Source organism: Paroedura picta, chromosome 9 (genome assembly GCF_049243985.1).
Source record: "Paroedura picta isolate Pp20150507F chromosome 9, Ppicta_v3.0, whole genome shotgun sequence".
NCBI lineage: Eukaryota > Metazoa > Chordata > Lepidosauria > Squamata > Gekkonidae > Paroedura > Paroedura picta.
Genome location: NC_135377.1, coordinates 6,893,317 through 6,965,405, shown reverse-complemented (window position 1 = coordinate 6,965,405; position 72,089 = coordinate 6,893,317). Strand labels below are relative to the sequence as shown.

The 72,089-nt window shown below is 47.2% G+C and overlaps 1 long non-coding RNA gene across 2 annotated transcripts; it reads right to left on the bottom strand.

Annotated features, from left to right (window-relative positions):
* Positions 1–35,363: 35,363 nt before the first annotated feature.
* On the bottom strand, positions 35,364–52,747 carry LOC143844180 (uncharacterized). 2 transcript variants are annotated; one of them, XR_013233832.1, is made up of 3 exons: positions 52,342–52,747; positions 45,009–45,185; positions 35,364–36,003 (listed from the first exon to the last, which is right to left on the bottom strand). It is a non-coding gene; the product is annotated as an uncharacterized LOC143844180 (long non-coding RNA). The 2 variants fall into 2 exon arrangements; XR_013233833.1 differs by having other exon boundaries at positions 45,067–45,185.
* Between the last annotated feature and the right edge of the window lie 19,342 nt (positions 52,748–72,089).

The window sequence follows — 72,089 nt, the reverse complement described above, 5'->3', positions numbered from 1 at the left end:
TGACAGCCATGATCTACCCAAAGGAACTCCTAATTTGTCTGAATCTGATGGTGTCTCTGGTGACCTCCTTATGTTTGTCTGAAATCCTGATGTCCTTGGTGGGGAATTAACTTGTAAGAGAGAAAAGAAAAAGTCCCCTGTAGCTGGGGTGGGGGATGGGGACGAATCAATAGAGAGTTGTTGGGAAAGAGCTTTATTATTGATAAATGTAGGTACAACGGATTGTAGTAAGAATTCCAGACTGATGCCTCAATTCTAAGCTGATGGACCTGGTCAGTATTTGCATGGGAGGCCATCAAGAAAATCCAGAGCTTTTAGATGTGGGACACATCTTCTGGTGTGTCTCTTGAAACGCATATGAATACGGACATGACGTCCGTAGTCCCAACCCAGGGAGTGCGTCAGAAGAGGCCAAGGGAGCTGAGGAGGCAAAGACTGTGACCCCTTCAGAGAAACAGCCAGCAACTGCAATGCTGGCAGGGACAAGGAGGAGGCTGCACTGTCTGAGGCCACCCTGACCCCTGGAAGCCCTGCCAGCATCTGCTATGCCAGCAGGGGGCAATAAAGCGGCCATGCTACCTATGAAGCTGCCCTGCCCCCTGGGAGCCCAGCCAGCTCCTGTGATGCTAGGAGGGGCTGAGGATATGGCAGAGGAGGCCTCAGGGTAAAAGGGTAAATGGGAAGGGGGAGGGAAAGGTGTCTGTGTGCACCTGTGCGTGCATCCATTTGTGCGTGCATCCACATGCGTACATTTGCATGTGTGCACATGCATGCGTGTGTGTTTGCTAGGGAGGGACGGAAGGGTGTGTGTCTGTTTGTTTGTGTTTGCTTGGGAGGGAGGGAGGGGATTGGGAAACCAACAGGTAAGGTGGAAACGGGAGGGATGAAGGGAAGGGGGTCTCAGGGTGTCTGTGTATGTGTGTGTGTGTGTTTGTGAGGGAGTGAGGTGGGAGGAACCAAGGAGGTGTTCTGGAAAACCACAGATAAGGTGGGAATGGGGAAGAGAACAGAGTCTCTCTGTGTGTGTATGTGTGGCTGAAGGGGTGAGAGGGGGCCTTGGTAGCCCCTTTGCAGGTATGCATCTGACATACCCTTTGCGAGTCAGGCTGTCAGGAGAATTTTTTAATACAGAAATTTTATTCAGAAAAGAGAGAAATATGACATATAGAACCAACTGAATGTATGCTTCTTGAATTTAAGGTATATAATCAATTAGGAAAGAATGTAGGAGATCTCTCCCACTAACTAGGCAGCTACCTGGTACATTTAAGAAAACGCTCTATGATAAACATAATGAGGTAACTTCTGCAGTAGACAGATATCCTTGGTTGGCTACCAAAATTAGGAATGCTTGGAAGGAATTTAGAGGAAATATACCAAAGGCTTGTGCTATTTGCTAAATTTATCCATTCTTAAATTTTAATATTGTTGCTATTTAGGATTCTTAGAATTTTCCTGTTTTATTTTTTGTACATTTCAATTCACTTTATCTGAATATATTCTGTATCCTGGGCAAGTACTGTAATAAATCTAATCTATTACATATTACGTATTACAGAACCAATATTTTACATCACCCCGGTACCATTCACCACATACTGCCTTTCTTCCAGAGTTTACATCATCTCAGTTTACATCTATGGTCTAAAAATCTATTATTTCTTTTCATCTCTATTTTTATCGGACAATATAATCACATGGAAATTGCAAGATGTCATATACTGCAGTGGTCAGACAACACCTGGAGTCCTGGTACAGTTCTGGAAGTTCTCATTTCAAAAAGGTTGTGGGCAAAATCGAGAGGATACAGAGGAGAGCAACAAGGAAGATCCAGGGCCTGGGGACCAAGCCCTAGGAGGAAAGGCTGAGGGACTTGGGAATGTTCAGCCTGGAGAAGTGGAGGTGGAGAGGGGACAGGATGGCTCTCTCAAAGAATTTGAAAGGTTGCTTCTTAGAGGAGGGCTGGGAGCAGTTCCTGTTGGCAACAGAGGGCAGGACCTGCAGTAATGGGTTTGAACTATGTATAGAATATTGGCTAGATATAGAGGGTGGGGGGAAATCCAGTCAGCATGTAAGGAGGATCAGGGAATCAAACCTGGATCTCGAGATTCGAGGCTGTCGCTCTCAACCACTACACCGTTGCCCAGTGTTTCAAATGAACATTAGGATAAAAAAAAATAAATGCATGCTAATAGAGCCATTTACTGCCCATCTCTGCGCTTACCTTTCATTTCTGTCACTAATCCTACAAAGACAGGCATTGTTGGCTGATAAAAACTTCAAGGAGCCAAAGATATGTGCCGGGTGCCCCTGAAGGCATGTCCATTTTGAACCTGGCTGGCTTTCATCCCTCTGGAGAGCCAACCTGCGGTACTGCAGGACTCGAAAACGGGAGAGTTAATCACATTAAAGCTCCTGTTCTATCACAAATATAATCTGCAAGCAGCTCTTGAACGCAGTCGCTGTTTATGATGACTCCTGTGGTCCTTCAGGTAGAGATATATTTGTTTAAAGTATCCAGCTGTCAAAAGCAAAGAAGTCCCTTCATTTATAGTTCATTTTCAGACTAATAAGGCCAGTTCCCCTGAAGAGAAATACCTCTTTGGATTTTGGAATCTGTTATGTCTGTGGACATTCGGAGACTGGGAGCTTGGGAGCCTAGCCTGAGATTTGAGATGCTTGGTAAGCCGGTTCTGAGTTCACAGGCAATCAGTGAACAGATTTAAGGCCCAATCACGGGCCTCCGTTAATGGCCAATCATGCGTCTGGGTGGAATCCATGAATGTGCATATAAGTTCCACCATTCTGAATGTTGTTGTTCATTATTTCTGGTTCCTGTAAAGTTGCTTGGTTGTTGGGGAGTGTCCGTACCTTCCTGAGCTCATAGATATTGTAAGCTGCTCCAAGGCATTCTGTGATAGTGGTGGGTGAGAAATCTAATAAATAAATAATATACTCCATAGTATTATACAACACTGAGGTCTCTCCCCACTGCAAATTCTGCCCTCTCCTGGCTCCACCCCCAAAGTTTCCAGGTAGTTTCCATCCAGAGCTGGCAACCCTAGCCCAAAGTTACCCTGCTGGTTGCATGTGCAGGAGGAGTGAGGAATCAAACTCAGTTCTCCAGATTAGAGGTCCTCACTCTGTCACCGCTACATCAAGATGGCTCTTTTAAAAAATCAAACAGGAAGCCATGAGCTGTTGGTTAGATCTATGAGATCCCATGATAACTTCAGGCATACATGAATTCCTAGAGATTTGTGGCCAGAGCCTAGGTACAAAGGCATTTGAGTAGGGGAAGGAGCACTGCAGGGATATGATGTCCTTCTTGGACTTCTGGTTCTCCTAGATCTTTTGGCATGCCACAAAATACATCCTCCAAAACTATTGTCTCCTGCAGGGAATCTTAACTTCATAGTCTGGAGATCAATAATAATTTGAGGATAACTCCAGATCCCTAACTGCCATGTGTGGAGAAGTCTCACCGCTCCCACCCTCATCTGAGCCTCGGCTGGATAAGAGCTTAGCCCAGCCAGATGTTCAATAGGCAGAGAGCTCTGACCAGCAGGAGGGAATGGATCTGCAGACAAACCAGGGCTAAGTGATTTCAGAAGCTCCTCATTTCTCTGCCCAGCCTCCAGCTGCAGTTCCCTGCCTTGTCAGCCCATCTGGCTCACCTGAGCCAATTAAGACATTCTGGCTACTTGCTCAAAGAGAGGTCCAGCCTAACATCAGGTTAGCAACTTTGCTACCTGTGGCCTGCTCCTTCTTCTGCCTGAATGAACCCTTGACCCACTGGATCATCTGACCTTGCATTCTGCCTGTCCCCTTGGCATTTTGCTTTCTGATTCTCCCTACCTTCCTGTCAGCTCATCTGTGCTTCCTTCCAGCAGAGAGCTGCAACCTGAGACCAGCACGCTCTGGCATGCAAAGCATGTCTCTTCCCATCAAATAACACGCTCACTGTTGCACACCAGGAACGTGGCCTCACATTCATTTGGTGATTTCACACCAGCATTTAATTGCTTGCTCTCCATCCTAGTCTAAGACCCTCCCTGATGTTTGCTACAAGGCCCCCCCCTCCATGACTTAAAGCAAAAATTATTCCTTTGCCATCATTGCTGACTAATGGCAACAATCTCCTCCGTCCTCCGGTGCGGCATCTGTTTTCCTGCATGTGGACAGCTGTCACCTCTCTTCGTAGAATTTTGCAAAGCCTGAGAGAGACATCCATTCTGATTCCTCTCCTCTTTGCATAGTAGGGGAGGCAAACCTGGTGAGGGTGGGACTGCTCAGGGAAGGAGGCTGTTTTGTCAACAGAGCCTCACAAGCCCAAATTCTTCTACAGTCCAGCACTGGGTACCCATGTAAGACTCATACGCACACAGAGACATACCCTTCCTCATCAGTGAGCCATCATTCTAAATCACCTACTACCTAGCCGAAAGATGGCATTTATGTAGAGCAGGGGTAGTCAAACTGCGGCCCTCCAGATGTCCATGGACTACAATTCCCAGGAGCCCGTGCCAGCATTCGCTGGCAGGGGCTCCTGGGAATGGTAGTCCATGGACATCTGGAGGGCCACAGTTTGACTACCCCTGCTGTAGAGGGTAAGCAAGGCCTGCCCACAGGATTAAAATCTGTCTTGGAACACACACACACACACACACACACACACACACACACACACACACATACACATACGAGAGGGGAGAGAGAGAGAGAGAGAGAGAGAGAGAGAGAGAATTAAAATAAACAAACAAGTGCTCTTGGCATTGTCCAGCAAACACAACAATAGAGCCAATTACAGATGGATCAGATCTTCTCTTCCCTGCTTTTTTTTAACCCCCCGAAATCTCATCTGATTTCACAGCTTCTTCACGTAAATCAAATCCAAGTTTTTATTTTTTTTAATGCTGCTTCCGTGAGCCACATTTTCCCGGGGAAATGTACCTGGTTTCCAACACTAAATGTATGCCTGTACATCAACATGGATATCTATGCCAGGCTTCCTCAACGAGGTTTCCCTTAAACCCTGGGGTTTCCTGGCAGCCCTGGAAGGATTTTCCAGAATGGGCAGGAGTTAATTCAATTTTAGATATATTTTAAATTTGTTAAACATTTATCAAGTGATATAGAACCATATATGATTAGGTCGACCCCCCCCCCATGGCCAATGATGGGCCTGGAGGGGGTGGGATTAGGAGGGGCCCCAGGTGGGTTTCTATACAGATATATTTCCTTAAGCTTGTTTGGAGGTTCTAGCAGGGGAGCATGGATATTGTACGCCCTTGACTGAAGAACGGTACTCTCCTTCCATCTGGAATGGTTGTCCACTTCCACCAAGCATACCACTATATGAGGGAGCAGGGGCTCATGGGAATTGTAGTGCATGGACATCTGGAAATCTGGCATCTGGCACTGCTTGGCCAATTCTGCTATGAAGTGTGTTGTACATGTGGATCCACCAAAGACCAGAACTCAAGGCTTGAGGCAGGTTCATAGTACTGTGCCACTGATTGGCTCACATCTGGCCGGTCTCCCCGTGAGAGCCAGTAGATTCAAAGGCAACCACCCTTGGCGGACAGCGTACGGCCAGATCCATTAGGGATCGGATCACATTAAACGGACATCCAATCACCTGCAACCGTGGCAAGTTCTTTTGTTCTGGATTGTGTATATTGGGCGGTTTCCGTTCAGTGTACTCTGAGCTGAGATAACTAATAAAGAGCAGAAAGATGTCTCCGTGTGTCCTTCACCCACGGATTTAACAGATTTAACAGTCTACCCTCCTTATCTTCCCCATAACAACCTACAGATGCGAAAGCTGGGCCCTGAAGAAAGAAGACAGGAGGAGAATAGATGCTTTCGAATTATCGTGTTGGAGATGAATACTGCGAATCCCACGGACAGCCAAAGTTACCAGCAAGATAGTTTTAGAGAGGAGCAAACCAACTATGTCATTAGAAGGGAAGATATTTCGGCTGAAGCTCACTTACTTTGCACACATCATGCGATCCAATTCGCTAGAAAAATAATTCAGTGGCAAAAGGAAACGTGGTCCCCAAGGATCTATTGGCTTGATACAATCAAAGCCGATACAGGGATGACCATGAACCAACTAAAAGAAGCAGTTAGAGACAGGGGCGCATGGCCAAGACTTTCCTATAGAATCACCGAAGGTCGGACACGACTGAACAGATAACATCATCATCAACATCACCCTCCTTATAGGGCTGTCAGTCCTCAGGCGGTGGCTGGCGACCTCCTGGGGTTACAACAGGCTCCAAAGTGACAAAAATAAGTTTTCCTGGAGAAAAGAGCCCCTTCGGAGGCCCGACTCTGGCATTCTACCGCATTGACCGCCAGAGCGGGTCTCGACAGGCCTCACTGTAATACGCTTAGTAACGCTTTTTGCAAATAAGTGCTGGAATCCTGTGCCAATTTCTAACCTTTTCCCTGGGAATTGCCATGCATGTGGACACACGTCACTGCCACTCTCGCCTGAGCCAGCCACGGGAGGGGAGGTGGAAATGTGACAAAGCGTTCTCCTTTCCTTGCTAAGGGGACGGAAGGAAACAGCTGCTCACTCTGTATAGCTACTCACTCTCGGTAGCTCCCCCTTCCTGTGTCACTTCTTCGGGGAGGGAAAGAGTCTCTTTGGCATCTGCTCTTTGTCAGGGCAAAAGTAAGAAGGGGGGTGGGATGTGTCGCTTGACAGTCCAGAGAGGCTGCGCTGAGTTAACAGAGAGACACATTTCAAGCCAAGGTGAAAAAAGGGAACGTCTTGCGGGGGGGGGGGGGGGGGGAGATGTCAAACAGCACACCTCAACTCGTCTCTCATTCTCCCACTTTTAATAGCATAGAGGTGACCTTGAAAAAGCTTGGATGTTTTATGGCTAAAGTGCTCAGTTTCCAAAGCAGGTCAGAAATGACATGGAGCTGTAACTGCAAAGGGCTACAGAGGAACTAGGGTGGGGATGGACAACAGGGCCATAGAAGGTTGACTTCACCTTCAGAGATTTCCCATCCAGTTTCCAATAGAGACAGCAGTCCTAGGGTCTCTCTCTTTGGCCACGTCTGCCCACTGGAGTGGCCATGGCAGGAAGCTACAGCATTTTCTTGGTATATAGAGGAACCCATGAGGCTGCCTTTAGAGCAAGGGTAGTCAACCTGTGGTCCTCCAGTTGTTCATGGACTATAATTCCCATGAGCCCCTGCCAGCGTTTGCTGTCGCTTTGGAGGACCTCAGGTTGACTACTCCTGCTTTAGAGCATAAGAAGAGCCCTGCTGGATCAGGCCAATAGTCCATCTAGTCCAGAATCCTATCTTGCACAGTGGCCAACCAGGTCTCTCTTGCCCTCACCTCAGTCACAGGGGTGTGGGGAGAGGCAAGGGAAGGTGATTGTAAGCTGCTTTGCGACTCCTTTGGTTAGAGAAAAGTTCTTGTTCTTGTTCTTGTTCTTCTTCTTCTTCTTCTTTTTCTTCTTCTTCTTCTTCTTCAGTTCCTTCGGATGACCAACAACAGGCAGAGAGGCCAAGGCCTTCATAAGAATGCTGGATCAAATCAGTGGCCAACCAGTTCCTCTGGAGGGCCAACGACAGGGCAAAGAACCCGAGGCCTTTATAAGAATATCAGAAGAGCCCTGCTGGATCAGACCAGTGGTCTACCTAGTTCTGAATCCTGCGTCACACAGCGGCCAGCCAGTTCCTCTGGAGGGCCAACCACAGAGCAGAGAGGCTGGGGCATTCATAGGAACAGAAGAAGAGCCATTGTGTTACATTAAGTGTTGGGCTGCATGGGTCATTGGCCTGCTCCAATATGGCTCCTCCTGTGTCCTTGTGTTGAATCTGATTCAGTATAAAGCAGCTTTGTATGTTTGGTTCCTTGGCCATAAGCGTTCTAACGCTGGCATAGTTAATACATAACGTGTCTGCCTTAGAAGGATCTGAACAGGTGGTTTCTCTCCAGTCATATCATTTGGGGATTTTTAAATTGGAGCTCCTTAAAGCAAACAAACCAAAAAGGTTTATCTCCACCGAATGCAATCAGTTCATCCAAGCATGCACAGTCTGTAGCTCTTCCTGGGTGTTTGGAGATCCCTCCCTCTCCTCCTTCCCCGAGGTAGCTTGTGATGTCATTCCCAAGTATTTTGTCAATAGCTTGCACTTAATGAGTCTGAGATTGCTTTCTCCCTTTTTTCTAAAGAGACATTCCCTCCCAGCTTTTCGAGTGTTTCAAAAACACACCATGGCTTCTTGAGGAGCAAAACCAAGCTCGCTACTCATCCGGACTGCAGGGGGTCTGCAAGCCCTCTTTCTGATTGGGGGATTGTCCTTGTGCTAAGAGTGAGTCTAGCCAGGCCGCATGGCCTTTGGTCAACTTGCATTCCTGGAAGAAACATGCCCTACCGAAAACTCCCAGTGAAATATTCACCGCTCACCTTGGCTACTTATGGGAGCTTCTCCATCCTCACCGCCTGGCCTCCCCCAGCTGGCATGCAGATTGTATGCAAATAATGTTAATGATGCATTCATAAAAATGCACACTTCTTGCTCATTTCATCTGGCTGGTCTCCGCGGTGGCCCCCTCGGCAATCGGAGCGTAATTGGATCTGGTCCCATGCTACGTCAAGCGACGGCTGTAAAACCAGCGAATGAAGTCAGCGTCTTTGCCTTGTGCTGTGCTGATCAGCGATACCAAAAGTGGTGAGCGAGGCACGTAACCCGGCGAGGAGAACCCTCGGTGTCTTGCAAAGAGCGGCGTTGCTCTAGCCGGCCATCTGTCACTGCCCTGCGAGTTCGATCTGCTCTGCTCTTTGGTATTCAGGTAGTTGGGTAATACAGCAGAGTTATGCCCAGCCCTGGAAGTGTGAATAATTCTAAGAAGTATATTGCAAACAAGGTAAATTTACGTTTATTCAAGCAGATCCCATGCAGGCTGCAGTCCAAAGGAGGCTAAACTAAAGAGTTATTTCCCTCCCCAGAGGCCAGCTTGTCTGGCATCATTTGTGTGGGAGGATGAGGGTGTTCTTTCTGTAGGAGAGACCTGCAGAAACATGATTCTCCTTGGAAGGCCATGTGAAGTGAGTGAGAGGACAAAGACAGAGAAAGGGGAGGGGAAGAGGGCAGCTCCCAGGTTAAGACAAAGAGAGGCATCCCATTCAAGGACATAACATTTGAAGAGTGATGTAGTGCCTCCAAGTGTCAAGGCATCCTGTGTTGCTTGCTTCAACCGCTGGGAGAGTCGATTTTGGCAATTTTCTGAATAGCAGGCATGGTGTGAAATATTGCAGCCTACAAAAGTGTGTCTAGTCAAGGCTATGGTCTTCCCAGTTGCAATGTATGGCTGTGAAAGTTGGACCATAAGGAAGGCCGAGCGTCAAAGAATTGAGGCTTTTGAACTCTGGTGCTGGAGAAGACTCTTGCGAGTCCCTTGGACTGCAAGGCGAACAAACCGGTCAGTCCTAGAGGAGATCAGCCCTGACTGCTCCTTAGAAGGCCAGATCCTGAAGATGGAACTCAAATACTTTGGCCACCTCATGAGAAGGAAGGACTCCCTGGAGAAGAGCCTAATGCTGGGAGCGATTGAGGGCAAATGAAGAAGGGGACGACAGAGAATGAGGTGGCTGGATGGAGTCACTGAAGCAGTCGGTGCAAACTTAAATGGACTCCGGGGAATGGTAGAGGACAGGAAGGCCTGGAGGATCATTGTCCAGGGGGTCGCGATGGGTCGGATACAACTTTGCACCTAACAACAACAAAACCACGGCGAATTGGCTGGCCCGAGAGTGGTGGTTACAAATAGACAAACAAACAGACAAGCAAAATAAATAAGCAACTGAAAAACACATTTGGAAAAATGTATGTTTAGCCTTTTGGTAGACGGCACGGCGGCCCACCCACGTTCTGTACCACCAGGTGGTTTCCCGGCGTTACTAAATATTGTGTTTTCTTCATCAAATACTGCGACATTCCTTGTGTCACAAGGAGAAGCTGGCGTTAATTGGAAAGAGGCCGTGGCTGCCACTGACTTGGAGAAAGCCCCCCCCCACACACACACACAGAATAACGTTCAGAAAGGAAAACAGGAGTCAATGTGCTTGCCTCGAATGGAATGCAATTAAAGAGGCACAAAACTTTGTCCGGTCCCCAGTCTTTGGGAAAGAATGTTGCTGCTCTTCTGGAAACAATTCTGGTATTTTGAGCCAGTAGACTCCATGTTCCATTATGATGCTGGCCCCTGACTCATTCGGTCATATAAATCTTAGACAGGTGAAATCTGGCTGGGGTTCTTCTGGAACATAAGATCTACATGAGCCAGAAGAGTGATGCAGCATCCTGGCAGGTTTTTAAGTATTGATTTTATATGTCACAGATATTATAATTGTTGTTCCTGCATTGGCTACAGGCTGGGCTAGATGACCCCAATGGATCCTTTCAACTCTGAGAGACAATAAAATAAAATCGATAAGTTTATGTTAATGGCTGCTGCAACAGGAGTCTGTGGAGATGATCAAGCCCTGGGCCACATGGGAAGAGCCTATGATTTGGCTCCTCCCTGCACCAGGCGGCCTCATAGAACCATAGAGTTGGAAGGGGCCAAACAGGCCACCTAGTCCAACCCCTGGTCAATGCAGTTAATCGATCAGTTCCCCTGGAGAAGGTGGGCTACATTAGCGATCCCCAACCTGTGGACCACATGCGGTCCATCAACTAACTGGAGGTGGGCCGCGAATGACGCCTTCTCCCCCCCCCCGGCCCTTTACTTCATCCCCCCCCCCCGGCCCTTTACAACACACTTGGGGTGTCCTTGTTGCAGAGAAACAAGCTCAGGGTTCCCATTGATTTGTCCTTGTCATGAGTTAAAATTTCCATGAAAATAAAATGTTCCTTATGTTCCTTGTTGTGGCATGTCTGTATCTTATTTTGAAGGGATGTTTAAACATTACCAGAGCGATCAGAGAGTGTTAGGGCAGTGGCTGAGAGTAGAGGAGTCAACTACCCCCCCCCCCCACCAGGCCTCAGTAAAATTGTCAAGCGTTGAGTGGTCCCCGGTGATAAAAAGGTTGGGGACCACTGGGCTACATGACATTATGTCCTTTTGAGCTTCCTCCCCCTCCCCAAACCTCCCCAGCCTCCGACCCCTGGATCTCCAGGTATTTCCGAACTCACAGTTGGCAGCTGTACAACTGGCAACTCCAAGAAACTTGACAAATCTTTCCCCCTTCAAGTTTGTTCAGACTGAAGAAAGGTTGAAGATTTTGGGTCTTTCCATTTTAGAAGAGACAACCAAGGAGAAGGGTATGACAGAGGCTTTATGAAGCAATGCAAGGTGGTAGGGAGAGTTGACAGAGCAAATTCAACAGCAAGTGAGGGCAAGTGAGGGCAAGGGAAGTCAAAGACAGTGAGGGTCCAGACAGAAAATGGTGCTCAGAATAAGCAGCAGCTAGGGATTTTCCGTGAGAGCAGCCTGCATTGCCCATTTGTTTAGGAGACCTGCTTTTGACACTAGCCAAATTAGAGAATATTCAAAGCAGGCTTATGTTTCCCTTGCTGGCTGATGAGATGCGGCGTGTAGCTCTGCATGGCTTCAACTCGAGAGACCTTGCAGCCAACCAGCATCGTCACAACATGGCTGCCTATTGTCTAATCCAGCCCTGCGTGGCCGCTCGATCAGAGGAGTCCTAATTGGTATTTTTGCCCTCCGTCCACAAGCTCCCGGGTATACTTGTTTTCCCGTTGTCTTAATGCACGGCATTATTCCATCTCTGTATCTTATCTTTCCATACTCCGTCTCGCCGGCTGAATTATTAATGCTGTTTTATGCTAAATGTCTTTGCTTTGCACATAATTTGACCTTACTTACTGTGCCGTTAACGGGGCTGGCCCCCTCAAGACGCATTACCGACGCGGTTCCCGAGAAAAGTACTTCTTTGAGTGACTTGGCTTAGCAGGCCACTGAAGTCCTTGAATGCCGTGGTGTGCAGGCTTTGCGATTAGCCGTGGATCAGCCAGGCATAGCCGATCTGGAAGAGGCAGAAGGCTCTGGAGGAGAAGAAGGGGTGGATGAAGGAGGGCTTAGCTCAAAGTCCGCTACGGACAGCCCTCCACAAGAGGCCACTGCTACCCTCACAAGTGAAGAGTCACAATTGGACAGTGGCATCTCAGTTGTTCTGGCTGGGTGCAGTTCTGGAGGCCTCACAGAATCACAGAATCATAGAGTTGGAAGGGGCCATATAGGCAATCTCGTCCAACCCCCTCCTCAATCTAGTCCAACCCCCTCCTCAGTCCAACCCCCTGCTCAACGCAGGATCAGCCCAAAGCATCCTAAAGCATCCAAGAAAAGTGTGTATCCAACCTTTGCTTGAAGACTGCCAGTGAGGGGGAGCTCACCACCTCCTTAGGCAGCCTATTCCACTGCTGAACTACTCTGATTGTGAAAAAGTTTTTCCTGATATCTAGCCTATATTGTTGTACTTGTAGTTTAAACCCATTACTGCGTGTCCTCTCCTCTGCAGCCAACAGGAACAGCATCCTGCCCTCCTCCAAGTGACAACCTTTCAAATACTTAAAGAGGGCTATCATGTCCCCTCTCAACCTCCTTTTCTCCAGGCTGAACATTCCCAAGTCCCTCAACCTATCTTCATAGGGCTTGGTCCCTTGGCCCCAGATCATCCTCGTCGCTCTCCTCTGTACCCTTTCAATTTTATCGACGTCCTTCTTGAAGTGAGGCCTCCAGAACTGCACACAGTACTCCAGGTGTGGTCTGACCAGTGCCGTATACAATGGGACTATGACATCTTGTGATTTTGATGTGATGCCCCTGTTGATACAGCCCAAAATGACATTCACCTCACTTCAAAAAGGACGTGGACAAAATGGAGAGGGTGCAGAGGAGAGTGACGAGGATGATCCGGGTCCTGGGGACCAAGCCCTGTGAGGAAAGGCTGGGAGCTGGGAATCATAGAATCATAGAGTTGGAAGGGGGCATGCTGGCCATCTAGTCCAACCCCCTGCTCAACGCAGGATCAGACCAAAGCATCCTAAAGCATGTTCTACCTGGAGAAGATGAAGCTGAGAGGGGACAGGATGGCTCTCTTGAACTGTCTGAAAGGTTGCCACTTGGAGGAAGGCAGGGAGCAGTTCCTATTGGCAGCAGAGGAGAGGACCTAGAGTAATGGGTTTAAACTATGTTTAGAATAGTACCAGCTAGATATTGGGGGGAATTTTTTGACAGTCTGGGTAGTTCAGCAGTGGAATGGGCTGCCTAAGAAGGTGGAGAGCTCCTCCTCACTGGTGGTCCCCAAACAGCAGCTGAACAGATAGTTATCCTGGATGCTTTAGGCTGATCTGGCACTGACCAAGGGGTTGGACTAGATGGTCTCTATGGTTCGATTCTATTCTAGAACCAGTCAGTGTCCCACCACTGACTTTGGCCACTTAGTCTCCAGAACCCTCGGAACAGAGGTGGAGGAGACTCTGACATGAGATGCTGCAGATAAAGTGGATTAGCAGCCCAGAGACACCTGGGTTTAGATAGCAATGATGAAAGCACAGGAGCACCTGCATGATGCATCCCAGTTGAGAGACAAGCTACCACAAATGATGGTGAAGAGGAAAGACAGATGGGGTGGCAGTGAGTCAAATTACTGCTGACCTCGACCCCACAACTTCAGCCTGCCTTTCGTGACTCTTTGGACCAAGGGCAATCAGAAACCTTGCTGGTCAAAAGCCCTACCCACTTTCTAAAAGCTTTTGGCAAGAGCCAGTAAAGGTTTGGGTGGATTACATGGCACCAGCAGGCACTGTGTTGCAGACCTGGTTATTCTGGACTCTACCACTTCAGACTGCAAAGGTGGACTGCGCTCTTGAATTCAGTCTCAGGCACCATGGTAGAAGAAGAAGAAGAAGAAGAAGAAGAAGAAGAAGAAGAAGAAGAGGCTGAGAGAGCCCTGAGATTACTGAAGAAGAAGAGTTGGTTCTTATATGCCGCTTTTCTCTACCCGAAGGAGTCTCAAAGCGGCTGACAATCACCTTCCCTTTCCTCTCCCCACAACAGACACCCTGTGAGGGAGGTGAGGCTGAGAGAGCCCTGAGATTACTGAAGAAGAAGAAGAAGAAGAAGAAGAAGAAGAAGAAGAAGAAGAAGAAGAAGAAGAAGAAGAAGAAGAAGAAGAAGAAGAAGAAGAAGAAGAAGAAGAAGAAGAGTTGGTTTGTATATGCCGCTTTTCTCTACCCGAAGGAGTCTCAAAGCGGCTTACAATCACCTTCCCTTTCCTCTCCTCACAACAGACACCCTGTGGGGTGAGTGAGGCTGAGAGAGCCCTGATATTACTGCCCCGTCAAAACAGATTTCTCAGTGCTGTGGCGAGCCCAAGATCACCCAACTGGTTCCATGTGGGGGAGTGGGGAATTGAACCTGGCTCACCAGACTAGAAGTCTGAACTCCTAACCACTACACCAAGCTGGCCCCAGGTTAGGTGTTCTCACTTGGCTTCCACTAACTTGAAAATCTGTGCATTGTTTTGCAAGTTTCCGCTTCTACAGAACAAAACAGGATCTCTGTCCCCATTGTCTGCTTTCGACAACATTAGCAAAACATCTTTCTGGCTGCTCCACTTTCTCGGGCAATCGGAATTTGTTTAAATGGCATTATCTCGCCCTGGCACTCATTTTACACTGCTTTCACGTGTGGACAGCATGCCGTGCTCTTATCAGAACAAATTCATTGCAGAGAATATAACAGACTTTATCCTGATAGCCACCTTTGGCGCACTTCTGAGCATCTTACATCTTGGCAAATTAAATTCTCCCTTCCGACCCCAGTTGGAGCCATCTCCAAAGGCTCCGTCCAGGAGGAAAGCTAAGCGAAATGATTGCCATCACCAACTAAGAGGCGAAACGCCAAACAAAGATGCTCAACTCAATTAATTTTAAATATCAGCTATCTATCAGCCAAATACGGGGTCAGATGTTTTGTTCCTCTCCAACCTTTTCTCCGAAATGTCAGGTAAGTATATTCGAGCAAAAGAAGTCTTTTTCTCTTAACGTGCGGAAAGGTTCCGAACGAAGTTTCTGCAATTTTACAGTGCTGCTACTTCTGGAAATTAGGAACATGTTACAAGACATGCTTACTCCCTGGACTTTAATACCCGTTTTCCCCTCTTCGTGGAACCTTCCAAGGACAGCTGTATGTGAAAAGGCAGCAGACAAAGGCAAGATGGCAAAAAGATGAGGAGGGTTTAGGAAGCACGATAAAATTTAGAGCTTTGCTATTCAGCTGGTGTAACGCTGTAGCTCAGTGGTAGAACACTGTTATGGTTATGCATTTTTAGAGGGTAGCTCTAGGAATTGACTGGAACTCCATGGTTTTATTATAGCGCTCCTAGAGTTTCCTAAAGCTGTCTAGGTCCATTCCAGGATTTTTTTTTGCTGGAAGGGATCTGATGCTCTAGCTGGTATTATTCCCCCCATTTCCCCCCCCCCCCGCTTGCAAGGCACTGCCTGGTGACCCTAATCATATGTCCTATGGCTCCCTGATAGGGTTGCCAACTCTGGGTTGGGACAACTCTGGGGGTATTTCCGCACATCAGTGAAAATAGCATTATGCCAGCTGAATGGCAAAGCGTTCAATTTTATTGCGCTTCCCCACCCCTCCTCATCTTTTGGCATCTTGTCTTTGTCTGCTGCCTTTTTGCGTATCTCACCCTCCGCATCTGCTGTTGGAAATGGCGGAAGAGAGCAACATGGTTTATAAGTGAATCCCTTCTGCCTGTCAATCAATCCAGGCAACCAATCCCCTTCCTCCCTATTTTGATGCAGTTTAAAGGTCCCACTAATGTTTTAAAAACTTCATACTTCTCCATTGCAATGCCTATGCATGGAATCATAGAAGTATATTTTTAATACCACCCCTTATGGGATCACCCCTTTGGGATACATTTAAAAAATAATATTGTTCCTGATTTGGGGGACGGGAGTCAAGAGTCAAGAGACATGCTTCGCTTTACAATTTTGAAAAAAAATATTCTTTTATTTCTGGCATCACCTACACCCATGTGTGCCTATTCGTTGCTCCAGGCATGTCACCATTTAAAAAAAAAATTCCCATCCCTGGGAACAAGGGAAAGGGAGGTGGGTGTGAGGGCGGGGTGAAGCAGGAGACTTTAGTGCATTTGAGCCTCCATACTTTCTCTCTGTTGGTTGCCTGCTGCTTGCTCTTTAGTAGCTAGTGCTAAATAGATTGGGGAATCCATTTATGCAATTCCACAGCTTGCACTTTAAAATGGAAGATGTATCTGGCCAGTTACTGGCCAGACGCTGGATGTGGGTGATGTCATGCGGAGTGGCTGGAATATAGAGCCTACATTAGGTAAGCATTTCACTATATTTCTCACATGCAGAAAAGCCCAGGGTTGGGAAGTACCTGGAGGTTTTGGGGCCTGATGCCTTGGGACACTATAATTTGGAGAGAGGCGGGACCTTGGCAGGTAATAATGCCGTAGAGTCCACTACCCAGAGAGGCCATTTTTCCCCAGGCTAACTGGTCTTTGTCATCTGCAAATCTGTGTTATGCCAGGAGATCTCGAGACCCCAGTGGGAGGCTGGCCACTAATTAAAGTAGCACTTAAACCATTATCTGGTATTGTTAAAAGAAATCCATGGGTTCAGAGACCAGGGCAGTGGGAGTGAATTTCAACTCTTTATTAACCCAAACAAAACACAATGAACTGAGTTCCTCAACCTCACATGATATAGATCCTGAACAATAGCATCTATCCGGCCAATAACCTCACTGGTCCTCAGCAGAGACCTTTATTTTGATGTTAACTTTGGCATTTCATTGGTTGCAGAACAACAGTGAGTTGTGAGTGTCCTGCATTGTGCAGGGGGTTGGACTAGATGACCCTTCCAACTCTATGAATCTGTGATTCTAACTGTAATCCTTGTCTCCATTGGCGTTCCTATCTGGGATCTCAAGCTCCCAATTGGGTGCTCTACAATCCTCCAGACATGAGACCAGAGCCAAATAATCCCATTTCTAATTCCCTCTGTTTCTAATGGGTCATGTGAGACTCTTGGTCAAATCAATGGTTCATTAAACTCGACCTTCTGCACTGTGTTAAAGGGAAGATTCAAAGCAGTCCCTTTAATCTGGAAAAAAAAATAAGGGAGAAGAAACCCATTTACTTGATTTAACTGAGAAGCAGCAAGCCTGTCAGTCTGTGGAGGGAGACAAGAGCCGTGATGATTTAGTAATTCCCCTTTGAAATATCCTCGGAGGGGAAGCATAAATCTTTTCCCCCCCACACAGCATTGTCTAAAATGGAGATTGATGGACCTCAGGGAAAGAAAAGTAGACCTGTCATGTCTAAAAAGCATTCTGATGACTGAAGAGAGGGTGAGGATGGTGGGGAAGACGTAGACGGAAATTAATAAATAATATTCTTCGCTCCAAAGAGAAAGAAAGAAATGGTTCGGGGGTTTTGGTGTTCTTTTTGTGGCTTCTTTCTTTTAAAAAAAAAAAGCCAAAGTTGCACCTGATTAAGAAGAGGTTCTATCACACCCATGTCTGTCGACAGCTGACGTTGTTGTTTTAAGGGAAATTTCCTGCGTGGAGTCAGACGGTGAGTTTATCGAGCTCGGTTTTGTCTGTTCCGATTAGCAGCAGTTCTGTAGCAACTCCACGAGCTGCTGTCAGAGGAGACGACGCCAAGTTAGATGGACCAATGGCTGCTCACATTCAGCATTTCCATGGTCAACTGCCTCCAGCCTCTGGCGCAAAAGAATTTCTCTCAATCTTTGCAATTTTCTTTTCTTCAGAATGAACAGTCTCCCCACACTAATCCTTCATCAGGTGCCTGCAACTGTGTTGAGCCAGTGGCCATCATTGGAATTCTGACACAGTGCGGTGGGTGCAGCCACCAAAATGGCTGCCACGGGGGTCAAAGTCAGCCACAAAATGGCTGCTGCAGCTTACCTTCGGTCACCGAGTGAAGAAGTCTTGTGCTGTGGTGACAGCTTCTGGCAAAGCCACGTCGTTCAATGTGGGCAAAAGTCTCACTTGCTCTGCCCACTTTCTAAAAATACTTGGTCGGAACTAGAAGACATGTTATTTATTTATTATTTATTAATAAGACCTGTATACTGCTGCTCCCAGCAAGCTGGCTAGCGGCAGTTCACATTAAACACCTTTATCCGCGAGTCCTATTAATATTGGTGAAACTGGCCAGGGAGTGGAGCGGGTCTGGGGTGTCAGAGTTCGAATCCATTCGTCGGCCACACCCTGATTGGGCCAGCCCCTAGAGCTCCCACCCTCTGTCGCGGCGAGGTTGCCACTCTGCTCGCAGACGCGCTTGGCTTCCAGAGCCAGCGCATCTGCCACTGTCCACAGCTACACCCAGCCAGTGGCATCACGCCGCCCCCAATGGCCCGCCTGCACCAGCTTCACCACACATGCTCAGCTGCCCGCAGAACACCAGGTGCTGACCACACCAGCATGCCCATGAGGTGCCACCGCCCCCCAGAAGAAAACACCACCAATATAAGGTGGCAAACTTCACAGAAAGTGACATTACATTGTTAAGCAGTCCCAAATCTTAGTGGCTAGCTTCCAGGGAGGAAGAAAGTTTTCAGCCTTAATTGCGAGGGAAGTACATTTTCCAATTAATTTTTTAAAAAATAAACGTCTCGATAAAGATGGTCAATTTATTATCCTGAAAGCTGAATATAACTGGGAGACATTAACCCCGTGTAATGTCTCTGCGACTAATTATAACATTGACAAAATCCCCGTTAACTTTATTTCACACGCTATCTGCATTTAACATCCTTTCTATAATTGGGAAGAGATACAAATGCCCTCAGACCTTTTCATTAGAGAGAGAGATAGGGCAAGGTGCTTCATTGCTCTGTGGGCTGTGCAGACAATAGAGCAGCACTGGGCTAACAAAACATTGCCCAACGGGTGAAGAAAAACTATAGAAGCCAGAACTGAACATTCTCATACAAATAATTGTTGGCAGGCAAATTAACACAGCAAGGGTGCCCGACCTGATTAAAGAGTAGGTTTATTTAGGAACTCATATACTTGATAGTAAAGAGCAGAGACAGAGGTTCCCAATTGCATCTCTAGATAAGAGAGAGGGAGAGACTTACAGAGTAAATTGCCCTAAGAGTAGGAATCTGGAGACAGACAAGAAATGACAACAGGAAATAGAAGGTGATGCCTTCACTATCCTACCTGTCTTCTTGCTGCACCTTTCAGGGTCTTCTCTTCTTTGTACACCAGACATTGCCTTTTGCAACATCAATACTGTTACAACTTTTTAAAAAAAGTTATTTCCACCCCAATCCCTCCCAGTATTTTGCATTCACTTAGAACAGACTTTCTCAACCAGGGTTTCATGAAACCCTGGGTTTTCATGACAGGATTTCCTACATCGGCGGGAGTTAATTAACTGGATAGTTTTAAAATTTGTTGAAAATTTATCGAGTGATATGACCAGTTAGAACAGTTTGTTAGATCTCCCTTTTCTTTCTTCCTGGACAAAATTGATTCTCTTCCCAAGGAAACAATTCTATTTTTTGAAGCAGCTTGGTGCTTCGCATCTTTTGCCTATTTAAATGCTGCCAACACAGTTAGATAGTTAGCTATATTCTCTTCTCACCTCTTTCTATACATAGTTGTTTCTCTTCACAACGCCCCCCCCCCCATTTTTCATTCTTTAAGCAGCCTAGTGCTCTCTCCTTTTGCATATTGAAACTCTGCCAACACAAATGAGCTACAAGAAGGGTCAAGGGGAATCAAGGAGGGAATGCCGGGCGGGCGAGGTTTCCTTTACCTGAGACTTCGAGTCTGCACTGTGCATGAGAGAACAGGAGAGAGCGCATGAGTGCAGCAATGGTACACTCATGCTTGTGGCAGAAAAACAGATTTATCATGAGGCTGGAAGGCAGCCATTTGAAAAGCCACTATTTCAGTGCTGTGAAATTTTGGACTAATGCACAGCCAAATTAAAATGCATTTCTTCCAGTGGGGAGGAGAAGAAAATGTTGATTCCAGGAAACTTCGGTTGTCCCAGTATTAATTCTGAACAACGTGACCATCCCTGGTACTTTCTAGTCTAAAAGAGATTAATATTGGGATTAGGCAACAGAATATAATCAAACAAATTAATTTATTTCCCTTCCATCATTTTTTTTTATCAGATCTACATTATGAGTGGAAATTAATTTCCTATAATGTTGGCAGGACCCAGTGGGGAAAAATATCATATAGACATTTATATGAGTTATATTGGCGGCTTCAATTCCTGCTCCCGCCCCCTCCCCTCCTAAATCCAGCGATGTCAATTTTTATTTCCAAATGGAGTAGCTATCGCATTTCTGGTGCTTGTGTCAATTAGAATTTGCAATAAGCCATTAAAAATAGCTGGAAGGATGATCTGTCAAGATTGCTATGAAAAATAAAATAACAATTGGTTGGTGTTTCGTCCACACATAAAGGTTGGTGTTTTGACCACACATAAGGGTGAAGGTATCCCCTGTGCAAGCACCGAGTCATGTCTGACCCTTGGGGTGACGCCCTCCAGCATTTTCATGGCAGACTCAATACGGGGTGGTTTGCCAGTGCCTTCCCCAGTCATTACCGTTTACCCCCCAGCAAGCTGGGTACTCATTTTACCGACCTCGGAAGGATGGAAGGCTGAGTCAACCTTGAGCCGGCTGCTGGGATTGAACTCCCAGCCTCATGGGCAGAGCTTTCAGACTGCATGTCTGCTGACTTACCACTCTTTGAACGGATGCCCTGGCCAATCAGGGCTTTTCTACGGCATTGGAGGCCCAGCAGCAAGTTATTTTGGGGAAAGCAGTCAGCTGCACACTTACTGATGGCGATTTTTCAAATATTGAGGGTTATATCCACTCCAGGTTATCGCGGGGGGGGGGGAGGTATGATCAATCATGCTTGTTGCAGAGGGGAAATTTAAATCGCCCAAAATCAAAATGGAAATCGCATTCAGTGTAGCTGGAAGGGATTGAATCGATCTGGGATTGAAATAAAAGCTCTGTGCAGATTCAGCTCAGGTCTAATTTTATAAACCTCTTCACATTTCCTCCTTCATTGTTATTCTTTGCACACACCACAGCACACCTTCAGCCTCTGTTTTTCAGTGGGCATAGAGGGGCATCACTGTTTCTGATAAAACAAATAGAGTACATTTGCTGTACATGAGAAACAATGCATGTTATCATTTCAGCTTTCTTGGAAATCTCTGCCGTTTTCAAGGGACTGCGTTACTCAGGGCCGGAAGATGGATGCTTGGAGAAGGATATTTAAAAAAACGTATCACTGAAGTCTGAAAGACGGCCACTGAAGAAACTTTTGTGACTTACGGTGGTTTACAAGATGGCATCTCTTATAATTTAGATCAACCACCCAATGACGGATGCCGGCTCGGGTCTGTAGAGATGGGCGTAATGTCAGACCCAAAATAAATTGTCAGAACGAATCCGAGAAGACGGTCTCACCGTTATCAACTGGAAACAAACTGACACCGATGCGAGTCTTTATAAAGAAACAACTTTAAATTGCCAGGAGAACGGCAAGCTGATGACAGATCACATCCACGGAGAAAAGGTTATAACAACATGGTGTTCGTCTCCTTCTGCATGCCTTTGGGAAGGTAGAGCTCACGGAATAATCCATTCTCCTTATTTGTCAGGTGCTATATTGAAAGAACGTTTGTAAACAGCAGTGCCACAGTCTAATACAGGGGTAGTCAACCTGTGGTCCTCCAGATGTTCATGGAATACAATTCCCATGAGCCCCTGCCAGCGTTTGCTGGCAGGGGCTCATGGGAATTGTAGTCCATGGACATCTGGAGGTCCACAGGTTGACTACCCCTGGTCTAATACACAGTTCAAGAGCTGAAATGTGTTGGCATCCAGAACCAGATGGCCCTAGCAAACTTGATCTCGTCTGATCTTGGAAGCTAAGTGGGGTCAGCCTTGATTAGTGTTTGGAGGGGAGATCATCAAGGGATCCTACGGTCACTATGCAGAGGGAGACAATCGCAAACCACTTCTATTTGTGTCTTTGCCATGAAACCCCCCGCAGGGTTGCTCTAAGTTGGCTGTGACGTGACAGCAATTTACGCTCTCCAGAATTTGGCCAAGAGGGCTGCTGGCTGAGTTTAAATATGCACAGGAGCTGAGGATCATAGGAAGACTCTTGGCTGGGAACTTACCAACGCTCTGTGATTGGGCTCACGATCCCACAGCAGTTCAGTGGTGGCAAGTGGTTGGAACTTTTTTCGGGAGGTGGGGACATGAAAGAAGAAGAAGAAGAAGAAGAAGAAGAAGAAGAAGAAGAAGAAGAAGAAGAAGAAGAAGAAGAAGAAGAAGAAGAAGAAGAAGAAGAAGAAGAAGAAGAAGAAGAGTTGGTTCTTATATGCTGCTTTTCTCTATCCGAAGGAGTCTCAAAGTGGCTTCCAATCACCTTCCCTTTCCTCTCCCCACCACAGACACCCTGTGAGGGAGGTTAGGCTGAGAGAGCCATGATATTCCTGCTCGGTCAGAGTAGTTTTATCAGTGCTCTGGTGAGCCCAAGGTCACCCAGCTGGCTGCATGTGGGGGAGTGCAGAATTGAACCCAGCTCGCCAGATTAGAAGTCCACCCTCCTAACCACTACACCAAACTGGCTCTCTGTCTAGAAAAATTGGTGTCATTCCCATGCTATGACATCACTTCCAGCCTGCACCCCAAAGTGTTGTAAGTCTCAGCTTCATAAATTTGGAAGGGGCCAGGCAGGTAATCTAGTCCAACCCCCTGCTTAATGTCGGTTCCATTTTATTTTCTTCCAGTTGTATAAAACTCTATCAGAGTTGAGCTTGAAGGGGAGAAGGGCGGGAGAACCTCTATACTTCACAAATCAATTACTGAACACCTTCTTTCAGTTTTCCGCCCAGATCTATAATTAGCAAGAAAACACAGAATGAAAGGGTTTACCGTAAAAGCCCTATTTTAAAAAAAATAATGAAAATGTAGCTTTTTGATCCTCCATTAACAAGCACCAGACAGATCCTTTGGGAAATGCCCTTCGTAGCACCAGCAAGAATCCCTTGTTGTCGCTTCCGACCAGAGCTGCCAGCAAGGCTCGCTCTCGGCCCTCCCCGTGAATATCCCAGGAGCTCAAAAATACTAAAAGGATCAGACTGACGTTTTGCACAGACCTGAATCTCTCCAAGCCGCAGAAAGCTTTAAATCCCAGACCACATGTAAGGGGATAGTTCTAATTACCGGTCTAGACGCAATCAGTACTACGCAGTGTATTAAATAGCAGCTATCAATACAAAGGAAGGCCTTTCCCCAATACGAGAGCAAGGGTAATTGAAAGATCCGGTTGAGATCACTGGTTGGCCACGCTTCCAATTTTTAGGGGCTTTGGGAAGTCCTCCCCACCGCCCTGCCTTCTGACGACTGCTCGTGCCTTGAGACACTAGCAGAGACTTGAGACATGGAAGAAGAAGAAGAAGAAGAAGAAGAAGAGTTGGTTCTTATATGCCGCTTTTCTCTACCCGAAGGAGGCTCAAAGCAGCTTAGATTCGCCTACCCTTCCTCTCCCCACAACAGACACCCTGTGTGGTAGGTGAGGCTGAGAGAGCCCTGATATTACTGAAGAAGAAGAAGAGTTGGTTCTTATATGCCACTTTTCTCTACCCAAAGGAGTCTCAAAGCAGCTTACAATCTCCTTCCCTTTCCTCTCTTTTCCTCAGCTTTATCATTGCTATGATGAGCCCAAGGTCACCCAGCTGGCTGCATGTGGGGGAGTGCAGAATCGAACCAGGTTCACCAGATTAGAAGTCCGCACTCCTAACCACTACACCAAACTGGCCAGCTGTTGAAAATGCATCCTTTGAATGGGAAACAGCGCAAAGGAACAGAAAATGGTGTGGAGATCCAAAATCACGGGTCTGATTTGGAGAAGGGAGAAATCAAATGGGAGCAAGGAAGTTCCAGTTATGGCAGCAAGGGAGAGAAATTCAAAAGCATCCCCAGCGGAGGTGAAACAATCCCTTAATTGACAGGTGTCTCCAAGCAATTTGATGACAATCTGCCCCAATTTCCAATGGTCCACGATGCCTGAGAAACAGGGCTAGGCTAGTAGGAGATGACTGCATTCCTTGGGGCTCCTATTGCATAAAATGGGACCAGGGAAAGTTTCAGTGGGGGATTCAGCTTAGGAAGGCTCTGAAAGAACTGCTCTGTGAGAACAGCTCTGACATAGCTCTTACCCAGCTGGCTGCATGTAAGGAATCAAATCAGCTCACCAGATTAGAAGCTGCCACTCTTAACCACTAACCAGCTTTCCTGGTGCCCTCAACATGCCGACCTCACTTCCGCGTCATATAGACATATCCATGAAATGCCGGGTGTTCGTCCCTGCTCCCTGAAGTGCCCACTCATCCTGTGCCAGCTGGTCAGAGGAACCTGGCAATCCTGACTCCGGGACGATGGTGTCACCCTGCAGCCGGACCCTGAGGCGGTGTGGGAGGGCAGCTCTGACTCAAAATGAAATCTCCGTTCCTGTTCTTTGCCTTAACCCTCCCAGGTTTGTCGTTAAATATGGCAGGCTTAGCATTTTTGCCTTCAGATGAAAGAGCATGGCTTAATCCCCGGAGACCAGAGAGCCCTTCCTCCCCCCCCCCCAATCCCCTCCTTCCCCCGCCCCCTTTTCCCAGGGACCAGGTTGCTGAACACGGCCAGGTCAGCAGTTTTCAGTTTATTGACAGAACCCTGTTTATCTTTCGAAGCATTAAAATGGCATTCCGAGATTGCCCAGGGGTGGAAAGTAGACCGAGCTAGAAAGAAGAAGTATATATATATATTTTAAAAAATAAAAAGGCTTAGGAGAAGAATCTGCATGGGAGCACCAAACAAATTATTTATTTTGGGGAAGGGGATAGTCATGGGGGGGGCATGCTCTGTGTGATTGCAGCGGACTTTAAGATTGGAGCTTTATTAAACACAACAGAGCCGTAGCCAGCAAACACACACACACACACACATTCAGAGGAATGGCAAGAAGCACGCTTGACAACTGAGATATAGCTAATGGCTGGGAGTAGCTTTTATGACCCAGGTCAGATCACCACATGGCAGGGTCATGTCCTGCCTGAAAAAGGGAGGTGAAGCTACATAAACACATCTGTGCTCCATGTTTATGTCACATCTCATGTGAAAGAATCATAGAACCATAGAGTTGGAAGGGGCCACACAGGCCATCTAGTCCAACCCCCTGCTCAATGCAAGATCAGCCCTAAGCATCCTGAAGCATCCAAGAAAAGTGTGTATCCAACCTTTGCTTGAAGACTGCCAGTGAGGGGGAGCTCACCACCTCCTTAGGCAGCCTATTCCACTGCTGAACTACTCTGACTGTGAATTTTTTCCTGATATCTAGCCTATATCGTTGTACTTGTAGTTTAAACCCATTACTGCGCGTCCTCTCCTCTGCAGCCAACAGAAACAGCATCCTGCCCTCCTCCAAGTGACAACCTTTCAAATACTTAAAGAGGGCTATCATGTCCCCTCTCAACCTCCTTTTCTCCACGCTGAACATTCCCAAGTCCCTCAACCTATCTTCATAGGGCTTGGTCCCTTGGCCCCAGATCATCCTAGTCGCACAAGAGACAATCACTGACTCATCCCTTCCTGCCAGCCCATTCACACTCTGCCTAAGTTCATAAAATCAACATTTCGGTCAGATGGCTCTCCAGCTTCTGCTTAAAAACTTCCAAAGAAGGAGAACCCACCACCTCCCGGGGAAGCCTGTTCCACTGAGGAATTGCTCTAACTGCCAGGAACTTCTTCCAGATGTTTAGCCCAAAATACTTTTGAAGTAATTTCAACCCATTGGTTCTGGTCTGACCCTCTGGGGCAAGAGAAAACAACTCTGCTCCATCTTCTATAGGTCAGCCATTCAAGTATTTGAAGATGGTGATCATATCGCCTCTTAGTCGCCTTCTTTCCAGGCTAAACAGACCAAGCTCCCTCACAATCCAAGAAGTTCAGCAGTGGAATAGACTTAATCAGTGGAATAGACCTAAGGAGTAGGTCTCACTAGTAGTCCACAAGCAGTAGCTGGATGGATACTTCTTGTGGATGCTTTAGGTTGGACTAGACGGCCTGGATGGCCCCTTCCAACTTGATGATTCTATTCTCCTAAAACTTCTGAGAACTGATCTGCTGGTGGCAGCCAAAAGAGGCGAGAGGAGGAAGTGGGCTCTGATAGAACTGCTCTGTGAGAACAGTTCTGAAAGGTCCCCCAGTTGGCTGCATGTGGAAGAGCAGGGAATCAAACGCAGTTCTCTAGATTACAGGCCTCTGGCCTTAACCACTACCCATTGGCTGACATTCTATGACATCACCACAGTCTCTAGAGCAGTTTCACAATGAATGGATACACATCCTGTGTCGCTTTAAAGAGATTCTGTCTTATGGACATCTGTCAATCAAATTGTGAAGGAGCCAGGCTCACTAGACGGCTGAGGATCTCCCGCTGATGGCTCTTGCTTTACATTGTGTCTCTCCTCCTGCAAGGAACTGGCATTGCTAGTAAGAGCTTCATTGATCCCAAACTGCTGAGGAATGGCACCACGTTGTGCTGTGTGTATACAATGCCCAGGGAAAATTGCCTTTATTCACTGTTTTCTAAAGGCAAACAATGAATAGTAATAAGGCTTATCCCGCATGGAAGGCCCTGCAATCCAATTAACCAGTGAATAAGCAAAACCTGTGAATGTAAAAAAATAAATAAATACTCCAGGATTTCAGAGAGTGGTTTGTCCTCTCTCTAGGGTGTGATTTGGGGGCTACTTGGCTGAAAATACTCTCTTGAAAAATAATATCGTTTCCTGGCTGATTAGATTTGCACTTAGGTAGCAGCCGTTTATCTAGCAGGACGTCTCCTGTTGGGCAATAAGCAGGTCCGGGGCCACATCTAGACCCTCGGGGAGGTTCCATCGAGGGATGCCAGACCCCACAAGGAGGTTTGGGGTCTTCTGGTTTGGAGCCTCTCCCCCCAATTCAAGGATATCAAGAAATGGGGGAATAACCATCCCAAACAGGCAAGAAGCCAGAAATAAAAGCGACTGGCCAGTGATAACCGGAAATAACGTGGATATGTCAGTGATGTTGGGGAGACGCTCTGGTTTTTAGAGAAAACTCTATGGTAAGAAGTTAATTCTACCATAGAGTTTTGCCCAGAAATCAGAGTGTTACCTCCAATGTATCATGGAATGAGCCAGTTTGGTGTAGTGGTTAGGAGTGCGGACTTCTAATCTGGTTTGCCAAGTTCGATTCTGCACTCCCCCACAGGCAGCCAGCTGGGTGACCTTGGGCTCGCCATGGCACTGATAAAACTGTTCTGACTGAGCAGGAATATCAGGGCTCTCTCAGCCTCACAGGGTGTCTGTTGTGGGGAGAGGAAAGGGAAGGCGACTGTAAGCCCCTTTGAGCCTCCTTCGGTTAGGGAAAAGCGGCATATAAGAACCAACTCTTCTTCTTCTTCTTCTTCTTCTTCTTCTTCTTCTTCTTCTTCTTCTTCTTCTTCTTCTTCTTCTTCTTCTTCTTCTTCTTCTTCTTCTTCTTCTTCTTCTTCTTCTTCTATCAATGTTCCTAAGTTACTCCCAGGCACATGGCATTTATTTTGGGCTTCTTCCCTCCCTGGCTGGTCTGATGGACCTGGCGCCCGTAGTTCCCTCTGCCCTCCCTCAGTGGCCTACACGTCATTAGCTTCTTGGTGACTTGTGGAAGTTGGGATGCCAGCCTCCAGTTGGGACCTAGGGATCTCCTGGAATTTCAGCTCATCTCCTGACAAGAGAGAGCAGTTCCCCTAAACAAAATGGCTTTCATGAGCATGGTATTGGAAGAAGTGTGCATGCATGCTAAAGCATCAAGGTGGAATAAAACTTTGTTGGCCTTTAAGGTGCTTATGGAATTAATGAGTCAACTGCGGGTGCTACAGGAGCTCTTTGCTTGGAGATGCGTCATGCACGCTTCTCCCCAGCTTCTTTCCTCCCCTCCCAGTAGGTAAGCAGACTTTCAAATGTTCAAAGACCCATGCTCCTTTCTTCCTTTCCGAGGGAAAGTTTTCACTGTCCCCACCCCACCCCCAAACTTAGGAAGGAGACTGGAGTTAGTTCCCATTAAGCATGCAGAGGTCTCAGCACCCCACCCCCTCCAGGCACTTCCACGCCAAACCTCTTGAATGCCACCTCCCTTTTAATCTCCCGATACGGTCTACTTTTAGAAACCTTTTTGCAAACCTTCCTTCTGCCCGGAGAACTGTATTCAGTTTCTTTTCTCTTCCTTTCTGGGGAATGTTTAAATTTGGCCACACTGTGCAACAAAAAAAACCCCTTGAAGTCTGCTTTTTAGGTTTCATTCTCTTTCGGAACCAAATGCAAGCCGGTATTCCTGAACGCCTTTGTTTTTCAAGAGGTTGAGCCTCAGCAAGGTGGACCGTCTGATCTTCACGATAATTGAGGGAAGGAAAGGTCTCCGCTGCTTGGCTGGGGGAAAGTGCTCGGCCGTGACACCCCTGAGTCCCTCGGCTGTGCCATGATTTCCTGGGTGACCCGGGGTAGACTAATTTGACAGGCACCCGCTGCGGACAAAGCTGCTGCGGGCATCAAAGAGAGAGGGGGAGGAACTGAGTCTAGGAAGCAGTGCTGCGGAGAAAGGACCTGAGAGCTGGAGAACCAGGAGGGGGAGGATAAGCAATTAAAGCAGGGGTAGTCAAACTGCGGCCCTCCAGATGTCCATGGACTACAATTCCCATGAGCCCCCTGCCAGCAAATGCTGGCAGGGGGCTCATGGGAATTGTAGTAAATAGTAGTAAAATGTAGCAATGTAGTAAAATGTAGCAAAAGCAAATGTAGTAAAATGTAGCAAATGCTGGCAGGGGGCTCATGGGAATTGTAGTCCATGGACATCTGGAGGGCCGCAGTTTGACTACCCCTGACTTAAAGGGTAGCAGACAATTCTCATTCAAGGAGGAGGAGAACCTTGGACTCAAACTATGGAGTGCCTTTGTATCCTACCCTTCTGTCACAGAGAGAGATGGCAGTATGGCCTGATCTCATCAGATCTCAGAAGCTAAGCAGGGTTAGAATTTGGATGGGAAACCACCAAGGAAGTCTCTGCAGAGTAGAGGGAAGACTCTATGACAGGGGTGGCCAAACTGTGGCTCTCCAGATGTCCCTGGACTACAGTTCCCATAAGCCTCTCCCAACAGCATGCTGGGTGGATTCTATGGTAGGGATGGCCAAACTGGTTCTCCAGATGTCTATGGACTACAGTTCCCATAAGCCTCTCCCAACAGCATGCTGGATGGATTCTATGGTAGGGATGGCCAAACTGGTTCTCCAGATGTCTATGGACTACAGTTCCCATAAGCCTCTCCCAACAGCATGCTGGGTGGATTCTATGGTAGGGATGGCCAAACTGGTTCTCCAGATGTCTATGGACTACAGTTCCCATAAGCCTCTCCCAACAGCATGCTGGGTGGACTCTCTGGCAGGGATGGCCAAACTGGTTCTCCAGATGTCTATGGACTACAGTTCCTATGAGCCCCTGCCAGCGGTAAGCTGTTTGGATTCTTTATTTATTTAATTTTTAAATAATTGAATTTATAGTCTGCTGCTGGCGGCAGAACACAACAAACGATCCAAACAATAAGGAGACATACTTTTGAGCAGCATCCACTATAATATATATCCTGGCTTCCATGAAACAAAACAGAGACTTTCTCTAAGGGTAAAAATTTGCCGGAATCTTGAGGCTTGGTTTCAAACCTTCCTGGCACGTAGCAAGATATTCTTTCACTCCCTACTCCCAGGTTGATTTGGAGACCTATCTGGATCCCAGACATTTTTAGACACTAACCCAGCCTCGGCAGTCCCTTGACTTTGCCTGGGAGGCCACTGTAGTAAAGTCACCCTCAAAGGCATCCTATCCATCAGCTAGACGGTGACAACAGGACGGCAATCAAGGTCACACTGGTGGAAGGCAGCTGGCACACAGCCATGAGGTTCGTCGTGCTTTACGTGGGCTGGACGGCCGGCTGCTTTCTTTGCATGTTTTCCGCTCTCTGCCCAGGTTTGATGGTGCAAACACAGAAAGGTATTTGGTGCCCAGGTGCCGGCTCTGTCAGGAGGATGCTTCTGAAATGATAAGTAGGGAGAGAGCCCCTGTAAATAAAAGTTGTCCAACACTTTCGAGACGGGTCTAAATGTACATCTCAGTCTCTGCAAACACTCCCGGTGGGATCGACTGCATATACTGCACACACACCTTGCACTGGTACAAAACTGAAGGACCTTGGGCTAGAGGACAGGATCGAAACACTGCAATCTAAGCATCGGCCAGCTGCACGCTTATTCATCGAAAACGAAAAGCTTTGCTTCCTCTGGGTATGGCAGATTCTTTCCGTTGCGGGATGCAGAAACCTGTGGGATGAGGTGCCTGCACTCAGCCGAAGGTCCACCACCCTGAAAAGGTGTGACGAAGGCTCTGCAAGCCCCAGCAGCTGTGGGGGCTCCGTGTCTCCCCCCACCACCCTGAAAAGGTTCATCGAGGCCTCCGGAGGCGGGGAGGGCTGCATTTGAGTTCTTGGCCACCTCCCACTCCAGGAATCTTCACTATGGCCAAGAAAGCCACACCAGCCCTTCTCCAGGCCAACAGGAGCCCTTCTCAGTCATGATGAGGCTTCCCGGGGCAAAGGGGAGGGCTGGTGTGAACAGGCTAACCACCTTACCCCGTGGCATCCAGGTGGAGATTGGTGCAACTGGTTTTGTTGGAGGTGGGGGCGAGCAGGGATGGACCAATCAGGATGCACACAGCAGAGGCTGGATAGGCTCCACCCAGGAGGCCTCTGCACAAATATTATTACTGATGATGATGATAAGTGTTAAAGATGCTAAGTGTTAAAGATCTGTGTTGTGACACTTTGGCCCTAGGGTTTCCAACTGACCACAAGATGAAAAGTGGACAGCTGAGGATTTTCATGGCATGGATTTAAATAACATTGTCTGTTATGACATCACCTGGTGGCTGAAACTCACATTAAAGGGACACTCCGAGAGACAAGTTTAAAAGCTGCAACGCCACCATAGACCTCTCTTCTACTGCCAGTAAAACACACATGGAGCTGCTTTATATTGGATCAATCTTTTGGTTCAACAAAGTCAATATTGGCTACTCAGGTGGCCAGCAGCTCTTCAGGGTTTCAGACAGAGGTCTTTCATATCAACTGCCTGATCTTCAACTGGAGATGCTGGGGATTGAACCTGAGATCTTCTGCATGCCAGACAGATGCCCTATCACTGAACCACAGACCCTACCTAGATGTTGCCCAGTACTTAGTGGCCTGGTAATTTGCAACAGCGGAAGGATTATGGAGTTCTCTAAAGCTGTAGCAATAGTCAAAACGGATAGGCAATACAGTCACTAGGACGCTTCTGATGTTGGTGCTAGAAAGGAGTTCTCTAAAGGTGTATCAGCTGTCAGAAGGGATAGCTAATACCAGGGGTAGTCAAACTGTGGCCCTCCAGATGTCCATGGACTACAATTCCCATGAGCCCCTGCCAGCAAAGGCTGGCAGGGGCTCATGGGAATTGTAGTCCATGGACATCTGGAGGGCCGCAGTTTGACTACCCCTGGCTAATACTGTCATTAAGAGGTTTTACACTATCTGGCCGCTTTAGCTAAGTCTCCTGAGTGAATTAGTCTATATGCATATGTTGCTCCCTTATCTGACAAGGATTAGGACATCTATCCTTGAAAAGGCAGTGAATGACACATCTGTCCAACCTGCATCATTTCCAGCCAGGCCAAAAGCCCACACTCCTCTCTTAAAAAAAAACCGAACAGTAAAAGCAAGAAGTCCAATTTCCAAATGTGTCTTTCACTTTGGGAGGAGAAAAAGTTAGAGGAGGAAAGGATGGAAACTATTTTAGAAATCCCCTTTCTTTCCCCACCATCTCTAGAGCCGTGAAATGCTGACAGCTTTGATTCTCAGGTTTAAATTATACCTTGGCGCCTGGCTGAAAACGGCAGGCTACAATGTCAGGGGTAGCAGAATACAGCAGAGCGGTAAACCTATTTCAGGATTTAGTACTCTGGCATGCTTTCTTTTTATTCGGCTCTCCACCAGCCAACAGGTTTACTCTCTACTCTCCTGTCCGGCCATTTCCTGCCTGCCTGCCTGCCATCCAAAGGTGCATTAATTGCCTGGCAACTGACTCAAGAATATACCCGGGGCTTTCTGCATGAATGGATCCAAATAACAATACTCACCCGCCCCCTTCTTAAAACAGAAACAAAGAATACCGTTTACAGGAGCATTGGTATTTCTGGATTAAAATTGGTAGCCTACCCCCCAAATTAAAGCTTGCTGTCCATTGGGACACGTTCAAATTTCCCCTTGTTTGAATTTCTGTCTAGGTTTTGGGGCTGGTCCCTTTCCCAGTGTGGAGACGGGGCATTTGGGATGCGTTTATCTATTTTCCTTTCCCTTGAAACGCTTTTCCATCACCATTGCACCCCAAGGCGGACAAGAGTCGAAATATTTCAACGAGCTTTGAAATGCATACATACAAAACAAGAAAAACAACGTGACAGTACACAAACATGTACACACATAGATGAAGAGGCGTGAGTGGGACAGAGGATCAATGAGGATCACAGAGGAAGTTGAAAACAAAACTGATAAGTCTTCATCTGTGGGTGGAAGACCGTGACCTGGGGGCAAGGCATTTTGACCATAGAGTTTTTGTCCAAATGCCAGAGCATCCCTGTGTCGCCAGCAACATGATGACATCTCTTCTAGCATGCCAGAAGTGATGTCATTACGGCATTGTTGATGAAACAGGCCGAGGGCCAGTTTTCCTGCTGTGAAGTCCCCGGTGTTGGAATATGCAAGATTCGTGGTGTGCAGGATTCAACAGCATACAAAGAATGTCCTGCAGGGGGCAGTGGAGGAGATGTGTATTTAGCATAGTTAGAAGACGAACTTCCTGGATTTTTTCAAATACTCTCCTCCAGTGTCCTGATTGGCTGTTTGGAGACTTCCTGCTCCTTCGATGCTACCTTTCAGAAGGCAAGATGCGTAATCCTTGCAGTTGGTGTGCATAAACATGGCTTCTGAATGAAAGCAGGCAATGTAGACCTTAACAATGGGAAATGATTTTTTAAACAATAGCAGGAATGTAGTTACAAGACCCTTAGGCAAGGGCCATAACAATTAATGGGAAATTCAGATGTCTCCAGGTTTCTCCAGTGCAGTGTCTCCAGTTTTGCCCAGGAGATTTAGGCTCAGTTGGTTTCTTGATTATCGGAACCTCAACAAGGCTTCACGGACAGGTGTACCATGGCATTACACCTTAAGGCTGTTTTCCGAGATTCCTTGCCCAGCCTTTGAAGGTGGTTGAGAGAGTTTATGGAGGGGCGGTTTATAAATCTCATATGATGATGATGCCAGATGAGCTGGCCGTTGGTGAAAGGGAAAGCACTCTTTGGATTAGGTTTCTCTCTCTCCTTTGGACACCAACCCAAATAGGAACTGGATTGACTTGAATAAATGTAGGCATACCCTTTTTTTTGCAAGATATTTCTTGGGAGATTAGCTACTGCACTCAGAGTCATGCTTCTGGGCAAAACACTGATATATAAACCAAATCTCCCAATAACAGTTTCTAGGTGGGACCTGGGGAGCTCTTGTTTTTCCATATGACCACACGACAGAGATCAGTTCCCCTGACCATTTCTGCACTGGAGACTTCACACCAGGCTGCAGGCTGGAGTTTGAGTCTGGGCTGGTTGCCCTGCTTCTTCCTGCTCCTGGACGGGGGAGCAATTGGCCTGGTGCACCTCGTCCACCCCGGATTTGTGCTCCCACAAGGGAGCTGGGGCAGTGAAGTTCCCAGTGCGGAAATGATCTGGAGAAAATGGCTGCTTTGTAGGGTAGACTCTATGGTATTTATTAGGCTTGGTAGACACAAACACAGCTCTCTGAAAGCCATCAGCACTTTATTCACTCCAGCTCCAGCTCCAGCCAGAAACATCAAACATTGAACATAGGATAAGCTTACATACAGTCAAACCACCCTCCAGGAGCCCTGACAGTCAGGCAGTCCCTGACACGGTGAATTACTATCCTTCATTTTCATGAGTAGCACCACATTGGACTACATGCATACTAGTATGGAGACAGATGGGACCAGCAGTAAATGGCGGGCTGGAAGCCATTGATCACTGGCATTGACAGCTTTATTTCTCCTATATGTTTTTGTGAACTACAACTGAATTCGAGGGGTCTGATTGGCTGGTTCAGCAAAGAACTACCATATGGCTGTATTTGGATGTGTGACACAGTTTACTAATGTAACAGGATTAACTTTTGTTTATATATTCCCACTGTCATGATGGCCGGTTCATAGTCCGAGGAAGAGTGCTTGCACTCAAAAGCTCACATCTTGAATAAATTTTTGTTGATCTGAAAGGTGCTTCTGTACTTACAAATGAGTAGCCGTGTTGGTCTGAAGTAGCACAATAAAATCAGAGTCCAGTAGCACCTGGTTTGGCAGGGAGTTATCATGTGGCTGTGTGTGGGTGCTGTGACACAGTCTACGAATGTAACAGGATTAACTTTTGCTTATATATTCCCACTGTCATGATAGCCAGTTCATAGTCTGAGGAAGAGTGCTTGCACTCGAAAGCTCACGCCTTGAATAAATCTTTGTTGGTCTTACAGGTGCTCCTGGACTCTGATTTTGTTGTGCTACTTCAGACCAACACGGCTACTCATTTGAATCTATGCATAACAGTAGTTATGAGATCCCTGCCTTCTGCAAACCCCCCTCTCTTGTCTCTGTCCCTCACCCCTGAAGAATTCCAGGCTGGTCCCAACCCAGAATCGGCCACCATGGAATTATACGGAAGGACAATGGTGGTGCTGACCTCCCATCGACAATCTCTGCACCAAGGAGTCTTTTTCACCGAGCGAGACTAGATGAACTCCACGTCTGGTTGGGCGGCCCTTCGGTTCTCCGAAGCAACAATCGACTGACTTTCCTTGATGCAGCCTGGAAGGGAATATTTATAGCTCTGCAGGTTCCACTTCTCCTTCCCTCCCATGCCACCCCCCCTCCCCTCCCCGCCCCACCCTGAGCCGCCGTCACCGGAATTTAATGGAGCCCTTTCCCCCCATCGCTTACATCTCAACAGGTCATAAAGGAGACAAACAACAGCATTAAGGCCTGACGCGGATCCGCTTTATTACGGCAGCCCCCCAAATTCTATATCTTTATAAAGCAGCAGCCAGCCAACGGAGGGCCCCAGCAGAGAATGCTTCTCAGCACGCCTGTTGTACGTCTCTTCTTTATGTTCCTCGGCAGCTGAAAATAGCTGGTTGTGTCCTCTGTTGCTGACATAAATGAGAGCGGGAGAAGACGGGGAGGCCTCTCTAATGGCAAATGCAAAACCGGGCCGAAGTGTATCCGTTTGGCCTTGCGATGGCAGCTCCTCTGCTCCGTCACCTCCCCTCCATCGGAAACCCTGCAGACTTTGTTATAGCCGCGTGCTTTGATTCGCCTGGAAATATTAGGATAGCTCAATAGCACGGGTTGCGGTCTCTGCGTCTACCGGCTGGCTTTTCGCGAACTACCTGCCCGGCGTTCGTTAGGAGGCGTTTGCAGAGCATGCTTTGAACGGAGACAAAGCACAGCTGGCAGGATGACACGATGCGGAGAGATCACGCCATTCTGTCATTCTGCTGAGCTGCTTTGGAGAAGGCTGGGGCGCCCTGTGTGTGGAAGAAGCCAGGCCCTTTGCGTTGTTAGAGCAGGCTGTGCATTATCTCTCACCCCGAAGCGTGGTGTCACAGGGTTTTGCTGCTAAGGATTCTGGGATTGCATCCTAGTTCAAGCTTCTTGGAGGCTAGAGGAAGAAGAAGAAGAAGAATTGGTTTTTATATGCCATTTTGCTCTCCCAGAAGGAGTCTAAAAGTGGCTTACAGTCGCCTTCCCTTTCCTCTCCTCACAACAGACAGCCTGTGAGGGAGGTGGGATGAGAGAGCCCTGATACTACTGAAGAAGAAGCAGAGTTGGTGCTTATATGTTGCTTTTCTCTACTCGAAGGAGTCTCAAAGCGGCTTATAGTTGCCTTCCCTTTCATCTCCCCACAACAGACACCCTGTGAGGTTGGTGGGGCTGAGAGAGCCCTGATATTACCACTTGGTCAGAACAACTGTGATGAGCTTAAGGTCACCTCGCTGGCTGCATGTGGAGGAGCAAGGAATCAAACCCAGCTTGCTAGATTAAAATCCTTCACTCTTGACCACTACACCAAGCTGTTATGTATGTGGACATTCCGTACAACATGCAAATGATGGCTTGAAGGCCAACCAATCCGAATCTGAATAGACTCTAACCATGGACCAATCCAGGGGCCCAGTTAAGGGCCAACCAGGCTCCTCCATTAAGGGCCAATTAGAGCTCTTGGCAGGCTGCCTCAAATGTAGATAAGTTGTGTATCTGCCTGGTTTATCTGTTCATTGTTGGAGTTGGAGTTGATTAAATAAAGAACTATTGTTTTCAAAAACTGGGTCTGTAGCTTACTGAATCCACGGACTTATTACAAGCTATAAAATGAACATTTTATATAGCCAATCATTGAAGAGTATGTAGGGTTGCGAGGCAACCAGCAGGGGGTGGGGGCTTCCTATGTAACATTGCTAGAGGTGTGCTGATGTCACTTCCTGTGCAGACCAGAAGTGATGTCAATGAATCACTAGCAATTCCTGGTATGCTGGCATTTTGGCAAAACTCTATGGCAGGCTTCCTCAACCATGGGTTTGTGAAACCTTGGGGTTTCTTGACAGGTCTGGAAGGGTCTGGAAGCTGTAAAGAATGGGCGGTATAAAAATCCAAGTAAGTAAGTAAGTAAATAAAATGAATAGGAGTTAATTTTTGAAAAATTGATCCGATGATGTGACTAAATATAGAGATATGGTCAACATGCCCCCCCTCAAAATGGCCAGTGATGCTCCTGGCCATGTTTGGAAGAGGAGGGGCCCCCAACCATATTCTGCACAATTGCACCACTTCTCAGGGTTTTTGAAACCTGAAGAATGTTTCAACAGGTTTCTCAATGATAAAAAATTGAGAAAGGCTGCTCTATAGGATAAACATAGTTTTGTCCAGCTTCCATGTGGCCCCAGGGGTCCCCTGGAACTGCTGCTCATCTCCAGATAACAAAAAAAAAATAATTCTCTGGCTGTTTGGGAGGGTGGCTATTATTGCATTATACCCAACTGAAGTCCCTGTGAAATCCATAGGTTTAGAGACCTGGGTCTATTCTGCACACATTTGGATAATGCACTTTGAAAGTGCTTTTGCAGCGGGATTTTCCTGTGTAGAACAGGATAAAAGGTAAAGGTAAAGGTATCCCCTGTGCAAGCGCCGAGTTATGTCTGACCCTTGGGGTGACGCCCTCCAGCGTTTTCATGGCAGACTCAATACGGGGTGGTTTGCCAGTGCCTTCCCCAGTCATTACCGTTTACCCCCCAGCAAGCTGGGTACTCATTTTACCGACCTCGGAAGGATGGAAGGCTGAGTCAACCTTGAACCGGCTGCTGGGATAGAACTCCCAGCCTCATGGTCAGGACTTCAGACAGCATGCCGGCTGCCTTAAATACATTGAAAGTGCATTATCCAACGTGTGCAGAATGGGCCCTGGATACTCAGAGTTTATTTCAGCTCTTTATTGTGACCCTTACTCTAGATATAAAGAGGCAGAAACTGAACTGGAAACCCCACCCAAACCCCTAATTTATATACAACGCAACACAATGTCTCTTCCGACCAGTACATACTATTGGTAAGTTTCCATTCAAACTGAAGAAGAAGAAAGAGTTGGTTCTTATATGCCGCTTTTCCCTACCTGAAGGAGGCTCAAAGCGGCTTACAGTCGCCTTCCCTTTCCTCTCCCCACAACAGACACCCTGTGGGGTGGGTGAGGCTGAGAGAGCACTGATATCACTGCAAGGTCAGAACAGTTTTAGCAGTGCTGTGGCGAGCCCAAGGTCTCCCAGCTGGTTGCATGTGGGGGAGTGAAGAATCGAACCTGGCATGCCAGATTAGAAGTCCGCACTCCTAACCACTACGCTAAACTGGCTCTCAATTGACTTGATTTAGCAGCCAGGATCCAACCATGCATGGTCTGGTTTAACGCAGGGTTATGATCCTGCCTTGGACCTTAGAGTTCGGTCCTCAGTAGGGTTGTGTGCAGTGGTGTATGAATCAGCCATCCCAGGCAGATGCAGCCAGCGCAGCACCGCAGGGAGAGAGAGGAGGTACGGGCACCAGTGCTTAACTCTGCACACACATGCAGGTGCGGATTTGGATGCCACTGCGCACAACCCTAGACACAATAGTCCCAGTCCTTCCCAGGCTCCATCCCCAAATCTTCAGCACTTTCCCATTCAGGGTCTGACAACCCTAACCCCCTGTCCCTTTCCGGGGCCACTCCATCCGATTCAGCAGGGCTTTTTCTTATGCTCTTATGACAAGCTGAATGCTGTCGCTGAAGATGTTTCCCAAAGAATATTCCCAGCACTTTGCCTTTAATGATAGTTTGAAAGTCATGCCCAGAAAGAAGGGGAATAATAAACAGCTATACAGGTTTATTTGAAAGACTTCTGGGAATGAAAACACGCACTGTACCAGCAACTTAATCCGGTCCTTGGGGCAAAATTGTCTTTGTTTCCCCCCTCCCTTCCTTTCCCTGTGCTTTTGACATTGCATTCGGAGTGATCTTTGTTTTTGTTTTGCTATATATATTTTCACTACAAGCAAAACCACCGTCTTTTTATTTGGGTTGGCGATAATCGGGGAACAGATAACCAAAGAATATTGTGTAAGGCATTTAAAGAAGGAACAATGGAAGCTTTCTTCTTGTACAAAGTTTTTTTTTTTTAACAGCAGAACTGCTGCAAGGGGGGGGGAGAAAGTACTTCTTCAGATACAGCACGCTGGCAGTACTTGAAAATATATCGGCTAAGGACATTCTAATGCCACCTCACTGCATGTATCTATTTATATATGAATAGAGATTTTAAATGTTTATATTCTCCTTTCTGTTCAAAGGGACCCAGTTGGTATACACAACACATGCCAATGAGCATCAATGATCAACAATTAAAACAATCAGTATTAAAGGGCGAGAACAGCAAAATAATGAATTGCTACCTGAACAATCTAACACACAGGTTTATTGCATGTGCAATATGAAACCATGAAGATTCAGCGGTGTAACCATGTTGGTCTGAAGCGGCAGAACAAAATTTGAGTCCAGTGGCACATTTAAGGCCAAGAAAGTTTTTATTCAGCATATGAGCTTTCGTGTGCACGTACACTTCGTCACACGGCAGAATATGCACATGAAACTTTATACCTTCATCAAAACTTTGTTGGGCTCAAAATATGAAGCCCTGTTTGATATTGTCAACTGTGGTGGAATAAGCCTGCTCTGGCCTGCAGGAAGTTTTCCACCATGCCCTCCGAGGTTTTCAGATCACCTTGAGAGGCTTTTCTCTCTTTCTGGTAACTTTCCACCACTACCTCACCTTTGTAGGAATTGCCCACTGAGTGGGTCAGGACTCCCAGTTTCCTTTTCAAGTTTTGAGGCTTTGCCTCTGTATCTCCTGCTGCCCAGGGCCTGGTCACCGCAGGGACTGTTTACTGCCTTGCCAAATTTGCCTTCCCCTGGTGCTCCTCCTTAAATAGCGTGTCCAAGATAGTGGAGGTCTATACGAGAGAGGACTGCTACCAGGATCAAAAGTTATAAAGTATTTATTAAAAAGAAAATGTTCGCAAGTATACTCTTAGCACAGCACCTGATTGAGCAAGGGATCCAAAAGAAAAGGGTTAAATACAATCCTTCCCTCCCTCTAAACTTGCCCCATCTGTTGTTAGATTTAATGCAAGTTCCTTAGCTTAGAAAGTTACACATCTCTACAGAGTTTCGTTTATCTTGAAGGCTCCCTCAGGTGTAAGCCAGCACATGCTTCCTCTAGACCTCAGTTAAGAGTTCTGTCTGCTCTGATAGATTCAGCAGAAAAAAAGACCTTCCTCCTTGCTTCCAGGAGTTTTATCTTACTTGTTTCCCCACCCACTAACCAGGTCAGACTAGGTCAAAGGAGCTTCTGAAATTTCTCAAAGTTTCTTCCTCAAGTCCTTCTAGTCTTTCATACATCCAAATCTCTTTCCTGCTTGGAAGAGGAGAGGAGATGACTGGAGCATCCTATTATCTCTATATGGACCAATTAGCATTTCTTAAGAGGTAGGTCAGGCGAGGCTGGAAAGTAATTGAATTGACTTGCCTGCCGATTCCCGACTCAGAAAGAAACACTTTAAAAACCTCCTGGTAATGGTTTTTACTCAGGTCAGATCTCTACCCCCAAATTGCATTTCTTCACACCTACTACAATGAGATCAATCTCCATTCAACAATACAGAATAAATCCTTTACTCAAAATGTTGTGGGTTCTTGGATCAATAAAATTTTAATACTGCTTCTTAACCTGCAAGTTAAAGATTTTAAGTTGCCCTGCCTGGTCTACTGTGACTTGGATAATCAAGGCTAGCCCAACCTTGTCAGATCTGGGAAGCTAATCAGGGTTGGCCCTGGTTAATTCTAGGATGGGTGACCGTCAACAAAGTCCAGAATTGTGACTGTCAGATCTCAGAAACTTAGCAGGCTTAGTGCTAGTTAGTGGGAGACCATCAAGGAAGCCCAGAACTGTGATTGTTGTCAGATTTTGGAAACTAAGCAGGGTTGACCCTGGTTAGCACTTATATGGGAGTCCGTGAAGGAAGTCCAGGGTTGCTACCCAGAGACAGGCAATGGTAAAACCGTCTCCATTCATCTCTTGCCTTGAAAACCTCACAGGGTCACCCTAAATCAGCTGCAACTTGAGGGCAAAACCCTTCCCTGAAAGAACCTTGCAGCTTCAACTTAGATATCATAAAAGATACAGCTTGACGAAATAACAGACTCACTGCAGAATATACCAGGCTGGTTATTTTCTTGTCCAAATTTCAAACCTGCTGGTAAACAACAACAAAACAAATAGGTGTCTCTATATAACACCGAATAGATGTTAGCAGTGAAACATTTCGACTCTGCTCGGAATTGATGAATTATTGCAGACTTGAAGACAGCCACTACAAACAAGTTATGATGATACTTTTTATTATTATATTCTTTGAATAGGATCTGCCTTCTAGAATCCTGAGAGGGATAAAGCATTCTTTTCTTATTTTAAGCCGGGAGGCACGATAAGAAAAGGATCAGCTAAATCCCCATTTCCTACTGTATTTTTGCAAGATCAATTTCCATTTTTCCCCCCTTTCAGCACTGATGGAATTGGTGAAACACGGCTTCCAGCTCGGCATTATCGATAAGCGTGGAAAGCGCTACAAATCAGGAAAGGGAAAGTTGGCAGAGACCATTGACTGTAGATGCCGTGTTATTTTAGGTTTTGAATTTTATATACTGCCTATTCCCAGGCAAAATGGTCACTTGGTTGGTGGAGCTCTATAATTTGGAGCCAGCCAACTTTACACTCAATATGACCCGTTTCACAGACTTGATGCACTCGAAAGGGAATGTCCTTTTTCCTCTCCAGCAATAAAGCCAATCGGACCGACCCCAGGAACTCTCCGTACCCGTATTTATTTCCGTTCCTTTCATCCCACCTGCTTCTCTCTGTCCTCGCCTCTCTGAGTTATTTTTAGCTTTGCCCGCACCTGCCCAAATGACACACCAGCTCGGGAGAAAGGTGATAAGCTTTCCGATGCCACTGACGAAAGAGCACAGTCATGCAGTGGTGAAAGCCAACAGCTGGTAGCGACGGGCACTCATGACGTCAGCTTTTCCAGTGGTCAGGTGAGAGATGATCCGTCAGTAAGGAGAGGAGAGTCCCTGGGCAGAGTCCCTTCAGGAGAAGAGACCGAATATTCGGTGATGGAAAATTCATCCCCCGAAAATTAAGCTGAGCTCCGTTCTGGAGGCCTCACTTCAAAAAGGATGTGGGAAGAGACCGAATATTCGGTGATGGAAAATTCATCCCCCGAAAATTAAGCTGAGCTCCGTTCTGGAGGCCTCACTTCAAAAAGGATGTGGGAAGAGACCGAATATTCGGTGATGGAAAATTCATCCCCCGAAAATTAAGCTGAGCTCCGTTCTGGAGGCCTCACTTCAAAAAGGATGTGGACAAAACTGAGAGGGTGCAAAGGAAGAGAGATGAGGATTATCTGGGACCTGGGGACCAAGCCCTAAGAGGAAAGGCTGGGAGGCTTGGGAATGTTCAGCCTGGAGAAGTGAGGGTCATGATGGCTTTCTTGAAGCATTTGAAAGGTTGTTGCTTGGAGGAAGGCAGGGAGCAGTTCCTGTTGGCAGCAGCAGTTAGGACCTGCAGTCATGGGTTTGAACTACATGTAGAATGGCACCAGCTAGATATCGAGGGGTGGGGAATTCACAATCAAAGTAGTTCAGCAGTAGAATTGGCTGCTGAAGGAGGTTGCAAGCTCCCCCTCGCTGATGTTCTTTAGGCAGCGGCTGGACAGATCCTTCTCACAGATAGTTTTGGCCGGTGGTTCCCAAACATTTCTGGACTGCTTCTCCCTGGGCTCCCAAGGCACATCCCCAGTGCCCCCACTATGCAAAAACATCAACCACCACTTCTGATGCTGGACCTACTGCAAATTCAAAACACACACTTGCCTACACTTCTTCTTTCCATTGTTGCACAGCGGCCGTATTGTAGTCTGGGGAAAACACATTTCTTTGTAAAAGTCATTTGTAAAAGTCACTTTGGGTCCTCACTGGGGAGAAAGACCAATGGGAAAAGAGAAAGAGAGAGAGAGAGAGAAGTAAAGGTAAAGGTATCCCCTGTGCAAGCACCGAGTCACGTCTGACCCTTGGGGTGACGCCCTCCAGCGTTTTCATGGAAGACTCAATACGGGGTGGTTTGCCAGTGCCTTCCCCAGTCATGACCGTTTACCCCCCAGCAAGCTGGGTGCTCATTTTACCAACCTCAGAAGGATGGAAGGCTGAGTCAACCTTGAGCCGGCTGCTGGGATCGAACTCCCAGCCTCATGGAACAAAGTTTTCAGACGGCTGCCTTACCACTCTGAGCCACAAGAGGCTCTTAGAGAGAGAGAAGTAAGCAGTGGCAAATCCCATGACCAGGAGCAAGCAGAAGAAGTCTTTTTCAGCCTTCCAAAGATGGAGACTTTTGGGAACGCTGACATTTTCTTCAGGAAGCTAAGCAGGGTTGGCTCTGGTCAGCACTGGGATGGGAGACCACCAAGGACATTCAGGGTTGCTACTACTACCCAGAGACAGCCAATGGCAAGCCACCTCGGAACGTCTCTCGCTAGGAAAACACAGCCCCCTGGCTCTGGGATTAGTGCCTCTGAATGTGGATGTTTCCTTCAGTCACCATGGCTAGTGGCTACAGATAGATTCATCCTCCATCCATCTATCTAACCCTTCCTGGGTTTCTCTTTGACCTGAGAAGATATCCATTTAAAGAAAGAGCTCTTACATGGCTTGGTTTCCCGCCTACGAAGTATGGAATTAATCTTAACTTGGGGGAAATGCAACAATACTAATGCTCTCCTTGACAACGCATTTTGTCTCTATTACCTCTAGCAAAAGCTGAACATCTCACAATCTGAGTGGTAGTGGCTAGGCCTGATATATCAGCTGGGTAGGAGACCTCTCTCTCTCTCTCTCTCTCTGCTTTTCTGTCCTTCCGCTGCATTAATATTGATTATTTGGAAGCAACTCCAGCCTATGGAGTGTGAAGGGCTACACCTCATTGGCACTCCTTTCGTCTCCATTGGGACAGTGACTGGGAAATTAATTGTGCCTCTCTCCACGTGTAGACACCAGATAATGTTCATGCGCGCTCTGTTGATAGAGGGCGATAACCTGTGATGCTCCAGCATTCCTTAAAACAAAACATTAATTTTCCAAGGCTGCCTGGATTTATGAAGCCAGCCGTCTGCTTCAACACCTGTATTCCGGGAAGCCCGGTCATTTTTAACAGAATTTAAGGGAGGGGAATTGAATCCATTCTTTTTACGAGGCACCCTTCTTTGTCTCCTTCCTACACGGAGTGTCTTCTGGATCAGGGCAGTGGAAAGGGTCCCTCCAGATGACTGCAAGATTGCTTTTTGCAACTATGTTCAGTGATCTCGGGCCACCCACCCACCCCTACCAAAGAAATCAGGGGTCTCTTCCCCTGCCTGTTAACCACACACATGCTTGCTCCACAAAGAAACCACAACCGCATATCAACTAGGACCAGCAATCAATCTCTATTTAACTTGAACATCTGTTTGTTGACCCCATGTTGATTAAATTTACATGCTTTGTCCGGTGGTGCCTCTTGAAGTAAGATATTTATTCCATTGTTGTAGCACTTTACTTAATGATGTGAACAGCTAATAAAGGGGTTCCCGTCCTCCCCGCAAAATGGCAATATAGAGGTAAGTCATGATACACAAGGGGCCAAGCCCGTTGCATTCAGGAATATGATGGGCACTAGATTGGCGGGTGGGGTCGAAGACCTCTGCAGATGGTCTCCCCCTCCCCCTAGGATATGGGAAGGCTGCAGGCTGGAGGCCTCCGGGCAGGGAACTTACCGACAGGGGCAGCTCTCTTGCAGCAGGGATCTGCAGCCTCTGAGACTCGGAGGGAAGTGGAAGGAGGAGGGGGGTGGTCAGGGGCGGGGGACAGACGGGGATTGCCTGGCCACTGGACAGACTGTCAAGCCAGTTGGAGGAGGGGGCGGGACAGCCACCCTGACTGGGCGTTAAGCTCTGAGTGGCACTTAAGCCATGAGACGTGCTCCGCCTCCAAGGACTTACCAGAAATATACTACGTGGAACAGATTGGTAGAGTTGCCAGCTCTGGATTTAGAAATACCTGGAGGTTTGAAGGTGGAGTCTGGACTTGGGAGGCCATGGCCAACCCCCTCTCACTTGTCTTCAAAGCCCCTTGCTGGGGTGACCATGGACTTGGATGGGAGACCACCAAGGAAGACTCTGCAGAAAGACCGTAAAAACCTGTGAAATACTTGACTTGGCCTCAGCCAAGCTCTCCATATCCTATAGGAACCCAGTGATGTTGGGCAGTTTTACCCTCCCCAGGGGACAAGCGTTCTCATAGTGGCATTACACTCTGCGGAGGTTCCTCCCCACCCCTCTCTCCCTTCCCAAAGCCCTGCCCTCCTCCAGCTCCACCCATCAAATCTCCAGGCATTTTCCAGGCCAGAGTCACCATCCCTATAGGGGGGGCCACAAGAAAGAAGGTCTTTGATCAGAGATGGCACCAAGACCCCCAAAGGAGAAGTAACCAGATAACCAATTTTCTTCCAGCCGGAGAAGAAGAAGAAGAGTTGGTTCTTATATGCCGCTTTTCCCTACCCGAAGGAGGCTCAAAGCGGCTTACAGTCGCCTTCCCATTCCTCTCCCCACAACAGACACCCTGTGGGGTGGGTGAGGCTGAGAGAGCCCTGATATCACTGCTCGGTCAGAACAGTTTTCTCAGTGCTGTGGCGAGCCCAAGGTCACCCAGCTGGCTGCATGTGGGGGAGTGCAGAATCGAACCTGGCATGCCAGATTAGAAGTCCGCACTCCTAACCACTACACCAAACTGGAGCAAAAGTGTCCTGCAGTCTGGACTGTCTTCCCAAACCAGAATGGTTGAAAATGTAAAACTTTCGACGGAATCATCCGGACCGAATCTGAGTCTTCTTTCCTTCCGTCCTTAATATCAGCCTCTCCGGCCAAATGCCCAACATAGAACAGTTTTCATTATATGTTTCTATTCTATCTGTGCCATCTTCGAGTCTCAAACTAATAAGAGCCGTTTCATTACAGATTCAAGGAAGAATGGGGGGGGGGGGGAGAGAGAGAAAATCACCCACAACACAAGCTTTTGTCTGAAGTTAATAATTCCCACTGATTAATCAAAGGTAATTACATTATGAGAAGTTATGTCTTGGAGTATCCTGCGCCATAAAACGAAATTCTCATTAAAATTATATTACATTCGTTACCTGTGTATACCCAGATTCCCAGAGATATACATTATATAAGAAATCTCCGCTCTAATATTGTTCGGAAAAACTCATTGTGATACAGGAGCAGCAACCTCTGTGTAGGGGTGCCAACTCTGGGGTGGGGAATTTCTGGAAATTCAGGGGCAGAGCCTAGGGAGGGTGGGGCTGGGGACATGGGGTGGGGTATAATTATTGGGATGTTTGGTGAGTGTAGCAGAGTTTGTCCAGTTGTAGAAGCATGACTCTTGCGAGTCCCTTGGACTGCAAGGCGAACAAACTGGTCAGTCCTAGAGGAGATCAGCCTTGACTGCTCTTTAGAAGGCCAGATCCTGAAGATGAAACTCAAATACTTTGGCCACCTCATGAGAAGGAAGGACTCCCTGGAGAAGAGCCTAATGCTGGGAGCGATTGAGGGCAAAAGAAGAAGGGGACGACAGAGAATGAGGCGGCTGGATGGACTCTGAGGAATGGACTCCGGGGAATGGTAGAGGAGAGGAAGGCCTGGAGGATCATTGTCCATGGGGTCGCGATGGGTCAGACACGACTACGCAACTATCAACAACAACAACAAAGAAGCATGACACTGAGGGCAGTAAATACGCCTCCCAAAAATATACTGCAAAAAAGGGGAAACGTCGCATTACATCCAGTCCACGTTCACGTTAAAGTCAAAAGGACAGAGAGAAGCAAAATCTAAAGGGTAATTTCCCTACTACAGTGGGCCAGCTAGTGTGGAATCATGAGCATAGAAGTATGGGGGCATGGTATCTGCAGGAGAGACCAGCAAGGACAGGAGGAGGCACTTCCTAGGTTAAGACCAAGGGAGGCATCTCATTGAAGGAGATACTGTAATGCCTGTTCCCCAAGGACTGTTTGGGGGGAGGGACTGCAGCAGGGTATAATGCCCTAGAGCAGGGGTAGTCAACCTGTGGTCCTCCAGATGTCCATGGACTACAATTCCCATGAGCCCCCAGGTTGACTACCCCTGCCCTAGAGTGCAGCTTCCAAAGCAGCCATTTTCTCCAGAAGATCTGATTTGAGTTGTCTGAAGACCAATTGTAGAAGATCTCCAGGTGCCACCACCTCGAGGTTAGCAACCCAGGGGCTCCAGCCCTTCCCAAAACTCTAGGTATTTTCCTATTGGATGGACAGAGAGACAGACAGTAATTGAGCAGTGAAATTTCCAACGTATCATGATAAAGATAGGCGAGTTAAATTTTTGAAATCAGCAATTAATTTGAAAAACATTGTTGAAGTTCCCATCCTATCTATGCTAAATATAAATCTCCTCTGATGCCCCCTGCAGGACACCCTTTATATTCTGGTCAGTTATGCAAACTGCAGATCTTGCACATTCCAACAAGTAGTGGCATAAAGGGAAGTGGGGTATGAAAACAACTGCTACTACTTCTTCCTTCTCCTCCTCTTCCTCCTCCCTATGGTGTGGTCTACTCCCAGAAGACCTTGTGCTTCTCCCATTACCCAAGCAGCATGGGGAGGAGTCTCCATGCAGTGTCTTACATAAAATAAAACAAGAGAGGATCCTCAGAACTGTGTTCCAGGGCCCATGGTGACCAGGCCAAGGTTCCTCAACAGATGCGGCTATGTGGAGGAAAGACTTTTTTCTGAGGATCAGCAGTGTGAGAGCCATTGCATTTCAGCATCAAGAAGACATATTTCCTGGTGGTTTAATGTTACTTGGGCAAAGAGGCATAAATCTTTGCTTTGAGCTGGACCTCAGGCGTGGGAGGTGTTCTCGGCCAAAAGAGACTGAGGCAGGCCTTTGGGAGACTTCCGTTTGTTGTTTGGCCTGAACCTCTACGACAACAAAGAGAGGTTCCCGGTCTCCGAGGTTGTTAATATGGAATCTTGGCACCGACTCGGACATTTTTATGGTGCACAGATTCTGTTTTTCCTTTCAAAAAAACTTGTCCAATTTGCTTGAGGATATTTTTACGAGTCCCTTGTCTTCCACAGACAGAATGAGAGTGAGGCTAGAGGAAGCAGAGATGGCTTTTATTGCTGCATATCAAAGCTAAGAAGCTTGGTGTGTACTGCAAGAAGCATCTGCTGGAGATGCTGAAGACTTAGGGATGCCAGCCTCCAGGTGGGACCTGGGGACCCCTTGGAATTATAACTAATTTCTAGGCATCAGAGATCAGTTCCCATGGAGAAAATGGAGGATGCAGTCTATGTAAAGCTGCCAGCCTCCAGGAGGCGACCTGGGGATCCCCTGGAATTACAGGCAACAGAGATCAGGAGTGTGTTGTACCCAACTAAGGTCCCTGTCCTCCCCAAGCTCCACCCCTAAATCTATGGACATTTCCTAATCTGGATCTGGCAACCCTACCTCCCATCCTCTGCCGATGGTCAGGTTGGACATGGAAACCCTACGAAGACTGGACATAGGATTTCCGACTACTGTTTCACTGATAGGGCCGCCAGCTCTGGGTTGGGGAATACCTGGAGACTTTGGGGGTGGAGCCAGGAGTGGGGGGATATGGGGGGAAGGGAGCTCAAGAGTATAATGCTATGGAGTCCATCCTCTAAAGCAGTCATTTTCTCCAAGGGAACTGTTCTCATTAGTCTAGAGATGAATTATACTTCCAAAAGGATCCCCAGGTCCCACTTGGGGAATGACATCCCTGTTTCATTGACTTGATCAGAATGATCGAAGCTCATCAGAATGAGAGCGATAAACTATTTTAATGCAGGTGTCCTTGACCAAGGGTCTAGGTTTGTCATTTGACAGACAAAAACAACGGCTGGGATTGTCTGCGGCTCAGTGATAGAGCATCTGCTCGACATGCGGAAAGCCCCAGGTTCAATTCTCAGCATCTCAACCCCAGAATGAGACCCTGAACAGCTGCTGCCAGTCTGAGCAGACAATATTAACCTTGATGGGCGACTGTTCCAATTCAGTATAATCCAAATTTGTGTATCTATGTATAAAACTGCATTTCTAGCTTAAGAGAACTATAGATCTATAGACTTTCCAGACCCCTGAACCTACTCAGCATGGAACACAGACAAGGGTATTACAGGAAGTCACATGTCATAAAGAATGTCTCAGTTGTCTTGCTTCCTAAAAGAGAGTAGCTTTGGATCGAGTCAGCCGCACCATAGATTAGGGTTGCCAGTTCCAGGTGGCGAAAGACCTGGTGATTTTGGGGGTGGATCCAGGAGAGGGAAGCCCTTGGGAAGGGAACATCGACAAGATATAATGTCTACTCTTCGAAATAGACTTTTTCTCTAAGGGAACTGATCTTGATCGTCTGCAGACTGGTTAGAATACTGAGAAAGCCCCAGCTGCTGCCTGGAGTTTGGCAACCCTATTATAGATCTATACAGGGATATTATAATATCAGCGCAGTGGGTCAACACTTTCATTGACCTGTCTTCTGCAGGATCCCAAGATCTTGGATTGTGTTCTGTTTTTGCTTGCACATAGCTCCAAGGGCTGGCCAGGACTGGAAACCTTGGCTAATCTTTTATTTTTATTTTTTGACTCTGCTAGGGAAGATTCTGCTTAGTGAAACTTAGTTGCAGCATGAGCCAAAGAGTGTGGATTCTCAGCAGGCAGAAGGTGCTAGGAAGCGCTCCGCCAGGTGATCTTGAGCATGTTGTCCATCCATTTTGTTCGAATGCATTTAAAAATAGGAATGGCCTGATGGATTGATCCGACATCACAGCCTCATCCATCAAGGGTCTGTTGACTTGGAAGGAAAGAGAGCAGGGGCTGTCATTTATCATTGGAGAAGATCTCCGGCCAAAGTCAAGGTCATGGAATAGGAAATGCGCTTATGGATCCCTGTAAATGGGTCTTGATCAGCGCTGGAAGTTTGCCAAGCAACACTTACTGAAGCTGTGGTTCGTGGCCCGTAACCTCCTCTCCCACAGAGTGCCGGCACATTTCTTTCAGATACCATGGCCTTGAAAAGTGAGTTGTGTCCCTTGCAGACTCCTAATTTGGAAGTGGAAGAATCTGCAAAATAATTACTCCAGTGCTAGTAGGGATAAACAGAACAAAGTTTGAGTCCAGTGACACCTTTAAAACCAACTGAGCTTCATTTTGGTTATAAGCTTTTAAGCGCATGCATCGTGTATGAATCTGAAGAATTGTGCATGCACATAAATGTTTATAAAACTTGGTTGGTCTTGAAGGTGCCACTGGAGTCAAACTTCGTTCTGCTGCTTCAAACAAACACGAATCAGCATGAATAAAGATTTTTTTTAAATGTAAAAATGTATTTATATAATGTCTGCTTTTCTTACGAGGTCTTATTAAGTATGGTGTTTCCCTTGCTTTCATCATACACGTCCATCACGTTTTCTTTGTTGTTCTGCATAGATTTTCCACCATTCAGCACTCCGTTTGCTCTCTGGTCACTGTTTTCCCGGGTTTTCTGAGAATACTTTTGTGCCAATTTCCCCTCGTTTCGCTTTCAAGCAGAAAGTAATTCCAAAGTATACATATTTCCTCGGATACCCCTGTTATGTCTGTGGGCATTTGGCTTACCTCCTTCACAGGGTGTCTGTTGTGGGGGGAGGAAAGGGAAGGCAATTGGAAGCCACTTTGAGACTCCTCCGGGTAGAGAAAAGTGGCATCTAAGAACCAACTCTTTTTCTTCTTCAGTAATATCAGGGCTCTCTCAGCCTCACCCACCTCACAGGGCGTTTGTTGTGAGGAGAGGAAAGGGAAGGTGAATGTAAGCCACTTTGAGACTCCTTCGAGTAGAGAAAAGCGGCATCTAAGAACCAACTCTTCTTCTTCTTCAGTAATCTCAGGGCTCTCTCGGCCTCCCCTCCCTCACAGGGTGTCTGTTGTGGGGAGAGGAAAGGGAAGGCGATTGTGAGCCACTTTGAGACTCCTTGTGGAGGAGAAAAGTGGGGAATAAAAACCAACTTTTCTTCTTCTCCTAGTTATGAACACTAAATACAAGAACAATTAAAAGGTGCAGAAGAATAGCAATGGTGAACAGTAAGTTTTCCAGAGTCTTCAAACACAAAGTGCGATCTGCTGGAGTACTGCGGGAGCAAAATGAGGCCGCGTTTCATTGAAGGAGGCACAACTAAACGAGTCACCAAACTGAAAACAGCCATTTAGGGTGTCTGCCAAGGGGGCATCTCTACTTGCTGCCTAGAACTGCAGACCAATGGGTCCAAAATGCGATCCATCTCTTGCCTGATATGTCCCAGGCTGCAGACATTTATAACAGAATACAACATGGAGATATCCCAGAATGCATCAGGAAAACGCCACTACTACTCTCTGACCACAGCCAATATGGAACAGCGAAGAACAGTGCCCGCCGTGTGCTTCCTGTGATCCTGGGTATGTAGCCGAAATGTCAGAGACAAAAAAACTCCACGTGACATTCTTGTCTTTTGAAATGCATACCTTATAAAAAATGCAGGAGGAATTTCTTTTGTTTGTTTGCTTGCAGGCGAATCTGGCTGGCGGCTCAGGGAAAAAGAGACGAGGACTGCGGAGCGCGGGGGAGAGAGATTGGAAATCTTTGCAAACGGCTATAGATTTGTCCTATTTGTTGTTTTCACATTGCCAGTTTTTCGGAAAGTGGGACTGCTCTCCCCAATGGTTTATTCCAATTGTCACACATGATGAAATATCATTTCATTTTGTTTCCCTAAATGCGTTATGCTTTTCTCTGCCATGCACACCCCGCACGCACCTATATATATATATATATATATATATATATATATATATATATATATATATATATATATATATATAAAGTTTGCATAGGGCTTTTTATTTTTTAAATAGCTAATGCCAGCCACAGAGGTATTAAAGAAATAAACGTAGAAGCAGAATTAATGCTTCCTTGAGAACGGGCTGTAATATATTATTTAGCTCAGTATCTCCCATGTTGGCGGGCTATGCCTTTTTCATGAATATCACAGTACACTTAATTCTGGAAGACAATTTATACATTAAAAATAAATTGCCCCCAAGCCCCAATCGGCCCCTGCGTGTGGGACGCGGTTTAAATTAAAGACAGTCCTGGGAATGACTGGTAACTTTTAAAACGAGCAATGAGCAATCGTTAGCAAGGAACGCATTTTGGGGGATAAAAGCTCGAAAATGCATATTTGTAAAAGCACAAGCTCACCTGTCGGGTTACGCCACCTCTCCTTTGTCTTTTGGGCTCGCTCGCTTCTGGACTGCCAAACAGGTTTCTCTCTCTTCTGCTTTCTCCTTGCTAAAAATACACCTGTGCTTTCCTCTGAGGCATAACTACCGCCATCCGTTCTTCTATCTCCAAAGTTTGGTCACCTATAATTAAGAGTACAGGAATGGCTTAATGGGGCGAGATCACAGAGGCCATCCAGCTGAGAAGCCGTTCTTTGGGACAATGGTTTAATTTCCCACAAAGAAAAGCGGTTGGCTCAGAGTCCTACTGCTCCATTTCACTAATGGTAGAGCCGCCAGTGGGATATTTCTGCTGGCAAGTCTTTGCGCCAGAAGAGAGGCGCAAAGGTAGCAGGAGAGATCCAACTAATTCCTAAGTCAGAATCCTAGAATCCCAGAGTGGGAAGGGGCCATCTGGGCCGTCCAGTCCAGTCCAGATCCTGCTCAATGCAGGATCAGCCTCAAGCATCTAGGAGAAGGATCTGTCCAGCCGCTGCCTGAAGACCGCCAGTGAAGCAGTGAAGCAAATTCTCGAGTCTAGCTGGTGTCCCTCTGGGACCTCACAGCAGCTCAGCCAATGGCAGTGAGAGAGGATGTGACACAGACACAATCTGGATTCTCAGTGACATCAGAATTGATTAGCCAATGGTAACAACAATGGAGACACTGCAGACAAGGAGATCAGGAGCTGACGGGAGCAGAGGATAAGGAGGGGGATGTTGATGGTCATGGGGTCAAATGAATGCATTGCACTAGCGGAAGTGCTTTCAGTGGTAGAAGAAGCAAGATACTTCCAAGCTTAACATCCAGAAGATGTTCCTGAGAGTTAGAGTGGTTCCTCGGTGGAACAGGCTTCCTTGGGAGGTGGTGGGTTCTCCTCCTTTGGAAGTTTTAAAGCAGAGGCTAGATAGACCTCTGATAGAAATGCCGATTCTGTGAATTTAGGCAGATGGTGAGTGGGTGGGCAGAAGGGATTGTGTCTGAGCTTGGCTCTTGTGGCTGTTTCCTGCATGTCTAGGGAAATGCTGATCACCACTTTGGGGTCAGAAGGGAAATTTCCCCCAGACCAGACTGACCAGGGATTCTGGATTTTTTTGTTTGTTTGTTGAGGGTGGGGGGAATAATCTGGGCACATAAGAACCAACTCTTCTTCTTCTTCTTCTTCTTCTTCTTCTTCTTCTTCTTCTTCTTGACATGGAACTGGGGTGATTGTGGGAGGCAAGTAGTTCTGCAGGGAGTTGGCCTAGATGAACCTGGAGGTCCCTTCCAACTCTATGATTTTATGATTCTAAGCATCTTATATCAGGAGAAGGATCCTTTTCTACAGGTTGCAGCTGTTTTTCAGATGCAGATATCCTAAAATGCATCAGGACAAGGCCACTGCTGCTAGCAGAGCACAAACACCAGATCCAGCCTCCTTTCTGTGATACCTCGTGTTGCCATTAAGGTTGCCAACTCCAGCTGGGGAAATTCCTGGAGATTTGGGAGAGGGCCACGAATAGGGCAGTGTTGGAGGTAGAGAAAGCAGGTATTCTCTCCAGGTGAGCTGATCTCTGTAGCTTGGAGTTCATTCCAGGAGATATCCAGGCCCCATCTGTGGAGGGCTATGCCAGTAGGGCATTCCCCCCATATGTATTCGCACTCCCTTGTTCCAGTTTATTCCATGAAAAACAGGAATTACTCCCGTTCTTCATCCCTGCCCTTCCAATCCATGCCCGCTTTCAAATGTGAATTGAAAACAGGATTCCTTCTTTGCACACTATTTTCCAATTCCTTCCATTGCATTTTCCCCAGAAAACAAAGGCATAACCGATATGATTTTGTGCATCAATAAATCAGCATTTATATGTATATCCTGCATATAAAAACATGCAGTGTATAAATATTATATAACTTGCATATAAAAAAACCATACAACAATATGAACAAATCTATTTTTTTAAAAGACCTCAAAAAAATAGAAGGGAACTGAAACCACTGTCAAGAATATGAATGCATTTATGAATATAAACAAAATAGGAGATATTTGTTCATCGCTAACAACAAAGAACTCCCCCCTCCCCACCAAAAAATAATGGTTCCACAACTCAAGTCTTGCCCCTTGGTGAAAATATGGGTTCAAATACTGAAATTTCCTAGTAGACTGGGAATAGGCCTACACCAGCAGGAGAGCATAGGCTTTGCTAGAGCTGCCACGACCCCTGGGAGATATCTGAAGCAGGGCTGGGGAAGCATTGCACCTGACTCAGAAGTGACATCACTTAGAGCAACACTCTAGGAATCTCCCCGAATTTCTATGGTTTACCAGGAAGAGTTTCCTCCTGAACCAGGGAGTTTCCTAGAGTGTCATCCTGAGTGATGTCACTTCTGGGCTAGATTAGGAACTGAAAAGGTTGAGCACCAGTAGATTAGGCTGGTCCGAGGGGCTGGGGAAGGCTCGAGCAGCCCGGGCGCTCCCAGTCAAGCAGGCGGCTGGGGATGGGGCTGGGAGCAGGGCTACTGGGTTCCCATCGTGGTGGGCATGCGGGCAGGAGCGTGGGAAGCCTCAGCTGGCTGGCAGCTCCCTCTGCGAGCGGGTGGCTTTGCGCTGCATTAGGAGCTGGCCCGGCATGTCCCCAATGCATCGGGCGTGCTCGCAGGGCCACGGGAAGCCTCCAGCAGCCAGGCCGCTCCCTGAGGTTCAGGCGGGCTCCAGCGGCAGGCTTCATGGGCCAGCGTTAGGGCAGCCTCCATTAGGGTGAAGGCAGTGAAGGTGGGGGTGGGGGGCGGGTCGGGAGACACTTTGTGCCTCCTGACTCATCAGTGCTGCGGCAAGGGGCCAATCGGTAGGCGCGCGTCATGCCTGCCGATTTTGTCTCCGCTTGTCAGTCCGGAGCCAAGGGGCCAATCGGGCCCATTACACCAGTGGTCCCCAACCCCCGGTCCGGGGACCAGTACCAGTCCGTGGATCAGTCGGTACCGGGCCGCGGCTCCTCCTTGTCCTCCTCCCTGACTGCTGCCTCGGGGACTGCCCTGCCACTCTGCTGATGGCTCACCTTTGGTATTCTCCGGTGGCTACCATGGCTGGGGCTCCCCCTCAGCATGGCACTACACAGCTGCTGCTGGCAGCGCCCCCCAGGGGTGGCAGGAAGTCAGGGGCACTGGCAGGAAAGCAAGTGGAGCAGGGACTCAGGCGGCGGCCGCGACGTCCCTCGGCAAAAGACTACCCCCCCCCTGGGCCTCAGTAAAATTGTCAAGCATTGACTGGTCCCCTGTGATAAAAAGGTTGGGGACCACTGCGTTACACATCCCAGACGTGGCCCACCCCTACCATCCTTAGCCTTTTATTAATACTACGGAGCAGTTACAGATGGTGTTTGAGTCATTTCAGTTCTTCAGTCTACCAATGGTTTTATATTAATTTTTAATGCGGGCATTTCATTGTGTTTTGGCGCGAGCTGCCTTGAGCTCAAGTAGAAAGGTGGCTAATAAATATTTTCAATATATCACTAATTTATTTTTAATCCTCTACCTTAACTTATCATGTCCTTAAAAGGTTTGCGGTTTGACCAGAGAGGTTTCCAGTTACTCCTAGAGTGATATGAGATCACTTCCAAGTTCTCCCAGAAGTGATGTCATGGTGCATGTGACATCATGCCCCCCCCCAATGTCCCCATCCCTGATTGTGAGGCATACCCTAGCAACACTGTTTATTCTCTACTCCTCTCATATCTGCCGTGGAAGGTGTCCTTAGGAAAAGGTGAACAATGACATTGTCTGAAAAATGAATATGCTGCTCTTTCCCTAGGATTCAAAGTTACATTTGAGGTAAAACCGCACACTGCTCGGTTGAATCGGAATGACAGGCTCTGGGGAGCCAAAGAAAAGGAAGTGTTCCTTTTCTTCCTTCAGCTGAATTTGACCTGGAGTAAAATGCCTTGTGAGTCATCCATATAGGTTGGCTGGTTTCCACCACCACCACCCTGCCTTGAGTTCTGTGCACGAGATAATGAGAACAAAGTGAGTGCAGTGCATTAATTGTGGCCATTGTTGTACCCACAAGACACACAAGGTGTGGACAGATTTCTGTGAAAACCTGGAATGGGATTCTCTCGCCTGATCCTCACAGATTGGGCTCAGACGGAAGCTGGGCTTTAGTTTGACCCCCAATTTATTGTTGGGGGTCGAAAGAGACTTCACGTTGCTGCCCCTGTCTGGTCATCAAGGGAAGAGAAATTCGGAGGTATTTTGCCATGGCTTGCCTCTGCTTTATAGCCATGGACATTCTATTCTTGGTGGCCTCTCATCCAAATATTGACTCTCTTCTTCTGGAGTTGGCAACTGTACTGTAGAAATGCTAGAAGGAAAGGACAAAAAGGCACTCTAGATGTCTATCTGAGCTGGGATGGAGATGCTGAAGGGGTATCTTGCCCTCAGGGAGGTCAGACAAAGCCTATGAAGAGATGAACACTGGAATCTACCTCATACTGAATCAGATTGTCGGTCCATCAAAGTCAGTATTGTCAACACAGATTGACAACGGCTCTCCAGGGTCTCTGACAGAGGTCTTTCCCATCTCCTGCCACCAGATCCTTTCACTGGTGATGGCAGGGATTGAACCTGGGGCCTTCTGCTTGCCAAGCAGATGCTCTGCCACTGAGCCATAGCCCCTCCTCGAGGCGGGGAGAGGAGGAGACAGCCCGAAGGAAGGAAGTACCTGACTGCAACATTTGGGGTAAGCAACAAAGAGACAGCAGCAAAACAGCTGAGAGAAAGCATACAGAGGAAAACATGGAAAGCATACAGAGGAAATGAACCTATCCAACTTCTTAGCTCTTCTGCCCCATTTGGAGAACTATAAGCAAACACTGATCAAAGGGTCATAAAAACAGTTCCAAAAGCAGCTGTACAAAGCTTGCCGGCATTCATGAGCAATGATTGATTGATTGATTGATTAGTAAATCTCTAGATCACCCCTATCAGTACTGCCGTCTTGGGGTGGTTTACAACAATGGTTAAAACATGGGACCATTAAAATCATTTTTAAAAAGAATAATAGTCAGGCCCACTAAACAGACAATTGGTGATCCTAGTTCTTCTCACTGGGGTAGGCTATTAAAGAGCTGTTGGCTTGTGGCAGGGAGAGGCTCAGTAATTTGATTGGCTGCTGAAATATTCTAGGTGGGAGATGAACGCATATCAGATTCTGGAATCCCTTGATAAAGCGTAGTCTAGCGAAATGCATTGGGATATTTCTTATTAAAGAAATTGTACTTTGACATTTGACGACTCCTTGTGTCTCTACTTGCTACACTGGATTCAGCGATCTTATGCAACCATATAGGTGAGCCAGCTTGGTTTAGGGGTTAGGAGTGTGGAATTCTAATCTGGTGAGCCGATTTGATTCTGCGCTCCCCCGCATGCAACCAGCTGGGTGGCCTTGGGCTCACCACAGTACTGATAAAGCTGTTCTGACCCGGCAGTGATATCAGGGCTCTCTCAGCCTCACCCACCCCACAGGGTGTCTGTTGTGGGGAGAGGAAGGGAAGGTGAATGTAAGTTGCTTTGAGACTTCTTCTAGTGGAGCAAAACAGCATGTAAAAACCAATTCTTCTTCTTCTTCTTCTTCTTCTTCTTCTTCTTCTTCTTCTTCTTCTTCTTCTTCTTCTTCTTCTTCTTCTTCTTCTTGCCCCAGTCTTCTCTGGGTTGCTTATTGTTATGTATATTTTGCTGGGTCTCACCCTTCTTTCCTTGTATTCCATTTGGGGTACAGCCGTGACTGATCCAAAGAGGCATTTCACCGTCTTTCCCTTCCAACTGGTTAAATCTGGCAAGGCGATTCACCCGCCCAGAATTTCAAACCGCTTTTTTCTTTCAATTGCTCCACCCTTTTAATTGCATCTTCAGAGTGCCTCGTTTCTGCATGACCAGCTTTCCCAGTTTGCAACCCGACTGGGGTCACGTAAATTCGCAGCCTACTTAGGTCCAAAGTAATTTGAAGTTCCAACCCGAAGCAGAATAAAATATTGTTAGCAAACTTGAGGCTTTAATCACAGACCTGAAATCCCCGGGCAAACTCAGCGTGCAGGAAAGCATTTCAGCACTATTCAACAACCTTATCTCCTCCACTCCCCATTTTCATCTCAAGCATGCTTTTAAGCAATCAGATTTCAAGATCGGAAAACCTTCTGGGCCTTTTATTTGTCAAATTGGATGTAAACTATATTCCAGCAGGATTCTGGCTGAATACCCTTGCAAATTCCAGAACTTGGAACTGGCGCATGTCCATTTAAGTTATCAGATGGACAGACCTTGTCTTGCTGCTTTAATTTGACAGGAGTTTCTCCTGGGTCTAGGAGGAACCTTTTAGCACAAACACCCTGTGGAGCTGTCCTAAGCAGAGGCAGGTCTTTCTATGGCTGTTGGCTTCTATGGGCTCAGAGAGGGGAAACTCTCGCTTAGGGTGGTGCTGTTAGGCCTGGTTAGAGCCTTCATTTTCTGGAGTTGTTTTGTCATGCTTTTGCTACTTGGAGAGAAGCAGTGGTGCCAAGCTGCCCCCCCCCAGTCAGGACAGGGTACCCCATAGCCTGCTAGCAGCCAGTCACAGCAGAGGCCTGCCAGCATGGGGAGTGGCAGCAGGAGATAAATCAAACATTTTTTAAAATGTAAATATAAAAAATCTCACTGTCGTTACAAATGGAATGATATCACTTCTGGGTACAAGCTGGAAGTGCCAAACAGTAGCTCTAGGAATCTCTGGAAACTCTATGGCAGCCTTTCTCAACTTTCTTACCATTGAGAAGCCCCTGAAACATTTGAGAGGCTTTGAGAAATCCTAGAAGTGGCACGATCGTACAGAATAGGGTTGGGAAGCAGAGCTCAGTACATGCCCCCTTTCCAAACCCCTCCAGGCCCATTATTGGCTATTTGGGGGTGGGGGGGTGCGGGTTAACATTATTATTATTAGTAATATGAATTTTATTTGTTTACTGCCACTCTCAGCCAGCCGGCTTGTGGCCGTGTACCACAATCAAAATCACAATAAAACCATACAAGTAAAAACCAGTCTAGCAACGCTCCCAATACCTCAATAGACCAAGTCAACAGGCCCCCATCCCAGTAGGCCCTTTCACCTGATAAATGTGTAACATTAAAAACAACAACAACAAATTAATTAAGTCCCACCCATTTGAGAAACCCTTTCACGGCCATCCAGAAACCCTGGTTGAGAAAGCCTGCTCTATGGTTACCATAGAGTTTTCAACGATTCCTAGTACAGCCATCATCACTTCCAGTTTGTGCCCAGAAGTGACATCATCACATTCATCATTCCCAGCCCACCCCATATTCCTGTCTCCTCTTGCTAGTCACCCTGGAGAGAAACTGGCTCCTTCTCTTCCTCCTCCTTCCCCTCTTTTTCTTCTTCTTAACTTCCTCCCTTTCCCTTTTTCCTCTCTCAGAAGCCTAGCCAATAGCGTTGTGACACCGTATGACCTCCTTTCCCTACATTTATCAGCCTCAACCCTGTCTGCCATTTGTCTCCTCCACGGACAGACCCCAAATCCCAAGACCTATCTTCTGCACAGCTGCTTGCTAACCATCATCCTTCATCAACTGCTGGGCTGAAGACACAATACTTCCTGCCCCCCATGGCGCAGAGCTGCTGTTCTGCATCCCCGTAGCCTGCGGATTTCGGAATACTGAGTAATAATACTTAACTCGCCGGGCTGTTGAGTGAGTCATTGCAGTACCTGATTGACCGAATAACTTTTTGGTGGGCTCCAGCAGGGATTCTCCCTGGAAGGAAATGTGATTTTCCCACCTGCTGTGGCACTCTGCCTGACGTCCACCCTCCAAGGGATATTTCGTTCATGTTTTCTTTCCCGGGCATCCAAGCGAAAGACCAGGGTTGTACTACCCCACCCTTTTTTGATGTCATTTCCCATTTTTGGTACAAAATGATGTGTTTGCAAAAGAGTTGATGCTCGGAGGCCTTAGGTGGGTAGCCATGCTGGTCTGAAGCAGCAGAACAAAATTAGAGTTTGAAGAAGTTCATCGGCACACGAAAGCTTGCATCTTGAATAAAACTTTGCTGGCTGTAAAAGTGTCACTGAACTTAAACTTTGTTCTGAGGTTCGTTCTTTTATTTATTCTTTGATTTTTAGCCCTCCACTCTCGGTGACGACTTGTAGGTAGGGAAGTTACGACCTTTGACCTCTGTCGTTCAACTCCCAAATCCTTGTTTTGCTCTCCCTTCCATCTTTATTTGTCATGCCGTTTTTGATTTCCTCACGCTCCAGTTTTGACATGAAAACTGAATGCACCGTACGGGGCAGTTTTGTACATTTGCTGCAAATGAATGGTAGGAAAATGCCAAATATAATAGCAGAGTCAATATGGTGCAGTAGTTCAAATCCCTGGACTGCATGAAGTGTGCCTGGCCTAGACTAGGGCAGGGCCTTTTTGGTCCTGGCCCCTGTCTGCTGGAATGAGCTCCCAGAAGAGCTAAGGGCCTTGACGGAACTCACACAGGGCCTGCAAGATGGAGCTCTTCCGCCAGGCATTCCGTTGAGGCCTGGGCAAGGGAAGATCTTGGGCCCTTCCTTTAAACACTAACCCCGAGTAATACGGCTACAGTGGGGGATTTTGAGTAGGACATTGATTTTTAGGTTTTTTTTAGACTATTGCATTTTTAATGTTGTTAACGGCTGTGAGATGGCTAGTCCAGGAGTGGCGGTTTACAAACACAATGAATAAATAAAAATAAATGAATGTGAGACGAGGGAAGCATGGGTCCGAATTCATGTACGGCTTGCTAGGCGACCTCGAGTCAGCCACCTTCTAATAGTCCATGGCTGTTTTGAGGACATCTGGGGAGGGGTCAGTCCATGGAGAGAACCACTGGCTTAGCATCTGCTTTACATACGATCTCCATGTAAAAAAAAAAAACCAGGGAGTTGTTGAAATGGAAAAACCTCCCCTAAGACCCGGGAGAGCCACTACCAGCCAGAGTAGATGATCCCAACCTTGATAGACCAATGGTCTAACTCAGTACGAGGGATGCCAGCCTCTAGGTGGGACCTGGGGATTCCCCTGAATTACAGCTCCTCTCTGGACGATGGAGATCAGCTCCCCCGGAGAAATCGGATGCTTTGGAGGGTGGCCTCTTTGGCACCATGCCCCACTGCCATCCCTGTCCTCCCCAGGTTCTACACCCAAATCTCCAGGAGTTTCTCAACCAGGGCCTATTCTGCACACAATAGATAATGCACTTTCAATGCACTTTAGTAGATTTTCTTGTTCTGCACAGGAAAATCCAGCTGCCAAAGCACATTGAAGGTGCATTATTCAATGTGTGCTGAATGGGCCCTGGATCTTGCAATGCTACCCTCCCTTCTCTGACCAGTAGCCGGAAGGGTCCTGGCGACTGTATTCAGTACAGGTATGGAGACCAGCCTCCAGGAGTACCTGCAGATCTCCTGTGATTACATCTTATCGCCCAGTGACAGAGGTCAGTTCACCTGGAGAAAACAGCTACTTTAGGAAGTATACTCTCTAAGTCAGGCTTTCTCAACCAGGATTTCGTAGTTTCTTGGTGGCCCTGGAAGGGTTTCCTGAATAGGTGGGAGTTAATTAATCTTAATATATTTTTAAAAATGTGTTAAACATTTATCAGCTGATAGGACCATATATGGCCTGGTCAACATGGCCAATGATGGCCCTTGAGGGGTGGGGAGGTGAGGGGCCCTGGATGGGCATGTCCACAGCTCTGCTTCCCAACCAGATTCTGCACGGTTGCACCACTTCTGGGGTGTCTCGAAGTTGAAGAATGCTTCAGGGATTTCTCGATGGTAAAAAAGTTGAGAAAGGCTGCTCTTTAGTATTGTACCCCACTGAAGTTGACATTTTAAGTCCCTTAAAAGAGATGGAAATCAGATGCAATCCATAGAATCTGCTCGTTCACAGAATCACCTTAAATCTGTCTCTCTAGCAAAGGAAAAAGAAAGGAGCGGGAATGTCAGCCCTGGCCCAGATTTTGTTTTGTCGAGATGAAAACGAAATATGAATACAAAGTGATCCTCCATGTTTATAGCCCTGAGCTTTGCAGAGCCCCAGATGGAGGTCTTCACTTTGAATTTCCAAATCAAAGTTGCTCCTTAAAGAGAGAAGGGGAAACAGTCAAAGGAGCCAGGAAACTTGTTCCTCTCTTGACGGGGCCTTCCTGTTAGCAAAATGCTGGAGAATCAGAGCGGTAATCATGACCTCAAAGTTGGAGGCGAGGAAGGGAAAATGTTTCAGAGTCAGCCGGATGTTGGAGACGCAAGTTTCTTCTCATTCCTAACTTCTGTGCATCGTAAAAGAAAGGACTCAATATAGGGACGGACAAAAGAGAATACTTAGGAATGTCAAAGGATTTAAACCAAAATAGGAACATGCATACCAGGTGCCTTTGAGAGCTTACAGCAGGCACCAAATGCATAAAGAAGCAAATCAATTCCCCCCATGAGATTCATGGGGAAGTATCAGGCTACCAAAGTCTTGCACTGTCCCCAAGCACAGTGGTTGGCCAACACTCATCCTGCAAAAATAGACAGAGCACTAAGACTCTGAGTTCCCCAGCCATGAAGCAATATCCGGTGTAGGTCTTGGCCTCTATGTCCTGTTGTCAGCCATCCAGAGTAACTGATTGGCACCAATGGCACATTTGAGACCAACAAAGTTTCATTCTGGGTATATTTGTGTGTATGACACTTCTTCAGATACTCAGGATTAAAATTTGTTAGACTTAAAGGTAGTTTGCCATTGTGTGAGACAAAATGCTGATGGACTTGGGTCTGTCCAGAAAGGAAGGCTTCATTGAGGAGAAAGCCAGAGCAGCAAGAAAATAAATAAATAAAGATGCTTCATGGACCTCCGCTTCGTTTAGTTTCAGCGAGAGAAGAAGAAGAAAAAGAAGAGTTGGCTTTTATACCTCACTTTTTCCCCTGCCCGGAGGAGTCTCAAAGCGGCTTGCAATCGCCTTCCCTTCCTCTCCCCACAATAATTACCCTGGGAGAGGCAGGTGAGGTTGAGAGAGCTCTGACAGGACTGCTGTGTGAGAACAGGGCCATCGGGACTGTGACTAGCCCAAGGTCACCCAGCTGGCTGCGTGTGGAGGAGGAGCGGGGAATCAAACCCGGAGGGCCAGATTAGAAGCCGCTGCTCTTAACCGCTACACCATGCTGAACTGAAAACAGACATGCGGTCGAAAGGTCCAGTCAACTGAAAGCGGAGATTGGAGAGCCCTCTGGGTTTGTACAGAGCTGGCCGTCTGGAAGAGCCGGAAAAGAGACACTGAATGGAAAAGGAAAAGGGAATCTTTGTCCTGTGTGGTGTTCTTATCACTTTGTTCCCTCTGGAGGAGAGTTATGCCATCTCTTCTTTGGCCTTTGATTTGGGTTGCCGCCACATTCCCCCACTGTGCTTTGACGGCATGCCACTGCAGGAGCGACTGAGTCCCTGAGCTCACGCTGAGATGAATCTCCCGGGAACATCGTGCTGCCATGTCTTTGCCAAGGCCCGGAGGGAAGCGGCAACTGCTGTCTCTCAGGTTTCGGCTAGCTTCACATGTTCCGCAGGGCCCTGGACTTGACCAGCCACATAAAAAGATTTCATTAAAAAACCAAGGCAGGCAGGCTACGTGAAGGTTCAAGGTCTTGCCCCACACACACAGAATTTATATATTTATACCAGGGGTAGTCAAACTGCGGCCCTCCAGATGTCCATGGACTACAATTCCCAGGAGCCCCCTGCCAGCATTCGCTGGCAGGGGGCTCCTGGGAATTGTAGTCCATGGACATCTGGAGGGCCCCAGTTTGACTACCCCTGATTTATACTGAGTGATCCTTCTCTGTGAGGATGCTCTGGTAAGGTCCTTTAGGTCATGGGTAGTCAACCTGTGGTCCTCCAGATGTGCATGGACTACAGTTCCCAGGAGCCCCTGCCAGTGTTAGCTGTGCAAATGGCCACTTGAAACATGGCTTAGCTTAAATTGCCAACAAATGGTCATCACACGGCATATTCTGTGCCAGAGGAAACAGGCCCTGCGTGTGACAGCAGTATGGGTTTCGTGCATTTTTTAAAGAACAAATGGTTTGTGTGACTTTTGTGGTTCTGCCAAAGAACTGAGCTTGAGGCCTGAGGGAGGATCAAAGCAGGCAATGAAACTGACCAACACGGGGCTAGAACCCGGTGCGGGATCCAGTCCATTTAGATTGAAACTGGCCAAATTGAAACTGGCCACTGGTGGAAAGATCCACTGTTTGCAACTGTATATAAGTTGAGTGGTTTGTGGGGTTTCCTGAGCCCCCGGGAGGGCGGTATATAAATATAATAAATATAAAATAAATAAACCTCCTTTTCTCCAGGCTGAACATTCCCAAGTCCCTCAAGCTATCTTCATATATGTATAACTTTATTATATTTATAACTTTATTATATTTGCTACTTAATTTTAAAGTTTTGTTCTACCCTACACAGACTCAAATTCATTCTCCTTGTTTTGACCTTTTGGGGTCCCAGCCTCTTATAACACCATGCTGAGGCCCTTATAAAGAGCTGAATGACCTCCCAGTGGTCCTGGCTTCCTTCGACCTGTGGATTTCACAGTTTCCATCTGTGATTTGCCTCCCCTCCCTTGCCCCCTCCCCAGCTGTGAGGCACGTGCCTCACAAGGACTTTCAGGGAGCTGATGAAACTATTTATTAATCGTAGCAGCCGTTTCCGAGCAGGGCCATCATCCCTGCCTTGGATTTGGGGGGACTGCAGTGGGAAGGTTACAGCTTGCTGCAGGCAGAGGTGAGTTCTGAACAAGGGATTTTGGGGCTCCCCCAGCGGGCTCTTGCCCTCCAAGCCAGACAGACTCACTTCCGCGAGCGCAAATCAAGAAGAGACCCACCGGAATCGATATTGAACCGAAGTCGGGGAGGTCAGAAAGAGAAGCCGAGTGTATGCGCTACAGTGGCCCCCGATGAATTCCCCATCAGCGCGGTTCTTTCCCTCTGACTTTGTGCTCCGACCCAAGCGCACAGCAATGTCAGTTGGAAGTAGAATTGCCAAGTACCTCTTTCCTTAGAGATGCTCGGACTGCAAGCCCTCCGTATTGCTTCTCTGTAAGTAAGGAAAACTTGCTCGGATGCAGTCGGAACATCCCCTGTGGGGCTTCCGCCTCGGGCTGCGAGCTAAGGAAGATTTCAGGTCAAGCTTTTGGCCCGTTCAGCAGGCGGTAATGAAGAGCTTCCTGCTCAAGTCCTTAGCAGGTTCCGACCATTTCGGCGAGGGAGGGGGCCGTGGCTCTGTGGCATTCGGAAAGTCCAAAGCTGAGTCCTCTTCTGTCTGAATCAGAATCACAAAGAGCTGGAAGAGACTGCAAGAGGTCATCCAGTCCAGCCCCCACCTCCTTCTCAGGGGGTTAAAAATGGGGGTTGAAGCTTTTTGCCCAAAGGCTTGGCAGGGCTATGCCAGGGGCAATGATCCCCCCACTCCAGGACCCTTCCTTTTAGAGCCCATCAGCTGAGGAGTGGGGGGCTGACTGGCACCAAAAGGAGGCCTGGATCTGCAGCATCAGCCACTTGGCCATGTCACTTCCAGTGACATCATCACTGGAAATGACATCATCAGTAAGGAAACGATATGGCATTTCTGCAAACACTCTATGACAATTTTTAATTTATTTCTGTTCAGATTTGTATGCCACCCTCCCCCAAAGACTCTGGGCCCCTAACTCATGGAGCCGGCTTGGTTTCGTGGTTAAGTGCGGCGGCTTCTAATCCGGAGACTGGGTTTCGTTCTCCGATCCTCCACATGCAGCCAGCTGGGTGAACTTGGGCTGGTCCTGGTCTTGATAGTGCTGTTCTCACTACGCTACAATTGGAGGCTATAGCTGAACTTAAGAATATTAATGGGAAAGGAGCAGCTGTTCTAGCCAATCTGTTGGGGGCCCTAGGTCTAATTGCCCTGACCTCGCCCAAAGACCTGGTGGAAGAGCTCTGTCTCCTGGAGGAATAGCTCTGACAGGGCCCTCAGCTCTCCCGGGAGCTTGTTCCACCAGGTGCTTCCCAAGCATATTCTGCACCATCGCGCCACTTCTGGAGTTTCTCAATGGCCTGTTTCATGGGTGGAGAAAGCCTGGTCTACATGGATCAACAGGCCCTTCTTGGGCAGCCCTAAACAAGCATTGCTGGCCAGAGCAGACGCACCAAGCGATGGCTAGACACTGCGACAATGGATAGTCTTATAATGTTCATGATTAGCAAGCAATGTGTGCAATGTGCAAATTAGCTTCCCCGACATCGGGGAGCAGGAAGGAATACGTCGGAGCTGAAAACGATGGTCTAGATGGACCCATGATCTGACACAAGAGAAGGCAGCTTGCAAATTAAGACGGGCGAGGTTCATCGGGGAATTCCATATCTAATGAAGCCACTAAAGTGGCTTGTTTTCCCTCGTTGGGGTCCTTGGGAATTATCAATAAGTCTCTCGTTGGGATTAATGGGAAGCCTGAGTGCTCTCCCAGCCATTCCCGTTGCCTGGAAACCGGATCATTAAGGCCCCAGGAGGAGTTTGATGATGCACTGGAATGGGTAATGTTTAGCTTTTTGTACCATGCAAACCCTTCGCTAGTTATCAATGTGCACACCACGATGGGTGAGCGTTGAATCATATCATATCTCCATGGGAAAAGTGAGACCAAAACAGATCTAAGTATTGCCAAATCGATGTGATATCTGCCAGCTTACGATGCCCAGTTTGGAGGAAAAATGCTAAACAAACGTGGAACTCCGAGCCAGGTGAGGCGACCCACAGGCTGCCATGTGGAACAAGAATGAATTACTTTTGGAGTTGAAAGGAGGCCTGTCTTGGGACAAGGTTTAATAAAATCAGACCAACATGGCTACCCATTTGAATCTATTGATTCGGACAGGGTGGTCTTTGAGCTGTGGGGAGGGGCTGCGGCTGAGTGGTAGAGCCTCTGCTTAGCATGCAGAAGGTCCCAGGTTCAATCCATGGCATCTCCAATTATAAGGACCAGGTAGGAAGTAAGGTGAAAGACCTCTCCCAGAGACCGTGGAGACATGTTGCCTGTCTGAGTCGACAAGATTGAACTTGATGGGCCAAGGGTACAATTCAATAGAAGGCAGCTCCATGTGATCATGTGCTCACATGAAGAAACCAGAGAAACGTTGCTTGTATAGACAGTACACTTCTTACGAAATATGTGGAGTGGCTTTTAACTGTTTAGGATAACTTGGTGTAGTGTGCTGTCATGGTTAAGAGGGGCAGCTTCTAATCTGGCAAGCCGGGTTTGATTTCCCGCTCCTCCCCATGCAGCCAGCTGGGTGACCTTGGGCTCATCACAGTCCAGATAGTTCTGTTCTCATAGAGCCGACCTGTCAGAGCTCCCTTAGCCTCACCTACCTCACAGGGTGTCTGCTGCGGGGAGAGGAAGAGAAGGCCAGGAAATTAGCCATGTCATCAGTCTACTCCCATTGTGTCCTCTGAGGCACTAGATCCTTGCTCCGTGAGAAGGTGGGATGGCTGGCCAGAATGGTGGGCAGCCATGGCGGAGACTAATGGCAATTCTCACTCTGAACCAAGGTGGCTGGCACTGAATGGCTGGACACCAGCAAACATTGGCAGCACTCCTCACCCAGCAGAGAGACAGGGAAACGCCCTGATTGACTTTCAGTGGGGGAGGGCCCTACCAGTGAGAACCAATCAGAGGCCCACTGATAGTTCCCCATGCTGCACCAGCTCCTTTGAGTGGCACTGGGGGTGGGCCTCCCTTAAGGCCAATCAGAGGGCCAACATGTCATCAGAGGTATCCTGTACAATTAAGGCCAATCAGAGGGCCAACATGTCGTCAGAGGTACCCTGTACAATTTATGTGGTATGTTGATGATATGCTTATTTCTTTGTTTCATGTATACCCTCACCTTTCTCCTCAACAGAGATCCAAAAAGGCATACATCATCTTTCACTTCCCTATTTTCTCCGTACAGCAATCCTGTCATCGAATTACCAGACTCGATTCTCCATAAGCCCGGGAAGGCCAGATTTATTTTGCCCACGGTGTGAATCCATAAGCGGCTATCAGGCAGGAGGAAGCAAAAGTCCTCCACATCAGCTCCAGCACAACTGCAAAGCTGTTGAGCATGGCTCATGAGCTGCACGAATGTAAGGTGAAGAGATTGCAGGTTTGTCCAAAACTATTGAAGAGATTAAAGACAGGAGGACTGGTGGTTTCCACACAGTCTCTCCTCAGATGTTCTTAGAGGGCTTAGAATCATCTCACTGGCCGAGCGATGGAATAAACTGATTTTTCTGCCTTAATTTCTTCGCCTTCCACCTCTCCCATCCCACCCCCAATGTTTATTTCATAGTTCTTTTCCCAGGAGAAATGTTTTCTTCCATCTTTAAGAGCAGCAACAGTGTGTCAGGATCACCTTTAGAAGAACTTCATAAATATTGAGAACGGGTTTCATCGCCCATTTTTACACAAAGCCATGAATCACTCTGAAGAGTTTTCTACAGACCACAAAAAGAGAAGGGAGGAAACGGCCCCCGCTGCACGTCGATAGCACAAGATGTCTTCTTTTCAAGTTGGCCCTGGCATTAGAAATTCGAGACAAAAAAATGAGGGGAAAAAGCGGCCGAATGAATTGGAAAGCACCCTGCAAGAGGGCCTTTTGTGTCCACCCCATTTTCACATGATTTGGTTCTTTTGTACAGCGTTTGAATAGCCGAATGCCTCATTGCTTCTGGCGAATTCTGGAATACCATCTAGGCGGAGAATAGATTCAAGTTTGTTTGTTTGTTTCCGGGGAGGGAACACTTCCAAAGATAAGATTTACCTTACAGGTAAATCTAAATACCTGAAATGAATAAATGGGCTTTTGCTTTGGCATTTGAAAGGTAATGAGCAAAATAAGTCCCATGAAGCACTGGAAAACAAGGGAGTTGCTTGGGGGCGGATATGAACAGTTTCAAATAGTACGAATTTTGGCTTTTTTGGCACACTGCATACTCTGCCCTGAGCTCCTTTGGCAGAAATGTAAGATTAAAAACATAGTAGACCAAAGGTGGCCATGCTGTGGCTCTCCAGATCTCTGTGGACTACAATTCCCATGAGCCCCATAAGAATGGTGTTGGCAGGGGCTCATGGGAATTGTAGACTACAATTCCCATGAGCCCCATAAGAATGGTGTTGGCAGGGGCTCATGGGAATTGTAGTCCATAGACATCTGGAAAGCCACAGTTTGGCGACCAACGGTCATGTGAACATGCAGTGCCTCTTCTTCCTAGTGGTGTTGTTTATAGCTAAAGTCAGGGGTCCCCAAACTTTTTAAGACTGTGGGTTTAGAATTCTGTCATAGGAGGGTGTGCATTGCCACAAAATGGCTTCCCTGGGAGGCAGGCCACAAAATGGCCACCATAGGAGGTGGAGCCAACAACACAGAGAGATGAAACTCAAGTGCAGGGGACCCAGGGAGTGATTTTTAAAAAGACATTGGGATATAGATTTGTGCGAGAGAGAATAAAAGTGATACCTTAGTGATACCGTAGTGACAGTTGATGTTGGGTTTTTACATTCTTGCATATGGGAATATGGAGGGAGGAGTAGTGCATTCTGGGAGAATTCCAGTTTTGTCGGTCGTTGCCAGCTCCGGGTTGGGAAAAACCTGGAGACCTCGGGGGTGCAGTCTGCAGAGGGTGGGATTTGGGGAGGGGAAGGATTTCAGTGGGGTATAATGCCACACAGTCCCCCTTCTAAGTGGCCATTTTCGATGGATCCACCATTAAGAAGTTCAGGTTCATTTCAACTCATAGTGGAGAGAGATCCAAATTATCCACAAGGCCAGAGAATTCTTCCCAAACGCCATTTTAATAGCTCCAGCATTAAAAAGGGTCGGCACCGTGTCATGTTGAAAATCCAGCATCCACACTGAGACACACTGGGGACAGATTTGTATACAGTCCAAATAACATGCCCAAATCACATCATTATCTCATTTACCAGTCTATACAAAGTTAGATAAATATTTATTCAATCTACGCAGTCCTGCTTATCTTTTTCTTTAAGCACCTAATTTTTTTTTGGGGGGGGGGGTTCTTCCCTGTCCAGGCCAGCTTGGACTTTCCCCCGCTCCCTTAGGCAAGCTGCCAAGGTAGATATCTTAGCCTGTACAAAGTGCCCTCTCTATTTCTCATGGCAGGATGTTTTACAAGAGGGAAAACTTGTGGTCACTCCATCATTTTCTCCAAGAGAACTGATCTCCGTTGCCTGGAGGTGAGCTGTAATTCCAGGGGATCACCTGGCCACCAGCATCCGAAGTGGAGACTCCAACCCTGTTCTCCAGATTAGAGGCTGCCGCTCTTAACCTGGCTCCCAAAACAAGGCCCAACAAGTTGAAGACGAACCAAGGAGGAAAGTGAAATGCAGAAAGTGAAAGACCACTGACGGAGACAGCTTTTGAAAACCTGTATTTGTGTTAGCCCAACAGGGCAGGGCAGATAAAGTGGCTTTTTATTGGATCAACAAATACCGTAACAGACATTAAAGGTCAAAATGGATAAATATCAAGCTACACAAATCTCGTCCTTAGCTAAGGGCAATGGAGGGAAACAGGGTTGTTGTCTTTTCGACAACTCGTCTTCTGACTTCCTGTGACGGCTGTGGAAAGCACATCAGGAAGGTAGTATAGAAATTGTCCGTGTGTGCGTGTGTGTAATAAAGAGCGACAGCAATGGCCCTATCACTGCTTTTAAATCATTTTTCATACATCTGGGGTAGAGGGGGAGAGGCTGGCTGAATTAAGTTTCTATTGATTTCCCTGTTAAATACAATCGGCTCAATGTTTACTAGATTGTCTGAGGAACAGAACCCCGCACAGAGACGCCTTGTGCTAGGGTTGTTTGGAGATCTTAGTTCTGAATGGTTTTTCATTGGCCATCAATGCACACTGAAGCAGAACTGGGGTCAGATGTAGGCACACTGATAACAATTGCCAAGGGGCATTGGGGGAGACCCTCACGGTGCTGGAATGTTAGCCTCATCCATCTCTCTAGGGCCAATTCTGCATGTGTTGGATAATGCACTTTCAATGCACTTTAAAAGCAGATTTTCTTGTTCCGCTGTAAAAGCACATTGGAAGTGCATTATCCAGTGTGTGCAGAATGAGCCTAGATCAGCCTTACCATTGAGAAACCCCTGCAACATTCTTCAGGTGTCAAAAAAAAACCCAGGCAGTTAAGCTAGTGTTTATTCTCTGTGCTGCTTGATTTTAGAGAATGGTGTTGCCCACGAATATACAAGCACGGGAAACCCTAGGATCGTCGTCAAATATAAACGTCAAAAGGAAGGTTTGTTCAAAATGTCTGTTATTACTCTGCAGACGTCCAAACGTAGAAATGGTCTGAGCTGTCTACTTTAAGCCATCCTTGGGGAGGGAGGGTGGTATTTGAATGAAAGCCCCCCTCCCCCCATACTGGGAAGCCGAAAATAAGCCACAAATTTGATCGCTAATCTCTCTTGAAGTAAAAAAAAACGGTAGTTATTTTCGAGATCTTATGAAGCTTTGACTATGGATGAGCCCCGGTCATTCATCTGAGTCTCCAATGGAAATCAAAACTGCGTTTCAGCCAGGCCAACCGCCCGGACCCAAAGGTCATCAACTTTGCATGGTACGGTCGAGATGCTTCATCTCCCTT